General features: G+C 40.4%; 2 protein-coding genes across 2 annotated transcripts; both read left to right on the top strand.

The window, feature by feature from the left end:
• Positions 1-1208: 1208 nt before the first annotated feature.
• On the top strand, positions 1209-7478 carry LOC116329859 (class I histocompatibility antigen, F10 alpha chain-like). The gene is made up of 6 exons (XM_039607601.1): positions 1209-1257; positions 4862-5128; positions 5447-5725; positions 5813-6112; positions 6774-6892; positions 7443-7478. The coding sequence occupies exons 1-6, from the start codon at positions 1209-1211 to the stop codon at positions 7476-7478; spliced, it is 1050 nt and encodes a 349-aa protein (XP_039463535.1).
• A 14028-nt stretch (positions 7479-21506) lies between these two features.
• On the top strand, positions 21507-24027 carry LOC116335984 (major histocompatibility complex class I-related gene protein-like). The gene is made up of 4 exons (XM_039607606.1): positions 21507-21655; positions 21797-22073; positions 22460-22561; positions 22989-24027. Exons 1-4 carry the CDS (start codon positions 21629-21631, stop codon positions 23036-23038), a joined length of 456 nt encoding a protein of 151 aa, XP_039463540.1. The 5' UTR covers positions 21507-21628; the 3' UTR covers positions 23039-24027.
• The last annotated feature ends 36921 nt before the right edge of the window (positions 24028-60948 follow it).

Genomic DNA, 60948 nt, shown 5'->3' with positions numbered 1-60948 from the left:
GAGTTGAGCTTGACGCCATCCTCAACCCGAAAAGGCCCCACAAGCTCATCTTTGATGATACCAGCCCAAACCAGTACTCCACCTCCACCTTGCTGGCGTCTGAGTCGGACTGGAGCTCTCTGCCCTTTACCAATCCAGCCACGGGCCCATCCATCTGGCCCATCAAGACTCACTCTCATTTCATCAGTCCATAAAACCTTAGAAAAATCAGTCTTGAGATATTTCTTGGCCCAGTCTTGACGTTTCAGCTTGTGTGTCTTGTTCAGTGGTGGTCGCTTTCAGCCTTTCTTACCTTGGCCATGTCTCTGAGTATTGCACACCTTGTGCTTTTGGGCACTCCAGTGATGTTGCAGCTCTGAAATATGGCCAAACTAGTGGCAAGTGGCATCTTGGCAGCTGCACGCTTGACTTTTCTCAGTTCATGGGCAGTTATTTTGCGCCTTGGTTTTTCCACACGCTTCTTGCGACCCTGTTGACTATTTTGAATGAACGCTTGATTGTTCGATGATCACGCTTCAGGAGCTTTGCAATTTTAAGACTGCTGCATCCTCTGCAAGATATCTCACTATTTTTGACTTTTCTGAGCCTGTCAAGTCCTTCTTTTGACCCATTTTGCCAAAGGAAAGGAAGTTGCCTAATAATTATGCACACCTGATATAGGGTGTTGATGTCATTAGACCACACCCTTCTCATTACAGAGATGCACATCACCTAATATGGTTAATTGGTAGTAGGCTTTCAAGCCTATACAGCTTGGAGTAAGACAACATGCATGAAGAGGATGATGTGGACAAAATACTCATTTGCCTAATAATTCTGCACTCCCTGTATATCTGCATTATGTTTTAAAACAGGAAATAATAGACCTTTATCAGGTTTAAGAAAGCATTTGTTTTAAATCGGGGTTGTATCTACTGGGGTATTATTATTTTGATAAGTCAAAATCAAGTAAAAAAAAAACTACCTGCAAAGTAATAAAGCTGATGAAAAAAATAGTTTTGATACTTTAACATAAAGCTTTCATTTTAATAGTGTTTTGTAAGCGGAGTTGTGGGCGGCTCTTGACCGCAGTCTCCAGGATAGGATGTGATGTTTCACATGCACTTTGATATCATAAATCAACGCTACCTCTGTCACGTAAATGAAACCCTGAGCTAAATTAGAACAATAGCCCACTGCTTTGGTCCTATAATCCAAATAAAGTTACAATGGGAAGGTTATTATTGTTGCTTTTCTTGTGTCACTTTTCATCATCAGGTAAGATTACGTCCACATTCTTCATATTTTCTTTGGATACTTGCACCAGGTCTGTCTTCAGTAATGAGAGTAGAGAGTGAGACCGTCAACAGTTGTCTGTTTTACATTTGCTTCTATAAATCACAGACCACAAATCAACTTTTGAAAAGAAAAAAAAAAGTAAATAACGATGTCGACGGACCAATGTTGACACTGTTTCAGACGGAATAGAGGTCAGATGAACGATGAGCAATATAGATTAAATTTAAACGGATCCGTCTCTTTCTCTCTCTCTCTCTCTCTCGCTGTAATTTTAATGTTTTATTGCTATATATTGTTAATAATAAAAAGAGCAGCCAGGATTCTTTGATATCTTATGGTTGGGCCACGTGGTGATAGTGTTAGTAGTATTGATTGCTTCCTGTTTGCTTCCCGAGGGATTTTTTCTGAATGAGTGGATGATGGGGGAAGTCGACTTTTACTGACCGCTCAACCCTGGTTATTTCGATTACTGTTGTTTTTGGATGGATTTTAAGGATTTTCATAACAAATAAAGGAGTCTTAACCTCCTAGGACCTGCCGTCCACATATGTGGACATCACATTTTTGGTTATTTTGACCAAAATACTCAATTTTGCTCTACGTGGGCCTGATATCCACTTACGAGGACATTATACTGCTACTGTTCTATCAAAATTTTAAATGAATATCATCATTTGTGGCTCTCATTTTTCTTAAAAACAAAAAAAAGGTAAAAAAAAAAAAAAAAAACAAAACTGGAAATTCTTTGTTTTTACATTCATCGGGCCCCAATATGCCCAAATATCAAAGAGAAATTAAAAATGCATGTCTTGGAAGAGTTCGGGTCTTAGGAGGCTAAATTGAAAGTTTGTCTTACGTTTAGAGAGCGTGCGCATCAACATTAATCCCATATTCAGCTGCTCGGCGACTCAAGGGTTTGACAGTCGCCAATAGTTTTCATTGTAATGCCCGGTTGGTCCTCGGTAGCAACTCTGGCAGTCGCTACACTGGGAACTTTAGTTGCGCAAACATGTTTAACATCACTATTTCACATTCATATGTTGATAAAAAAAATAATGTCATATCCTCTGAATATTATACAAGCCGTTTTCAGCAGCTAACTGGGACCGCCAGTCTTTAAATACATGCTTTATACTTTTTCTTTTGTAAATAATAATAATAATATATCAGTTTTCTTGTCCTCAGAATAGGCTGTAGTTTGTGGATCATTCCTCAACGCCCACTCAAATTGCGCTTGAGTGGGCAGTTTGAGTAGCTAACAGGTGTAATCCGAATCCATGATTACATATTCAGAGGGCGGACCCTCCTTTCTCTGTCATTATTATTTGTGTATATTGTAGCATTCCTCCTACAGAAAACAGAGACAATCGATATTCCTTTTACCGCTGTTTATTAAGAACAGTAACACAGGCTACTTGTGGCCATGGCCAACAAAACAACAGGGAAAACGCTCTCTCCGAATCAAAATAAACCCCACTCTTTCACTTCCACACAGGCTGAAGAACAGAAAGTAGGTTTTCTGTTGTCTTTGTGAGTGGTGAAAATGTGTGTGTGTGTGTGTGTGTGTGTGCGTGTGTGTTTGTTTTAAACATATAAACACAGGAACAGGAGAGTTTGCCGAGTAAGTGAGAGTACTGGGATAGTTAAAGGAACTGAGATAAAATCAAAATGCCTGCAATGATAAAGGTCTATTATTTCCTGTTTTCCCACAGACTGTAAAATAAATGTAAATATTAAAAGTTATTCTGACGCTACTGATGTTGTTGTCCAAGGTTTTCTGAGTTGTATAAGTCAAAATTGGCTGTTTCAATGAAAGTTTTAGCCGACTGGTCTCAGGCCTTGTGATGATTATGAGCAGAAGCAGATGGAGATAACAGCACATAGACATAGGTCACCCAAGGCCAACCAGCCCCTTTCTTTACAGTGAAAAGGCTGTGAAACATAAACCAGTATGCATATTTATCATGATCACACTTTTTAAAAGTAAAAAAAAAAAATAGGTTCACTTATAATAGTTAAAATATATTATGCATTCTGTCAGAGAAAAAATATATTTGCAAAATACAAAACTATCAGAACAATGTAGGCATGCTTCCTGTTAGAAAAACTGAATACACTGAACTGTCAAGTTACATACTTAGAACCTTTTGAAGCTCTCAAGTTTAATACAGTAACTTCAAAACAATAGCTAGTTCATCACAAACCACCAGAAACCTAGAAGAGTCGATTAACACCCAATTTATCTGTTTTCATTAATGTTGGGGCTGGTTGACCTTGGCTGACCTCTAAAAACTTTTATTAATATCTTTAAAACAAAAACAGCACAAAAGAAAACATTTTGCAGCACAAACTTAGCACAAATGTTTGACGTTGTTTGATTTGAAGAAGGTGGGGGCACCTTCACTCATATCATTAACCTACTCCACAAATAGCTAAGTTGTCTAGCTAACCTTACAGAAATTGAATGTTTGGGGCTTTTAAGATAATAAGATAATGTTCCCAAAAGATTCTCTTAAGGTCAAAACGTTCAAGGACCCTTCTAAAAAAAATAGCCAGAATGTACCCTGAAGATTGAAGGATATTGTTTGTGTGGAAATCATGCTAACCTGGTTACTTAATAAACAATCAATTCTTAATGAAATAAGTTAATATGAGGGTAAGTGCAAGCCTTCAGCAGCCAGTTTGAATGGAATGATAAGACACATTTGCTCATTTTGTACTTTATGATGCCACAATGTTACAATATACTGAACATATCATCTATGTGTATATTTCCAAAACTATCTGAAGGTCTTAAACAGCTGACAGGTGGGTAAAATGTTGACTTGTGGTTTGTACAATTCCAGTCAGAGCACTGCTGTTTTCCCATCCATCCATTTTCTTCTCTTTATCCAGTTTAGGGTAGCATTTGAACTGGAGCCTATCCCAGGTGCCCATTTAAACTTTACTAGATATTTGGATGGATGGATAATTTGTACAGCTACACATGTACATTTCCATGAACTGGATATAAATTATTTTAGCAAGGTCTTTGAACTTGTTATGCTGTAAGAAATACTTGTTAGCAGTTTTGGCTTCTTCCTGTGGATGCAACATCTGGACTATAGAGAATGGAAGATGGAAATTGGACATTTGTTTAAAGACTAAACACTAAGCTTTTTACATTTATACATACAAATCCTGTCTTATTGGTTGCATGGTGAACAATTAGAAGAACTGCTTTGTTGCCCTTACTCCCACCATTATAAACCCAGGGAGAGTTACTTTAGGCTCCACCAACAATACAGTAACTGGGTAGTTTGAGATGCTGCTGAGAAAGCAGTTTTTTCTCAGTCTCTCTGTTGAGAATGTTAATTTCTCTTTAGTTCTAAGTGACAAGTGCATTCAGGTTTCATTGAAGATGTACATCAAACAGAATTAGCATACTATCTGTGATATCAGTTAAACTTTTATTTTGGAAAGGATTTTTTTAGAAGTTAATGACAAAATATGTAAATCTTTAAATATAATGCTGAGAGTAGTTAAAGAAATTTGTCTATATAACAGTAAAGCCATCTAATTCAAAGTCTCATCATTGTTACAGTAAAACACTCCTTGCAGTATTTCTTCACTCAAACAACTGGAGTCCAGAGCATCCCTGAGTTTGTGGCTGTTGCCCTTTTTGATGGAGTTCAGGGAGGTTACTATGATAGCAGCACAAGAAGAGCAGAACCCAAAACAGAATGGATTAAAAAGCTCATGAAGGATGATCCTCAGCACCTGCAGTGGTACGCTGATCAATCTTTGCACACCAATGAGGTTTTCAAACATTACATTTGGAGTTTAAGGCAACGTTTCAACCAAACTGGAGGTATGGATTTGTCTGACCTGTTACTGCTGAAAATACTTTTAATTTATCCTGATTTGGTTTAAAATAGAAAACAAAGGTTTTTTTTTTTAAATTAGATTGCAGTGTATGATAATGAGATCTGCTACTTTACTTAGAAAAATGGGAAAATAACAAATAAGAACAGTGAAAGAAGCATAGAAAAAATGTGAACCTTCCACAGTGTCCACAAGTTAATAGACTGCTTTTTGGGCCAGTAACTGTATGTCCCTCTGTTTTTGTGTCTGTAATGGTGACATCTTACTGGTTTCCTGCAGTTATTGTCACTATGTCTTTTTACAGGTGTTCATATTTTGCAGAGTATGAATGGCTGTGAATGGGATGATGAGACTGGAGAGGTTACTGGGTTCATTCAGTACGGTTATGATGGAGAAGATTTTATAGCATTGGACCTGCAGAAACTGACATGGATCACTGCAAAGCCACAGGCTGTCATCACCAAACTCAGATGGGATACTGAAAAAACTCGATTAGAACACAATAAAGAACTTTTCATCCATAAATGTCCTGAGCTTTTAAAGAACTATTTGCAGTATGGGAGGAGCTTTTTGCAGACAGCAGGTAGAATTACAGAATCTGATGTAGAAAAAAATAGAAAATTTATGTTGCAATTTAAAGACAATGTAGCAACTTCCTATCTCTTTTCAGTCCTACCTTCAGTGTCTCTCCTCCAGAAGTCGTCCTCCTTTCCAGTCAGCTGCCACGCTACAGGTTTCTACCCTGACAGAGCCGTGATGTTCTGGAGGAAAGATGGAGAGGAGATCCATGAAGGTGTGCATCACACAGAGAGCCTTCCCAACAATGATGGGACCTTCCAGATGAGTGTTGATTTGAAACTTTCAGTCACACCTGAAGACTGGCAGACGTACGACTGTGTGTTTCAGCTCTCTGGCGTGAACGAGTACATTGTCACCAAACTGGACAAAACAGCGATCAGGACCAACTGGGGTAAGACTGGATCCTGCAGTGGTTATGAATCATTTTTACAGAGTAGTTATTCATTTCAAAAAGGTGACCACTCTGTCACACCAACCCTCTGCATGTACTCTTTTACTACATCCACGAATCCTCTCTGTGGTCTTTCTCTTTTCCTCTTGACTGACTGAACCATCTTTAACAACTTTACAGTTATGTTTTTCACAAATAGAATTACATATACTATCATATGTTATAATGTTTTTATAATGGTATAAAGGTTTTACATTAAATTATTAAGTTCCTTGAGGCGATGTTGGATAAGCTGACCTTTGCCACATTTACATTCACCAATCCAATCAAACAATACTTTTAGCAGCTGATCAAGAACTAATTAATAACAAATCAGTAAGATGCTTCACTGAAAAGGGAACATAAATAGCAGAGAACTGAAGTAAGCAAAACGTAATGAAATACTATATGTAGTGTTTTTTATCTTCAGTTTTCACAAGACGAATGTCTAATGTTGGCGTATTAACTGAGTATTAATTGTTTTGTGTCGCCTCTTGTTTTAATCAGAGATGTCAGCTGCATCAACTATCACGTCCTTATTGAGTCGTTCCTCACTTGTTCTTTAGTAATCTCATTCATTTGTCCTCTGTATGATAAAGTGTCTCCATGTTTTGTTCAACAGAGAAGCCCACTGACATCAGAGCTACAGTGGTTGTTCTAGCAATCATCCTCATTGCAGCTGTTGCAGTTGGGGCAGCTGTGGTGTTTTTCACTTACAAAAGAAAGAAAGGTGAGAGATCTGTTGGAGAAATGTTGATTTTAATTTTTGAATTTGTGTTTTAATCAATACTGACAAATTTCACATTAAACTGAAACACTCAGTCTGAAATAAATCTCAGAGCCAAAGTGAAATTATTATATGACAGCTGACTGATGATGTGAGAAGCATCAGTGTAATAGATAATTACAGAGCAGCTGATCTTCATAGCTGTGCAGAAGACGAACATTTGAACTCTCTACCTGTGAACTACATTTGAGGAAAAGAGTTTGCTCATGTGGAGCAGCGTAGAACATATTACTGCTCGCATTTAGAACGTAAATCACGCTTAAAATCTCATCACTACTCTCTCAAAACATTAAAAATCACAGGAACGCTTGTTTTTATTGTGTTATTGTATTTTATGCTGTTGTATACATGGTTGCTTGATGAATGTGACTTCCCTATTAATATTTCTGCTTGCCTGACTCTTTGTTGCATGTTTATCTAGAGAGTTGGAGCGTGTTTACTAACAGAAATCAACATTCACTGTACATTATAAAAAAATTTACTTTTATCTTTTTGTTCTTACAGCTCCTGACAATGTCTCTGAACAGTCTGAGAGACTAAATCCACAAACGTGACCGACACTCAAGCTGTTCTGTGCTCCACTCTCTGTATGACTTTAGTCTGGCTGTTTAAGTTCTTCCACAGCTTGACGTTTACATGTTATATGCACTGATCATTGAAATTCCCAGCAGGTAACATAATAACATCTTATAGAAGCTTTTTGTTTTTATTTGTTGTTTATTTCAATGCCATACACTGCAAAAAATATGCCTCAAATGAAGCTCAAAGATTGATATAGAATCTCTTCAAAACATAATTTATCTTGGTTCATTTACATTTAGGTTTGTAACCTCTTCTGAAATGTTTATGTATTTCCCCTTTATCAAATCTTTTGCATAATAAGTAATTCACTACACAAATAATCTTTTCATCTAATAAATAAATAATAACACTTAGAAACACTTCCTATTCAGTTTTGATGACATTTTCTTCTTTCTCTATGTCTTTCACACATAAACCAGAAGAACTCTTTGACAGCTGGGCACTATGTGCTGAAACGTGTACTAGAACACCAGATTGCGATGTTATGTGATTACATATGGAATATGTGATACATATGGTATGTCTGTGAAGGTTCTCAGTCATCCAGGTCATTGTAGTCAAAGGGTTTGCAAAGAAAAGTGTCTGGACTTCTTTAAGTTGCTTGAAGACCTTTCACCTCTCATCCGAGAAGCTTCTTCAGTTCTAAGGTCAAATGGCCGATGAATCATATCCGGCCATTTGACCTTAGAACTGAAGAAGCTTCTCGATGAGAGGTGAAACGTCTTCAAGCAACTTAAAGAAGTCCAGACGCTTTTTCTTTGCAAACTCTTTGATACATATGGTATTTTTCAAGAGTGTTACAAATGTGTATGTGTAGTTCCATAATTTTACTTTTTTTTTAACTTTTACCTAAAACAAACAAAGCAGTCAAAAAACAATATTTTCAATATTATTAACAATATAAAAAAATGCTATAATTCCTTTATCATAATAACACAGCTTAACTGCATTTCATTCCTTTAACACTCTGTATTATCTGTTATTTACTCTCCAAAACTATATTTCCTTTTTTGTGCTGTAAAAATGCTTCTATGCTATAAGGCTCTTTTTATTAATAAAGTTGAAGTGAAAAACAAAGTTCACTCTGAGCTGCTCTGTGTGTGTTTCTTTCAAAGAGAGAGAGACTCACAGAGAGGGAAGTAATGACATCGAAGTTGAATTTAACTGAAAGAGTTTTGAAATGATAACTTTTAGTATAACCTTAATATACCTTTTTTAACTATGCCTGTAAAGTTCAGTTCTAGGTTTCAGTTCTAATCATCGAGTCAGAAAAGATCAACTTCAAATCATTTAACGGTCACCAGCTGACCCCACCATTTTCATTTTAACAAGTCTGTTAAAATGAAAATGAAAATAACAGTCACAGTCACAGGGTTATCATTTACACCACAGTTACTGTTGATCTCTACTGCTGAAATCTTACTTTAACTTGTTGAAACTGCCGACATGGATTAACTTGCTGTCCTGCAAAAAGTTTGTATCCAAAGACTCAAAACTGTCATGAAAAGGTGATTACTGTAATTGTGCTTACTGTGTGATTTAAAATTGTTTGACTCTTCACTATAAAAATGATATGATTGTTTTTAGCTCCAGTAACTGTTTTGAGGACTTTGAAAATGTGATTCCTTGTTTTCCTATACTGCATGATGAGAATAGCAACAACAGACAGATTAAATTGGTTTAGATAAGTTGAATCCAGTTCACTCACATCAAATGATTTCAATACTCATCCAGTCAGAGAGGATCTAATTAGAATTACTTGAAGTAAAATTTTCAGACGAATCTTTAAGCATATCCACTTTGACAGTTGATGTCTTCACTCTGACCCCCAGCAGCATGGAATACACACCCATTAAAAACACTGAAACTGACTGGATAAAAAGTGTGAAATCTAAAATGAAACTGAAGAAAACAAAATTATAAGAAATGCTGAAAAGAATGATACCTTCCCTGCCTTGAAATTGGCAAAAGTGTGTACGGTGAAAATCCTGAATACAATCTTGTTAGTTCAAAGTCTTGGGAGCCATTTAAAATTATAATTTTGTCTCTAAATTAAAGTATACTGAAGAAGTTAAGGGGATTTCAGTCTTTAATCGCTTATATTATAAAAGAATAATCATAAGAGCATACTTTTTTTTATAATAGATAATATAATACATACAAAATAATAGATACGAAAAATGAAGGTGAAGGGCCACTTATTCTAAAATATTGTAATACCAAAAGAGTTTCTGTATGTGGAATAAGCAATGTAATTACTAATTGAGCATTCATAGTAGATAGACAAAGATTTGGACAAGAAGACTGTACATGTAACTGCTTAATCAGCAATCACATTGATAAAGATTCAATATTGTGTTTGCTAAATGAGCATCAGTGCTAATTAGCAAAAACACATCCCCCCATGGTTCTGTATCAAGAATAAAAACATAAGACATAAGGCTGTAAATGAGTCTAAGTGTAAGAGATGAACTGTTCGGTGTATAAAATTGTGTGTGATGGCCTGGTGGTGCTGTTTTGGTACCTGCAGCGCTAGTTTAGGGTATTAATGGGTTTTTTTTTCTTTTAGAGGCTGTTTGCTAACCTTGGTAATCTTGTTTCTTACAGGCATCTTCTTACAATATGTTGTGCATTTGTGTACAGTTTACAGTGCAGAGCATTTCTCCACCAATGGTTATCTTTACTCAGGCCACCGTTATTGAATTGTTTGTAACATAAACTAATTGAGCAAGCTAAGCTGTGTCTGTGGAGTCTTTTTTTTTGTTGCCAATGCTGAGCCAAGTTGGTAACATGAGCAAGTCACTGTTTACTGAAAAATATTCTTGTGACATGCTGATAGTAACAGTTTTTTATCACACTGCTAATTTTTTATGCACTTTTATATTTCTAAAAATCTGTTAACACCTGCTGTATTGATTTTATCCTTCTTCCTGGTGGACATACACTGATGCTGTGATTCAAAAGAGAAATTCAAATACAGACACCAGAGAGATGTCAACTAATGCACCATAATCACTGATGGAATCTCAACAAACAAAAATGACACTGAGATACATCCACTGTGGACAATGCACTGTATCATTTAGCAATCCTTCTGTCATGACTTTTTCCACTGGAAAAACTTATTTTAGTTTGTATTATAGTTAGTTTTAAGTAATTTTTATATTTGATTTCCCAGAGGTAATGTTGCTCTTTACATTTCAGTGCACTAAGTGAATATAAGAAACTAATCATGTCTTTCAATTTTACATTTTTTCTTTTCTCGTTTTAACAAACATGCAAGATTTTGACATTTTATCTTGATCAGTCATTCTCAAACTGTAGCGATACATGGGCTCCCTCTAGTGGTGCATGCAGGAAGTCTTCATGATCTTTTAAGATTAAATAACATAACATTTATATACTTTTAATATTAATATATATTATTAAAATATATATAAATTATTATGCAGTGATCTTGTCAGTATTGAATGCATGAAACATTCACATCTCAGACGACATCTTATAACCAAGTACACGATGCTGAAAGACAAACCAAATTTTTTTCTGAGGCAGCTACAGTCAGCGTTTTACTTTTGTGCTGTAGCCAAAGCCAGTCTCCCAAAAGCTGGTAAGTCAAACACAACTGTGTCTACCATTAGTTAAAGAGTTAACATGCAGGGAGGAGGCTGCCAAACATTTGAACTTTGTGCCACTTTCCAACGACACAGTGTCACTGCTAATAGGAGCCATGGCCGATGATGTTAAAAACTGATTGATCACATTAAAAGTAGTTGCTATTTTTTTAATTCAGCTGCGTCATGCTAGCAGCTCAATATCCTTATCACAGAGAATCTCTTTGATATGCAGGTGTACAGAGTTGTATTATCATTCATCAACACAGCCAGACCCGCTTGTCTATTCTTCCCGCTGTCGTTGTTGTGTCAGCCTGAAGTAGATAAAAACTGTCCATGTTTATGTGTTTGTCCAGAGTTACTATGGTAGCCACGTCTCACACAGGATAATAAAGCTGCTCTCTCTACAAGCCCCCTGATGCTGGGTAAGGGACACCAAGTCATCAACTTTTTAGCAAAGGATCTCCTGTTCCCCATGATGGACGGGATGATGGGTCTCTACCTTCTCCCCTGGTTACAGCACCTGATGTTGTTGTGCTTCCCTTATCTGTTTCTCCTCAGCTTGACGGGGAACTGGTGGGAGGCAGCACCACAGAACTCTCCAGCCTTTTTAATTCAAGGTGCTCCAAAGGCTTGAGGAACAGGGATGCCTCCTCGACCTAAGTAGGACGATGGGGGTATGTACTGAGGTGTCTTTTTTGTCTCAGCTGCAGGGGAGAGGTGGAGTAGCTGGTTCAGGGTGTGGTGTCACAGCTGACCTCCATCATCTAATCATTATTTTTTTCTAAAGAAAATCAGAAAGATGTTTGATGAAGACTCCTCTTCTATCAGTCCATCAGCAGGCAAGAGCAGCTGTGTGCTCAGTTCCTCTTTTTGGGTCTGAAGTCTTACAACTGATTCAAGAAACAAAATTGAAAACATCAGTTGTACAATGAGAACATTTAGTTGCTGATTTACTTGCTTCATTGGTCCACCTTCCTGCAGACTATATCAGATATACTTGAGCAGTGTTTCTGGAATTGTTAATCTACTCTAACTTTTATTCTTTGTATTTCATTTGCTTTCTTTTCCCTTTAACTATCGCAAACAGAATATACAACAGTATTCATTCGCACTATTGTTGAAGTAACATTTTCCTTCTTCCTTCTTTTAACATATGTACATATATGTCAAAATTTGTTTGTACATATCATTTTTATTAATATTTTAAAAAGGCACTTTCATTCTTACCTGTGTTTTGTCCATGTTATACCTGCTTCAGTTGTCATGGTTACTAGCCTGCTAATGCTTGGAAGTCTTCTCTTGATACCAGGAAGGGGAGAACTCAGAGGTCAAACTCTTATTCTTGGAAATCAAAAACCAGCTTAACTCTTAAGCAGTCGAAAAATCTTCAATTACATTGTAGAGCCAAATCTGCTGAATTTACCCCAAAATGGTCTCCAGTTATAAACCAGCCAGTGAAATTGCCTTAGTGTCAAAACACAAATATCATGTCCACATGTATATTTAATAAAACTATTTTTGTTATATAATTCACATCTGCTTTTTTTTCAATACTTTACTTATTGTTGCTAATTTGTTACCTCTGACAACAAGGCGATGTATTTGGTAGCGTTCGCATGTCAGTCTGTCACTTATGTAAGCCAAAAACAACAGCAGCTCTTCATCTGATTGTGATGGAACAAATAACTCGACATAACAATTTCTGCACTGCTAAGTCAAAAAAATGAAGTTTTGTAGATTTGCAAAATATACAGAATTAAAAATGTATTTCTACACCTCTGTGGTGGAAGCCACATTATTTATTATACTTCTACATTTGACATTCAGAAGTTACTTAAAATTCTTCATAGGTTTAGACAATCACAACATGTTTTCTCATCGTGATCTGCCAGGTTGTTGAAGAGATATGGAACAGGATACAAACAAAAGAAGCAAAAGAAACAGAAAAATCATAGAGAAGCAGGGGAATAGAAAACATACAATTTAACTAAAACAACTGCAGTTACAATGTAGACACTGAACATTTTGACAAAAGCACCAAATTCCATCGTGTTCCTCTGTGATCCTAATCACTGGAAACATTGTGCTGAATAAATTAAGCACAAAATCAAGTGAGGTAAGTTTTATTTTGCCCAAGGGCACAACGACCAAGACAGACAGAGCTGGGAATCGAACCGGCAACCTTCCTGTTACTAGATGAGCTTTGCAACCCCTGAACCATGGTCGCCCCTCATTGACCCCATGTCTACTGTAACTAAGTAATGAGTAATGAGTTCATTATTAACTAGGTTGTTAATGAATTACTGCAGTCAAATTGAAACAGTATTTGCCACACTTCAGGCTGTGTTCACTGGCAGGATGTCATCATTAACTAGGTCTGCACCAAAAAATTTAATTTACTTGAGAAGATTATTCTCCGTAAACTATGCTAACTTTAAAAAAATCTCACTTGTACTCAGAAATATGACAAGTAGTCAAACAGCTGAATACATTCTGTTTGTATCTCCATGATATCTTATGAGTCTCAGACTTTTCTAGATGATTTGATGAGGGATGTTAAAAATGAATTTGCATGCACAATTAGTCCAAAATTGACATGTCTGAGACAGAGTCCAGCCCCTCTCCAGGAGACTGGTTGTAGAGCCCAAGCCATGCTTAGAGGTGAGCCCGACTATATCTAGCTTGTACCTCTCAACCTCACACACTAACTCAGGCTCCATCCCCACCATGTCCCAATTGCCAGTCTTGGTAGCCAGGGCTCAGTCCGCCAGGGCCTCCAATCCTGGCCGCCGCCCGTCACACAACGCACCCAACCCCTACAATGCCTTCTGCAGATGATTGGCCTGCAGGAGGATTGGCCCATGTCCCCTTTTCGGACTGTGCCCGACCGGGCCTTATGGACCAACCACCAGATGCTCACCCTCGAGCACCCTCCCCAGGCCTGGCTCCAGGGCGCTCTTTGTCTGGTCCCTCACCCAGGACCAATTTGCCATGGGAGACCCTACCAGGGGGCAAACACCCCCAGGCAACATAGCCCCTGGGATCCCTGGGACACACAAAGCCCCTCCACCAAGATAAGGTAGCGATTCACGGAGAGGCGGATAAAAGACTTTTTTGTCAAAATTGACCTCTTTCTTGATTACAATATTATTTTCATGTATTATTTCCATTTCCAACTTCATATCTCACAAACCAGCAAAACTAGTAGTAACAATGTACTCAACGAGCAAAACCCAAATGAGGACCATAGAGAAATTTACCTTTGATTTTTACTTACACAGAGGGTTATATGATGTGAGGAGGAAGCAAAATGGGGCAAGTGGAAACTGTTAGGGCCACAGAGGAGGTGCAGTCCTGGATGATCTTTTGAGGGAATGATGTTGAGAGATTGTCCAGTGTCCAGAGAGTGAGAATTAGCCAGGATGCTTACTTGTAATCAAGGGGCGAAAAAGTCCAAGGGTCTATGAGTCCATGGAGGAAGGAGTAATTGGAACGTAAGCAGGTAGTTGAGTCACTGAGTTGCACATGTCATCTGGGGAATAAGGATTTTTCTTGCCTAGTTGTTGCATGCTTTATTGTGTTTGATGTTGAGAGCATTTTCCCTTTTTTTTTTGCATGTTTTTACTGTATTTATTGGGAATTTTCCAGAGAGACTCACCCCCCCTGCTTTCCCTAACTAATTAGATACACATGGAGGGCACAGAGAACACCAATTAATCAGGCCTCCCTTGTTGGTAGTCAGAGGCCAATAAGAGAGTTTGGCAGGTCAGAAAAAGGAATCGCAGCTGGACGCAGGGAAGGAGGAGAGAGCCACGGAGTAGCGTGGTGGCAGGCGCAGCCACAGCAGTGAGAGCTGTAGAGCAGCAATTACCGGCATGGCACGGCCACAGGAAAAGAGAGAGACGGCTCTCGTTCAGTTGACGGCAGACTTCTTCCACAGTGGTAGCGAGACTCCAGTTAAACACTTAAGACACGGAGCAGCAGCAGGCAGAGTTTGGAGCTCTGCCCTCGCGTGGTAACTCCCAAGTGGTTAAAATTCTTAAAGACGCCTCGGTAAATTAAGAAGGGTGACTGCTGCTGCTCTCCTGTGCTTAGTGGAAGCTGGAGTGGTGTGGCGAGGAGACCACGAAGGACTTTGTTGGCCTGGCTCCCACTGGTGGACTCAGCAGACCCTTAACAACCAAGTGTGGCGGAGCCCGATTGGGACCCTTGGGACTTTAGGTTTTGTTTTTAATCATTCTCTTCCCCGATCAGGGTATTTTTATGCTGTAAATAAAGTGTATTTGGTGAATAGACACACAGCTCAATACATGAGTGGGGCCAAAACAGGAATAACCAGTAACACCAGCGGAGTAGAACACCAGTTCCTGCTAGGTAGAGCAGTCACTCGAGACTGTAGACTAGACTGACCAACCTGTAGACTGCCTAAGCTGACTACAAGAAAGCCTATGACAGTGGCTGTATCCCAATTCAGGGTCTGCAGCCTTAAAGTACGCAGCCTCAACGATCCTCAAGGGCCGTGTACTCAAAGACCGCTAAGGCTGGAAGTGCGAGGCTTGTGAAATGGGACGGTCTAGCCTCCATCGCGCTGCCCAGGTTGCCTAGCAACCATAACACCAATCGCTGGAAACGTTTCATACAGCTTTGTTTGACAGAAATGAAGGAGAACATATTTTGTTCATGTGTTTGTTTCTACACGAGCTTTGTGTGATTTAATAAGTATCTGAGGCTGAGACCACAGGACTGTAAAACACGATTGTTGGCCTTCATATCTGTACTGAACAGTCATTTAAGATTAGCTAGTAAATAACAATTAGCTAATGTTGTTCATGAGACTAAAGTCAGTCTAAATATGACATGGCCAATATTATAGTTATTATATTATATTAATCATCATTACAGCAGTGAGTTTGAACTCTCAAATCAAATCACTTCTATTGTCACATCACACGTGCAGGTACACTGGTACAGCACATGTGAGTGAAATTCATGTGAGTGAACTCTGTGTCTAACACTGAGCTTCAGTAAAGATTCAAGTTGCAGTTATTTATATGTCCTATAACCTTAAATCTTCACTCAAAGACAAGTATCTTTGACAGTGTATATGTAGATGTATCATATATAAGAGACAAATATTGTCCGTTTAATATGTTGGCATTACTAAATTTCACTCAATGCTTACATATATGTGTAAAAAGAAAATGTACGAGCTGTGATAACTGTGTCTGATAGAATGAAGAGTAGACTGATATATTAAATATTCCTTTATTGGGTGAGAAAATCAGACCATGTCATAACTGCTTTAAGTCATACAGAATAGATATCAGAGCCTTAAACAGGCTGACTTCTGCTAAATGGGTCAAACTGGGCAGAAAGTATACAAACACATAACATCCTTATAGAATATGATGTAACACTAAAGATCAACTTACCTCAGAATATATAAAGCATATAAACAATTACAGCAATATGATGCAACAAACACAGCAGGACTACTAATCCAAAATACTCAAAGCTTCATAGAACTGAAACAAACATTTATTCTTAGCTCCATTCTGCTGCTGATACATACTTTAGGTTTCTGAATATTAAACTTGTTGCTGCCTTTCATAGTGTGTAACTTGAAGGCCCTGAGTACTTTCTCCCACACTGAAAACACTGGGATGATAAAATTATTTGAACATTACCTAATAAGACTGATTCAGGACAGACAATTAGTTATGTTAAACTTTCCTAGCAGTCCTTCACAAACAGGGAACAGTCTGTCTATTCTCTCCATCTGTCAGCTGCTGCTGGCTCTTCCTCCTCCTCTTCCTCACACACTGCTGAGTTTGTCCTGGTGGATCATCAGGGTGCAAAGCCTCACAGATGATGTGCAGCAGTGGGTCCCTCAGTCTGTCCTCACTCTGGACACTTGCAGTTGTCACACATGGAAATCAAATGTGTGACAAGCTGCAGGATTCAAACACAAGTGTAACTTATAAACACATGTTCATACTTTTATTCCACAATCAGAGAGAAAGAAACAGAGAGAGAGTGCAGGACAGACAGACAGGTGACAGTCTCAGGTGTATACACTGCTACAAAACAGCACAGGAGAAGGAGGATTTAGTGTTTGTGTTATTACGAGTGCTAAACAAGAAGAGTTCGCAGATGGTACAGTGGACACATGTGTGACTCCTGTGATTAAAGCATCTTTCTTTCAGCTTAACGAGTGAACCGTCAGCTCGTTCAAACACACGTTAAAGTCCGTTTGGCTCGACACCACCGAACAGAGGCAGCAATATAACACAGCTAACATTAAGAGTGCAGTAAATCCTGCTTGTGCCGTCATATTCAGGACTGCAAACCGAGCAGCATCACTGACTTTCAGCTTGTTGTGTTTGTGGATATATGACTGACTTTAATTATCCATAAAATTATCACATTCTCTGTAAGATTAAGGTCAGCTATTGTATTATTATATTTTAAAGGCTTTAAAACAAAGTAAACGCTGAAAGTACAAACATCGCTAATGTCACATAACTTTGCCGACATGTGACCAACAGTAATGTTTTAATGTTCTTCATTATTAAACATTTGCACATAAATAAGTGACATAATATTCAGTACTTACTTTTAACAGTTTACTCTTCGGCCGCTCCGCTTCTGCGGCAAAATTATCCACAGTGACTGCCGCGCTATGAATTGTGGGATATGTTGGGCCACGAAGTCTACATCACCACAGCCTTAAAATTCAGGGAAATGAAGGCCGCATTTCGAGCAGCCTTTGAATTGGGACAGCCTTCGGCGCGCCGCTGTGACCTAATCGGCCTTAAAATGCGGCCTTTAAGGCTGCAGACCCTGAATTGGGATACAGCCAGTGGCTCACACATTGATCCTGGAATGCTTGGAACTGTACAAGATCATCAGAACCCTAAGAGCCTTCAATAGCACCTTAGTGGAGCTGATGTGGCATTGGTACTGTTGAGTGAAGAGCATAGTGCATATGAATAGTGTATATGAATGTTGCATAAAAAGAAATCGAACGTGTGAAGGGGTGAATGAAGCATGTTGTATAAAACGCTTTGACTGCTCAGGTAGAGTAAAATACAATCAGTTCATTTAGGGAAGAATCATAATTTAGGTAAAACTACACCATTTGTGACAATCATAATATCAATCTGACTTTGAATTACACATTTAATGACACAAAAAATTTTATGCATGCAGTTTGCATCCTTTAAATTCACATTGGCATTAAAAGATATTGGACTTGTGTAACCTGCCTGCCTTCATTTTAGACTAATAGCAACCACTTGCACAAAAATCCCCCAAAACGCAAATGTGTGTCCTCATAATTCTATCATTAAGTTGTTCATCTAAAGTAGCGCCATTTAAACAGTCTAATTTCAGTGCAGGTTTCGAGTTTGATGCTATAATTATAAGAAATAAAACATATTAAATTATTTATTTGCATAAGTACTTGTAACTCAGTTGCCTGAAACCTGCAGTAGATAGGGGATGTAGTTTTACTAAATAATAATGTTTTATATTTTTGCAGTTTTATTTCTTTTTCTTATTAACCAAGCTGACTTTTGCAACTCAATTGAAGCAGCAGAAGTAGTATTTATAAAAAAAAAATAAATCTCTCTAAAGTATCTGAAACCAGAGTTTGTGTCCTGTCTTGTTTGTTATGCTTTCAGGTGGAATCCAGTGTGCATGCCATGGTAAAAACAGAGAGACTGTTGGAGGCACACAGTCGGTTTAATGTTTAATTTCTTCTGACTCAGACAACTTCGCCCCAGCCTAACAGAAAACAGAACTTGAACAAGTCACGCAACCACTTGCAGTTGTTTTTTGTCTGTTGTTTTTCTTGTTTTAATGAATGTGAAAATGGGAAAAAAAAGATGAAGTGTGTGCTCATATTACTCCTCTGTTCTCATGCTGCATCTCCAGGTAAGATATTTTATTTAAAGTGTATTTAAGTTTTTATTCAAAAATATTTCTCTTGACTTACAGCAAATTGCATTGTAAGAGACTTGGTCTTTTAGTTTTGCTATGAGCTGTCACCATTTTACGCCTGACATGGACTACTAACAACATCTAACTTGTCAAAAAGACACAGGGAGATATTTAAGCATATAGAAGAGAAATTTTAGATCAGCAGCTGTGGCTATGCTTTTACGGTTCGGTTTTGTTCAAAGTATCCTGTCTTGTGACATCCTTGTTTTTCACAAACTGGACTGTAGCTGAAAGGAAAGCACTGCAGAGTGTTATTAAATCAGTACAGAACATTATACACACAGTTAGCTTATTTACAATAAAAATAGTTAACTTATTCTAAAAGCAGGTTACTTGATCTTTTATTTTCTATTTTATCCTTTTAACTTACACAATGTGATGAAAATGTTTCTTCTCTTTTATGTGTTCATTACATGTTTTAGCAATATCACTTTTGGGTCATTTAAAAGGTGCACATATGAAAGAGCATTCAGCTTTAACTTTATTGCACACACACAGTTACAACTCTGAGAAAGTTGGTGACACCCAGTCGGGGCAAATTCAAGAGGTGTGAAGTCTTTTGTTCTGTGTCCTTGAGGATGGGTGGAAGAGACAAGGGGCAATCACTGTAATAGCAGATACGGTTACAACATCTCTCATTTTCTGGAGAAGGTCAAGGGTACATCTGGTTACATCTGCTTTACTGTATTTAAAATTGACTGTGCTGTTCATCTTCAGACACTACTATCAGTGCCCTGTTGAATGGCCATTCTCTCTCTCAAGATTGAGATTTAAAGGTGTTAATTTAATTAATTAAAATGATGAATCTGAACCAAGTTTTAGTTTTTATTTAACCTTCTTAAATGGTACAGAAAGTATATAATACAAATGTCATCTGATTTTGTCCTGCCAATTTTACAGTAAAACACTCCCTGAAGTTTTTCTCCACTGAAACCTCTGGAGTCCAGACAGTGGCGGTCCTAGCCTGTTTGGCGCCCTGGGCGAACACTCCCTCTGGCTTCTTCTATTTGTTCTAAACTGAGCACCTGATGGCTTTGAACTTTTCTTGTCCCTCCTCCATTGGTTTTAATGTTGCACTCTAGTATGAACACAAATCCCCCAACCCGAGGATCACCACAACATAACCTAATGGACCTACAACTTAGTTCACAGATTCACTTTGTCTAGCGTTTATTTCTGAGATTTCACACAACCCAGTATTCAAATCATGAATACATAATGGGCTTGGATTTACAACATTATGAAGGAAATGTGCTCTATTTGGAAGCAGCAGCCCCCCCCCCCCTCTCCCCTTTCGACGGGTTGTGTGTGAGACTTTAAATCATCAAAGTGTAAATTTAAAATTGTTATTGATCCCTTTACCCCGAGTCTTAAAGTGTATATTTATTTTCTTACTCTTCTTACATATATTGTTTGTTTACTTGCACTGCTGTAACTGGAGCCTCGTCTCTCTATATACCGGACTGTATGTAGCGGAGATGACAATAAAGTTTACTTTGACTTCAGCAGTGAGCAGGCACACCGAGGGCTCTCGCGCTCACTTTTCGCGTATAGAATTTTCGTGTTGTTGTTTTGTCTTTATTTTGTTTTATTTTGCGAGTTGGTTATTAGATGCTGTTCCAGCCAGACAGTGAATCCCCGCCACCCCGCCCTCTCCTCCCCCTGTGCACAGAGCAGCAGGCGCACCTCGCAAACGGAGGGCGCCCTTACTCCCAGCAAATGGGTGATAGAAAACCGATCGGTGTCTGTGCCATTCCCAATATGCACTGGCTGACGTTGGGGCAGCATGAGTACGAGCATTTTTTTTTTTTTGCCGATGCCCGTGATGCCGCCCCCCGCCACGATGCCGCCCCAGGCAACCGCCCGTGTCGCCCGTATCTAAAACCGCTACTGAGTCCAGAGTATCCCAGAATTTGTGGCTGGTGCATTTGTTGATGAAGTTAAGATAGGTGACTTCAACAGTGAAAGAGGAGCAGAGCTAAAGAAAGACTGGATTAAATTCTTTGAGGATCATCCTTGGCACCTGGAGTGGTATAGTTTGCAATCTCTGGACAGTCATGACTTCTTCAAGACTACCATTGAGACTTTGAGGCAACGTTTCAACCAAACTGAAGGTACTGATTTGTTTCACTTGTTACTTTTGTAATGTTGACTTGTCCCAAAGGTGCAGTTTCACTATGCTGTGCTGACATCTTACTGCTTTACCACAGTTACTGTTACTTTCTCTCTTTTCAGGTGTTCATATCATGCAGAGGATGAATGGCTGTGAGTGGAATGATGAGACTGGTGAGATTAATGGGTTCAATCTGTACAGTTATGATGGAGAAGATTTTCTAACACTAGACCTGCAGACACTGACATGGATCACTCCAAAACCACAGGCTGTCCTCACCAAACTGAGATGGGATGCTCAAAAAGATCGATTAAAATTAAACAAAAACTTTTTAGGTCATCGGTGCCCTGAGTTTTTAAAGGAGTATTTGCAGTATGGCAGGAGTTTTCTGCAGGCAGCAGGTAGGATTACAGAATCTGATGAAACATAATAGAATAGAAAATTAATATGGATTTCTTGCTTTAAAAGTTAAATAAAATTCAAAAAAGAATGTGACAACTGCCAGTCTCTCTCCAGTTCTTCCTTCTGTGTCTCTCCTCCAGAAGACTCCCTCCTCTGCAGTCAGCTGCCACGCTACAGGTTTCTATCCTGACAGAGGTATGATGTTCTGGAGGAAAGATGGAGAGAAGATCCATGAAGGTGTGGATCCGGGAGAGATCCTCCCCAACAATGATGGGACCTTCCAGTTGAGTGTTGATTTGAAACTTTCATCAGTCACACCTGAAGACTGGCAGAGGTACGACTGTGTGTTTCAGTTCTCTAGTGTGAACGAGGACATCATCACCAAACTGGACAAAACAGCGATCAGGACCAACTGGGGTAAGACTGGATCCTGCAGGGTTTGAAAACTGCAGTTTGATATTATGAAGTTGTTAACTAAACAGTTTAGTTGTCAAATTTAATTCCTAAATGCCATTCATGTTGATCAATAAAGACAATTCTTTACAAGTATAGCATAAGTCAAATTGGGATCTCATACTGGGTTAAAGTAATGAAGTACCATTTGCATTATAGTGTATCATTACTTTAGAGTGCACAAGACGCGTAACTAATGCTTAAGTAATGATGTTTTGATGGCTTTGTGTGACATTCAGAGATGTCAGACTCATCAACTATCAGGTCCTTGATTTTCTCTCCACTTATTCTTTAGTAACTGCACACATTTTTGTTCAGTATTATAAGTTTTGTCATATTTTGTTCAACAGAAAAGCCCACTGACATGGGAACCTTCATCGGTGCTGCAGTGATTGTTCTAGCTTTCACCATCGTCACAGCTGTGACATTCTTGACCTACATAAATAAAAAATGTGAGAAATCTAAAGTTTAGTTCAAATTCATGTCAAGTAAAATGATTATAGGGCAGTAGAATGATGAGGTGAGAAGAAAATAATCAAATTAAAAAGGAAATTGACACAAAATATTTGCATAATCAAGAAACAACGAATTAAAAACAAATTACAACAGATATGGTTTATTTTAGTTTGTTTCAGCCAAATGTTCTGCATCCTGTAAGTAATGTAGAACATTTATTAGAGATATAATATGCATTATTTAATTGAAAACAAAGTACAGACTTGTTCTTTTTTGTTGCACATGATCTGATCACTTGAACAGCACTGATCTCCCTCTCACTTTCATAGCTGGGAAGCAAGGGCCATGTATTCAATAATCACTACAAATTACACCCTTGAAAAGGCTAAATTATGTGTAAACTGTATGCTTTTGATCTTCCAGCTCCTGACGATGGCTCTGAGCAGTCTGAGAGACTAAATCCACAAAGCTGACTGTCCTAAGAAGTTCTTCACTCCGCTCTCTGTATGACTTTCCTCCAGTTGCTGCTGTCACCTCAGTGTTTCAAATACATATGTTAAAAACACCAGTGAATCAATTAGGCACAGTTAATGATCACATTCTGCTGCACTTGTTGTAAATTAGTGCATGGTCAGACATCTGTATGCAGCTCCTGTGTGTACATTTCATGCATTTGTGATTTTATTTTGCTTCAGTATGTAGTCATGGTATCGATGCAGCGGTATCACAAGTCTTCTACAAAGCAAAACTAACTTTATTGATGGATATGTATGTGATGATGACCGTTTGTTAGAACTGAAGTGTGTAGTTTTATTGAGAAATTGGAAATGTACAAAGCATGTGGTATTTTCCAAATGATACCAACATATCTGAAGGATGAAAGCAACAGACTCTCATTTGGAAATAAAATTTTGTCATTTTATTATTTCATTATATAGTTCTATGAAAATGACTTGCCCTTATTTTGCTGGATTTGATTTGTGAGGTCACATGATCTTGATCTTGACCACCCCTGGGCTATGTCCTAAGATCAAAAACATACAGTTACAACGGAAATAGGAAAAAACAAAACAGAAATAGGAAAAAACAGATTTCCAAAAGCACAAGGGAAGTGTTTCTGGGGAGATAATAACCCGATGGACCAGTTGCAGGAACCAAAATAGACAGAAGACACTTCAAAGAAGTGGTGGATCTATCGGTTTTGTGAGGAAAGAAAAGATGAGAGGTAAGTGTGTTAGCCTAACGATTAGCCAGAAAAACCATCATCAGTATTATATGAATCATGATAAAACACACCTACCATGTTTTGAAATAAGACACAATCAGCTGCAGAGTAACATTTCAGTGAGATAAAGGAACTTGTCTTTAGACAGTGCATCTTGGATCTGGAGAATTTTCACTTGCTCAATTGGCAAATTCTCCAGATTGAAGATGCACTGAATCACATGACCCCCTATGAACAAGGACTTGGCAACAATTGGTTGAAACATTACAATTAGATTTTGTTCCTATTAATTTTATATATTTATTTGTGTTTTTTTCATTTTAATTCTATATTTTATTTTAATTAAAATAGTTTGGACTTCTTTAAGTTGCTTTTAGACATTTAAAACGTTTAAAAGCAGTACTCATAAATGTGTGCTCCAGTCCACATGCATAGGAACACATAAAATGATTTATAAATGTGTATCTGCATAAGTGGCTTTTATCTGTATTCTTATGTTTGTTTGTTTTTTCAAATAAAGCAAACAGCTGATTCTGTTCATCTGGACATAACATTCTCAGTTGGAGAAACGTTTCATCACTCGTCCAAGTGACTTCTTCAGTCTCAGCTGACTGCAGATTTCCCCAAACTTATAAATAGTAAAGTTTAATAACAACCGAAACTTGCATAATTGCCTAACAATAAGCCACAATTATTTTTTTCAAACTGTCATAATCACAGATAAATGATTGCAGCCATTCCCAAACTCTGTGAATGGTAAAATGCCAGGATCAAAGGTTGTTATGCTGCTTTAAAGGTTGGGGAAACCTGCAGTCAAGTGAAGAAGTCACTTGGATGAGTGATGAAATGTTTCTCCCTGAGAACGCTACGTCCAGATGAACAGAATCAACTCCCTGGGATTTTCTGACCTGGATTTTTTAAGCATGCATCAAGACAAATGGAATGAATGTTTCATTTTCTAAATAAATACAATAAGTCGTCACCCCTTCAACTTGAGCAGGTACGTTTACCAATTAGATACACTACACAGTAGTATATGGAAGTTAATATATGTTTAAAAAAGCTGCTGTTACAGGGTGGACATTCTTGTGCTGGTAAACCAGTCAGTGTTTAGATGAGAGAACAGACATCACTGTCGCTCATCCTCTGAAGTATCTGGCACATTAATGTTCATGTCACCATTCTCCTATGAGAGCAGACTAACGACCTGCTATGATCCCCTTTATCAAATATTAAATTTAAAAGCTTAATGTGATCTAGTTGAGAAGTGATGAGCTCTAAGTGTCATGGCCCTGTGCCTCCCCGGCTAGCCCGGTCTGGCTACAAGTGTTTTTGTCTCTTTTGTCCCTTCTCTCTTCCCTCTCCACACCACCGGGGCGGAGTTCTCTGTGAGCTCCCGCCCCTGGCTCTCGCACCTGCAAACAATCTCCACTCTGGCTCGGGACTTAAGGAGGTGGCTGGAGGCGCCTCGTCGCTGGATTATTGTGTAACACTTGTTAGTGTCATTACTAATCAAGCTTTCTCTGAGTTTCACTCGTGCCGCTGCTTACCTATTCTCCTTTCCTGTGTCAGACTTCTCGCCAGCCTGAGGATCGCCATTTGGTGAGCTTTAGCCGGAGTACGAGCTAGCCTGAGCGTCCGGGAGAGATTGTACATAGCCCGTGTGTTCCTTCCCTGTGCCTGTGTCCCTGGAGACCCACCTTCCCGTGACCTCCCCCCCCACTTGTATATATTCGCACCCGGTGTCAATTGTTAATAAATTGTGAACCTTTTGAGACGGTCTGCCTTTGAGTCTCTCCTGAGCCTGACACTAAGGGCAATTGTTTTACAAAAAAAACCCCAAAACACACAGGTATTCAGGGGAAATCCAATATCCATTAGCACTTCAATGCAGCTTATATTTGTCGTCCCTTCCAAGCTCAAATGAATCAGGTGATATAATCAGGTGATCTGTGCACTGGCATGGTCTGTAAGTTAGCGAAAACTATGCCATGAATATTCATAGACATTTTTATGCACAGGGTTTTTTTTTAAGTGTCAGGGATGAGATTTGTCAAGCTAAACTTATGTGTGTGTTAATTATCATTATTTGTTCAGGTTTGGGTACACACATTTGTAAGTATTCAAAAGTACACATATCATTGTACATGCTTCATATTTGATCATACACACCTGCTGTAGAGTCTTATGTCACTTTTACTAGAACCTTAATAATCATATTTGAACTGAATCGAACAGAATTTTGGATAATATCACTTTCCTAAGAACAACTAAATTATAAAACAGTGTTGTTTTAGCCCAGCTACTGCCATGTTTTCTGATCTCAGATGCCATGTTATATATACTGCTCAAAAATATAAAAGGAACACTTGGAGTTACATTGAGTTATTGAAGTTTAAGTTTAGTTTTTTGAGCAGTATATTTAGTGGCTCTCTGCAATGTGACAAGATATCATACCTTCAGTCACACACAGAAACAGTGAAGAGCACAAAGTCTGATCATCTTAAATAAGTGAAACAACAAAATAACCGAAAAAGAGGCCACCTCTCACCATGGCCGTTTTGATTATAGCTCCACTTGAAGCCTCCTTTCTTGTTCATGTGCATTTTAGGAACTGAGACATACACCACATTGTTAAGTTTGTGTTTTGGAGTTTTGTCTTTCGGGTGAACCAGTTTCTGTCTGAGTGTGTTGCTGGGTCTGAAGTGCACCGGGATGTCGTGCTTGGAGAAAACTCTCCTGAGTTTCTCTGATACACCGGCTGACAATGTTGTTGCGTCTTATCCTCCCTCACTGGTGTCTGATCTTCTTTTCTGTGCCTCTTTGCTGACTTTATAAACACCCAATTAAGATAATCGCATGTTTTGAGTGCTTCCTTGACATGTGTGTGTTCCTTCGTTTTTCCCTTCAGGCTTTAAGGGAATATGTTCTGCCCGGTGGTGTAGGGTCCTGATTACTCCAAGTTTGTGCATAGCCTTAGACTATGATGACCTGGATGACTGAGAACCTTCACAGACAGGCTAAAGAATAGTTAAAGTATTTTTTTTTTGTTTGAGTGTGTCTCTTTGTGAGTGGTTGGAATGTTTGTGTACATGCATCTTGGTCTGACAGCACAGACATCTACCTATTTTATTTTTTTTCAGAGTCAAAATAGAGCAGGTGCAGATAAAAGCATATGGGCATGGCACTGATTCTTCTAATGTAATGACAGTAATGACAGGGCTGCAACATTATGAATACATAAACTTGTCAGACCACCAGGGTCATTCTTGCAACAATGGTACATATTCTTTAATCCACCTGTAGCAGAAGTCTGGGTTGTGTCCATTTGTTACATGAGAGAAGATGCTCAACTTTCACACCACGAGATGTCACATCAGCAGGGTTCTGCTTTGTATCAATGAAGAAGCTTTAAAGGAGCAACTCATGACTTCCCTAAAACAAAAGATAGATGGATCTTTTCCTTATCATTTTGTAGTCTCGGGTATGAAACTGTGCCATAACCATCTTCACAAGCATCAGAAAAATCATGTAACTGGAACTTATGAGATGTTTTAGATTTAAAACATCTTGCCACTCTAAATGTGCTGGGTTTTTCTAGGTCTTGTAACCACCTAGTCCACTGCATCTGGTAGACTTGTTGAATTTCATCATCCCAACTATAATTCAGTATACACAAGCTTTGCAGCATCAACCTAGCTGTTAAAACGAAGGGCACCAAGAATCCAAAAGCATCACATACAGAGCTTGTGACTGTCAATATACCCCATCTGTGAATGGCCTCTCCTGGACTGCCATCTTAAACCTGAAACTGTCTCTTTCTTGACACCACTGCAGTCCCAAGGTTCTCTCAACAGGAAGACTTCCTCTATCAAGATCCAGCTCTTTTACCTCTTTGGCTTTTTATCCACATCAGTGGATTCCAGCACTTACCTGCTGTTGCTAATCTATTTCTCTAATTGAAACCCTGGCATACAGCTATCAGGTCTTTCACTAAGGCAATGACCCCTGCCTCTGATGGCAGAGACTTTAAGCAGTCATCCACAAAAAAAAAAAAAAAAAAAAAAAAAAAATGTGCGTGATGGTATCTATCACTTCTGCTGAAAACACAGCTATGTGATGATATTGTACCAAACAAATGGACAACCATTCTGTATTAAAAAAGCTATTGTGTCAGGTCACCATTTTTCCACCACAGGAAAAGAAGTTGTATATAGATTGTTATTTCAGTTATATTTGCATGTTTGAAATATGTTTGAAATCTATCTATCTATCTATCTATCTATCTATCTATCTATCTATCTATCTCTCTCTCTCTCTCTCTCTCTCTCTCTCTCTCTCTCTCTCTCTCTCACTCTCTGAGCCATCACTGCTATAGGTGTAAGGCTTATAATGTTTCCAAACGAGGAATTCATCAAATCTGATCCCCGGAGCAGCTCACCCTTGAATGAAACCCCTTTCAAACTTGCACCACAATCAAATACCACAAATACTATCAAAGTTTGCTTTTTGGGATTGTACATACCATTGTGTGGGATGTAGCACACTTTTCTCCTTTCTCCTTTCAGTTGGTGCTCCGGCACTCTCTCTGCATAACCTTTATTTATCACATCACTGAAAAAACTGGCATAATCAATGTAACATTTATACATTCAAAGGATATATATGTTTGTTTTGTTAAAAGCTAAAGCTTTTCTCTATGTGGTTTTCCTTTAATTTTAGAAAAATCTATTTATGAGCCTCTTCACACTGTAAACAATATACCGTACTTAGCTTCTGAGGTTGATTATTTTTATTTGAGTTGAAGAACCAGAATTAACAATAGCCACAGAAGTAGCAAAGCTGCTTTCCTTTCCCTTAATACAAATTTGGCAAGCTTTATTTCGACTTGATCTTGATCGTATAATAAATACATAGTGGACTCATGCTACAAAACGTTGACTGAAATCCTCTGTACATCAGATCCTTTGGACTTAGACACAGTAGCTCATGCAGTTTGGGCAGCAATTTGACTTTGCAATTGGAGCAATTACTTCTTTCGTCTTATTTGCTCATCCTCGATCTCCTCCTCGTGCGGTTATTCTGTTTCCATACTCAGCTTTAAAAACCTCAGACACATTTTGGCTTAAAAGCATAAATGGTTCAGTTTTCTTTGTTATTTGATTCCTTATCTTTAAATTACAGGTTTCTACCCTGACAGAGATTTGATGTTCTGGAGGAAAGATGGAGAAGAGCTCCATGAAGGTGTGGATCCTGGAGAGATCCTCCCCAACAATGATGGGACCTTCCAGCTGAATATTGATCTGAAACTTTCATCAGTCACACCTGAAGACTGGCAGAGGTACGACTGTGTGTTTCAGCTCTTTGGTGCGAACAGGTACATCACCACCAAACTGGACAAAACACTGATCAGGACCAACTGGGCTAAGACTAGGGATGGGTACCGGTGTCCGTTTCCATGATGGCACCGGTTCTGACATAAACGGTATTATTTCGGTGCTTTTTTTTTTTCCTGAGCCAATTCTAGCCAATCATTTTACGTTTCCGAGGATAGTAGGCGGGCCCAGGTACGTACGTTCTTTTAGAGCAGAGCTACAGATTAAAAAGGCGAAGCGGTCAAAAGTCTGGCTGTACTTCGCAGCAAAAGATGCAAACTCAGCAGCCTGCAACAAGTGCTTTAAGCTGATACTGTGATACTGTCAAAGGAGGTAACACCTCGAATCCGATGAAACACCTGGCGACGCATAGCGTTTTTAAAAGCCGAGAAATGCGCCGTGTTTGATAGCTTGCTGCGAGACCTCACCGAGCACATCTACTGCGGGTGTGGTGCCTGTTATCGAACCGGAGTTAGCAACATCCCCAAAAACCCGAAGAGTAGAGTCCTGGCCCCTAGCCCTGCCAGTGTAGCAGAAATGATGAGGATGATGATGGCAGCAGCAGCTGTTCTTCTCTGCGTGAGTAGCTTAATGTTGTTTGTGTGTAATTTACGTTGAGTAGGCTAACCACGTTATTACATTAATGCATGTAAGATGAACTAGCAAACACCGTCGTAGTTACATGCGGCTGTCTTCTTGTTTGACGGCAGGTACTCCCTTCACCCTGGCCAAAAAGGCTAAAATGACCAAAGAAAAAGTGGAAAACAGCTAAACATGAGAGGTTTTTGGACCAATTTTGTGTTTTTTCCATTGTTTAACCACTGCTTCCAGCCAAGAGTGATACCATATATGCCCTACAGCTGCAGAAAAGGCTGACATTGTTATCTTTTTACAAAAAAACAGCTAAACATGAGAGGTTTTTGGACCAATTTTTGTGTTCTCCATTCTTTAAGGACCGGTTTGAGCACCGTTTAAGCACCGTCACCGTTTCAAAAGTACCGGTTTGGCACCGGTATCGGATAAAACCTAAACGATACCCATCCCTAGCTAAGACTGGATCCTGCAATGGTTATGAATCATTTTTACAGAGAAGTTATTTATTTTAATATCAACCCTTTGCATGTCCTCTTTCACTACATCAATTTTCATTTTCCTTCTGGTGGCAGCTCCATCTTCAACATCTGTTGTCTAATGTTCTCTGCTGGAGGTTTCTTCCTGTTAAAAGCTGTTTTTAACATATACGATCAATTGAGTGTTTTCAAGTCTTGATAATGATGTAAGGGTTTTACATTAAATTTTTAAGTTCCTTGAGATGATCCTGGATAAGCTTACCTTTGTCACACTGGCATTCACGAATCCAATGAAACAATTCTATTATCAATTCATAAAGAATAATGACTAACAAATCAGTAACATGACTTAAAATGGAACACAAATGGTAGATAACTGAAGCAAGCCAAAAGTAATGAAATACTATATGCAGTATGGTTTATCTTCAGCGTGCACAAGAAGATTAACCTTCCTCTTGTGTTAGCTTTTTGTTATCATCTCTTATGTTAACGGGTCGGTTTTGACCCGTGAATTAAATCAGCTATAAAATACACTAAAAACAATAAGTTGTCATCCAATTTGTTTCTCCTCTCTTTGTTACCTTGTTAGGCTTCCTTATCCATGAAAATGTTGGTTTTAATACCTTTGGTGTGGGCCTCTGGGTCTTTTTTTTGTCACAATACCCCTCGATTTCAATTACAAAAAAATTGTAAAATTAACCTCAAGTGAATCATATTACAGTTTTTCTCAGTCGCTTTGGTGCGTTTCTCAGATCAGAATTGAAATTCTCATAACTATTAGTTCAACCTCCACAACACTCAGTCATTTGTGCACATCATAGTAGCAATTTCTCCCCTCTCTGAACAAACTGCAAATGATCTTGGACATGAATCAGTTGCTTCCATACATTTCCCTGCTGCTTCCTGACATTCCCATTTGCTTATGTCATGTCAGTCAAAGTAATCATACCTATGGATGCTGAATAGTCGTTCCCAATAAAACTAATAGTCATACATCCATTGCTTGAGTCATCACACACAAAATTGTTGAACTAGTTATCACATGCCAAATATTGGCCATCTGTCAAACAAATCCTATACCTTTCTGTATCATTTTTCCTGGAAATGGGTCCGAAATTGAACAATTGATCTCAGGTGAATTACAGCTGTCACTCATGAGGAGGCGTGTGAAAGTTCAGTTGTTACAATGACAAACAACTTGTCCACTGTCAATTATGGATGAATCCTGTGAATCCCCAATTGGCAAGCATATATAAACTGCGCAGGAGCTAGTGTGTACCATTTCTACACTTCTGTGACACAAAATGGAAGGTCAGCACCGTGGAAGAGGGGTGAGGATGCGGGGAGGAAGGGAAGGGAAGAGGGAGAAGAGGCAGATATAGGCGGATTCCTAATGAAATAAGGGCTACAATTGTGGACCATGTTGTCAATCACGGCCTCACCATGGAGGAGGCTGGTCAAGGTGCAACCCAATATTGGAAGAACTACTGTCAGTTCAATCATTCAAACATTCCGTAGGAAAACAGGTATGCAAACAGTAATTCACTGTACTGTACTGTGCCATCTCAGACACATCACATGTCATTGTACTGTATTTGCTAATTCACGAAAAGTCCACTCTGCACCACATAGGATTGTCAGACAACCTCGCGGAGGCGGAAGAGGGCCCCTTTTTACCCCACAGCAAGAAGAAGCCATTTGTGCAATGGTCATTGCAAACTGTCAGTGGTAAGACATTATAAAACACATTGAAGGAATACAAAACAGTCAGTTTGTTCAGAGAACTACGTGCGCACGGGTGAGTGATCGGGTGATACTCACCCCGAGGCTTTGCAGTCAGCTTTATTTATACTCAAGCATGTTTGCGTCACAGACACATGTAGGAAGAGATAACATACCACTCCTTACAAAGCATAAAACATATACGTTCAACTGTCAGTAAGGAACTGGTCAAGCCTATCTTAAGGGAAACAGAAGCCAGTTGGTTCCTGTTCCCAACGGCAGACTCAGCAAACTCAGCAAAGGTGAGGTTTCCTGTGGCAACCTCCTTATGCCAGTCATTTTCTTAGAAGTCAGCAAGGCTCACGTGCATGTGTAGTGACAAGATACATGTAGTATAAAATATATGAACATCATTGTACATTCGCAAACCTATTTAGGAAAGCATGTTATTTAATAAAACATTAAACAAAATCTCTTAACATTCCCTGCTGTTGTTCAAATATTTTTACATATTTCAACTTCTAGTCACTTGTGTATACATTTTCAACCAGAGTATCATTTAGTAAAATTGATATGATCAACATTTAGGTTTGTTTCCACTTTGTTGACAATAATTAAAATTGTCTTCTTCTTCAAAGTCTGTGTCTCGGTCCTGATGTGTAAGCAACATCATCGTCTCTTGGTGAAACGTAACATGTGGTGTGATGGCAGTTGCTATGAGTCTGTTGATTAATGCTCTAATGCAGGGAATACAACAACATCCACATAGAGTGAGTATTGCTGCAAATACAGCCATGGACACTAGAATTGATGACACCAGAGTACGGTACTTCCCGAACATATCCATCCAGCTGTCCCACATCGAAGTGTCGACTCCCGAATGTTCTTTCATTTTTTCATTTAGGGTCTTTAAACCCTCCAGGGCTCTGGTGAGGCTTCCATCCGCCGCTGTATTGTTGGGTATGAATGTGCAGCATTGTTCTCCAAACATTGAACATACCCCATTCTTTTCACTCAGGAGCATGTCCAGTGCGACCCTATTCTGGAACGACATTAGGGATGTGGCTCTCAGTTGCTCAGCTACTGCGTGAGTCCGGACATGGTCAGATTGCCTAATCGCTGCACGTTATAGTGAACATAGTTTATTCTGTCCACGTTTTTGTTGATAGTGCACCACCAGCATACTGATGACTCGAAACCAGCAGCCACCTGGTCCACTAGTTTGTATTCATCTGGTACTCCTCTGGGGACTCCTATGGCGTCTATGTACGTTGGGTCGGGCTCAGGCTGCGCTGGGGCTGGAGCCGATCTTTTCTTCCGGCTTGCAAACCATTGTCGTTCAGCATTCATGGTGATGTCAATCACTGAAAGTTTTATAACCTGAACTGGTAGTAGGAGAGATATCAGGCCACACATTCCGGTCTTATTCCTGGGCAGTCGATCGTAGATTTGTGGATCTCCACACCACCACCAGATGTCAGCTCTGCTCACTGGGTTGAATAGGGGGTCCACGTCTGTGAGAGTCAGGCAGCTTGAGTCGTGCAGCGTGCCTATCGCTCACCTGGTCGGTCATGTTGATACAGGTGTGATTGGTCGCTGTAACGTCTCGTGCAAATATAGGTTTTCTCTTCTCCGGTCCTGTTAAAGGAAAGATCTTATCCCACTTCGTGCAGTTGATGTCTTCTATGTTAGTGGAGTTCATGACCTCTACCAGGCATTGTTCTTCAATCGGCGCAGGCACTACTCTTAGTGTTGGTCGTGGCCCTAGGCAGACCATACAGTCATCGTTGGCATCTCGAGCTGCCTGTTCTGCCAGCAATAGCCAGTTATTGGAATGTCCTGAAATGCCTGTGGTAATTTTAAACCAGTCGTCGGCTTCCAGTTCTGGTCCAGCTATGACTACTGCGGTCATAGATGTTGAGAGTGGCCCTTTGGTCAAGGCGGGGCCGCTGCTTGTGACGGTGGTCGTATTGGCGTTGCTTTCTTCATTCCTGGTGAGGTTGTTACATATAGATAAGAAATGGTGGGGGTCTTTTCCACTCTTATGAACAAGGTTAGGTGGTAGCAGTTAGAGCTGCCCGCCAATGTTCCAGTGTGTGATGATGACGTCTGTGGAACCACATAGGTCCTCTTCTGTGATTTAGGTGGGTTTTCCAGTAGTGGGTGGCTTGTTGTGTGGAAGTTGACCACCAGATGTGTGTTTGTCTTAGTCAGATTCAGCTGTTTAGACAAATTTCTAGCAGATCCTTGTGTTGGCGTTGGTGTCCAGTCGTTTCCAGTATAGGTGAAGACTGTGTCCCAGCCTGGGTTGGTGGCATCTGAGCTTGACAGGTACCAGTCATATCCAGGCCACTGGCTCCCTAAGTATCCTCCGATATGGAATGAGTTCAGGGAATCCATACTGTTGACGAGAAGCTCGTTTGGTTGTAACACAGGTACAGGTCTGCTGTGGTTTTGACCTGTGTTGCGGCCGTTTCGTTACAGGGGTTGAATCCATTCACCTGGCTCTTGATGGCCACCAACCACAAGAGTGTACATAGTACTGTGATGACAAGTGTCATTGCAGCACTTTTGGTGTCTTTAGATCTTCTTTGTTTTGTGAGTGAGTTTCTTCTCGACCCTTGTCACTCCCAGGGCCCCTGGTGAGTAGACCTCAGCCAGAGGAGTGGGATCCCAAGTGTTGCCACTGATCACCCTACTCCCCACCGAGCTTAACACCGGAGGTTAGGGAGGACTGGAATCTAGGCTGTTGCTCACTTTAGGCTGACGTCGATGAATCCTGGAGTAGTTCGACCTTCTTCGTGTGGCTTTGGTGGATCCAGGAGGGGCGTTCAGCAATTTTGCAGGCTGTTGGTGTGGCCAGGAGGACTTGGTAGGGTCCTTCCCACCTCGGGAGGACCAGTTTTTCCTCTGGAGCACTTTTATCAGGATCCAATCCCTGGTTTCAACCTGGAAGAGACTGAAAAAGAATCACTCGGCAGTTGATTGTTCAAAACTATTTCCTTGTTTTCCAACAGTTTTGTCATCCATTCTGCCAGCGTTGTTTCTCTTATGGATTTATCTATCGGTTCACTTGTAATGGGTAGAGGAAAGGGTCGCCCATGTACTATTTCTCAGGGTGTCAGTTTCTGTGAGCCTTGTGTTAGTCTCATCCACATTTTGACCAGACCTACACATTCAGGCCAGGGTCGACCAGTTTCCTCCATGCATTTCCTTAACCTTTGTTTTATAGTGCCATTGGTTCTTTCTACCAGCCCTGCACTCTGTGGGTGGTATGAGCAGTGATGTTTTATGCTGAAACCTAGCGCTTGGAGACTTTTGATATTACTTCATTTACAAAGTGTGTGCCATTGTCAGATCTTATTAGATTTGGTATTCCATATGTTGGGATAAAATGATTACACAAACATTTTGCCACCGAGATTGCATCATTTTTCTTCACTGGGTAGATTTCTGGCCACTTTGAGAATACGTCTATGATTACTAGTGCATATTCTACTTGTTGGTGTTTATGTAATTGGATAAAATCCATGTGTATCGTATGAAAAGGATGTGGCGGTGTTGGGAAATGGCCTCTCTTTGGCCTTAAATTTCCCTGTGCATTATGTTTTTGGCATATCATGCATGTTCTTATATATGCTTTAGCTGAGTTTTCAAAATTTTTGAGTAGAATTGTTTAGAAAGAATATCTACCATCCCTGCTGTTGACAAATGGCAATGTCCATGTGTCACTAATGCTGCTGTTTTATGTAGGGATTTAGGTAGAATAGGTTTCCCATTACACGTCATAATATCATCTTTCAGAATTGCGCCATCTTTTAACCACGAGGATTTTTCATTTTGTGGTGCCGCTTTTTGTTCGCTTTTAAGGACTTCTATTGGTATCAGGGAGCACGAGGTTAATGTAAGAACATTTGTTTTTGCTGTGCAGCTTCTTTTGCTGCTTTATCTGCAAAGTTATTTCCTTTAGTGATGTAAGAGTCATCTTTTGATGTGCAGCACATTTGCACAGTGCTAATTTTCTGGGTAATGTGATTACTTCTAGTAATTTTTTCAGATGACTGCCATGTTGTATTGGTGCCCCTGTGGAGGTGATCATGCCCCTATTTTGCCATATTTTTATGAAATGGTGTACTGCAGCAAAGACATACTGACTGTCTGTGTGAATGTTGATATCTTTATCTTTATGTAGTTCGCAGGCACGGATAACTGCTATTAGTTCCGCACTTTGTGCTGAATGTGTGGAAGGTAGAGGTCGTGCCTCGATGACAGTGTCAATCGTGGTTACTGCGTAACCCACACAGTTTCCTCTAGTTTTATCTTTGCTAGCAGAGCCATCTACAAAGATATCTCGCGAAGGTTGTTTGCGGCAAGCTGTATATATCTGCTCTTGGTTTCGCTTTCTCATCAAGTTTATGTAGGCAGCTATGCGTGTCACCATCCGCTTCCGCAGGAAGTAGGGTGCTTGGGTTCAACTGACCACATTTCTCTATATTTATGTGTGACTGTGACAATAATATTCCTACATATGACAGCTGTCTGGCATGTGTCAAATATGATAGGTTTGCTTGTAATAGAATTGAGGTCACTGCGTGTGGGACCTTGACTATTAACGGGTGGCCGAGTATGATGTCTGCTGACTTTTTACTGCTTCTGCTGCTGCTGCACAGGCTTGTACACAGGTTGGTAGGCCTGAGGCCACTGAGTCTAATTTTCAAGAATAAAATGCAAGTGGACGTTGTTTATCCCCAAATGCTTGGGTTAGCACAGCTTTCATATATCCAGAATTTCCGTCCACGTGTAAATAGAAAGGTTTATCATAGTCTGGTAATGCTAGAACCGTGCTCGTTTGTAAAGCCAGTTTTAGATTGGTGAAGGCAGCTTCTGCTTCAGCAGTCCAGGTCAGTTTATCCTTCAGGGCCATATTTTTCCCATAGATAAGGTCTTGCAGGGTTGGACCCTGAGAGCGTATTCTGAATCCAACTTCTGCAAAATTGCAGAGGCCGAGGAAACTCATCATTTGTTGTTTTGTTAGTGGTTTTGGGGCAGTCTGCACCGCCGTTTCCTGCTGTCTAATAACCTTCGACCCTGTCCTGTTAGTTCATGACCCAGGTATGTGACCTTAGGTTGCCATAGTTGCAATTTATGTTGTGAGACTTTGTGTCCCTGTTCTGCGAGGTGTCTCAGCACCACTAGAGTGTTCGTCCTGCAATCTTCCTGCGTGTTTCCGGTTACCAGGATGTCGCTCTCGTAAAGTAGGAACTGTCCTGGAGCAGGCAGAGTGCAGGAGGACATTGACTGTTTCAGGGCCTCAGCGTATAGAGTGGGGCTGTTTTGGAAACCCTGTGGCAGCCGTGTATAAGTGTATCTTTGGCCATCAAATGTGAAGCCAAACAGCCCACGTGACTCGGGGTGTAATGGTACTGAGAAGAAGGCGTTTGACAGGTCAATTACTGAGAACCATTGTTCCCGTGGTGACACTTGGTTCAAAATTGTGTGTGGGATTTGCCACTATTGGTGGTATTTGTTCAGTGATGTCGTTTATTGCTCTTAAATCATGTACTAGCCTATATTTTCCTGTATTTGCTTTTTTTTACTGGAAATATTGGCGTGTTACATGTTGTTTTTGTTGTTTTGATCAGAATTCCTGCTTTCTCCATGTCTGCTATTACTGGGCGTATGCCGTCTCTAGCTTCTGCAGAGAGTGGGTATTGTGGTTTCATCGGTCTGTGTTTTGAGATGATTTTTACTTTTACTGGGTCAGCATTTTTTATTAAGCCTACGTCTGTGGGTCCTTTTGACCACAATGATGATGGAAGCATTTTTATTTCCGCGTTCTCGACGGGTGTTAGGATAAATCATTCTGCCTCCTCGATCACATAGCATGTGGCCGGGGAGGTATCCAGGTGGGTACTGGGCTGTGTGTTTAGCACCCATCCTAGAGTATATCTCATACAACCAGTTCTGCGGCCCTGAGCCAGCCTCCGTGTGTTTCTTCAGTTTTCTCGTAATGATCGTTTTGTACTCGTTTAAGGATGGTGGCCAGGTCTTTCCATTGAGTTTCTGGGCTTTTTGCTACAGAAACATGTGGAATAAGCATTCGATTTAACTCTCTGACCTTAGGGGGCTGTATCACTGAACACACTGCGTTTCCACTTTTTGTGACGTAGAGATGTTGCAGTGTTAGCTTTTGAGGTCCTAAACGATGGACCTGTGTGTCATACTCCGAATCGGGGCCTGGTGTTTGTTTAAAACGTATGGTATTGTGCAGTTCATTAAATGACATGGTAGATGATGAGCTGGGCAGATAGCGCTCAGCTGTAGCAACCAACTGGGGTAATGGTGGCAGGTCCAATGTCCAGTAATAATGTGGCTCGCCGTCTGAGTGACATGTTAGTTCATGGATTTCAGAGAGCATGAGTTCTGCTCTCATGCCATTGCTCTCAGGCACCACACCTATTCTCAGCTTCATTAAACCATCTCGCCCCAGTAAGTTTACAGGACAGCTGGAATCGATAATGCATTGTAATTTACAGCATCTACTACTATCTGAGTGTAGAAAATCTAGTTTTTAAGCGTCAGCAGCTGTGTTGTGGTGTGCCCTAAAGCGGAGGTCACAACGCTGAAGCGTCTTTTTGAAAAAATATGTTCGCGGTGGCTCCTCCTCAGCACGGTCATGCAGGCTCCTGTGTCGCACAACATGAGGTACGGTTTTCCATTTATGTGGATTGTCACTTGGTTTGTGTTCAGAGCCCAACAGCAGTTGATGTATGTTGAAAGTTTCTGTACTATCCCTGCTGTTGTTGCTCTGAACTTTGGGGCAGGAGTCTAGTCATATTTCTCCACTGTCTTCCTCCTCTTCGCTGTCCTGCCTATCTCGCCTATCTGAGCGGTCATATCTATCTCTGTCTCTGCCTTCTCTGCGGTCGCGTCTATCTCTTCGGTCTCTAGGCTTGTTCCTACAATCTCTAGCAAAATGACCTTCTTTGTCGCAGTTATAGCACCTTTGTGCCTTTCTTTATCGCCTGTGTTTTGTTTCCTACCTTTTCCTCTTTGTTGTGGATTTTTTCCCGCATAAGCGACGATGCCTCCCTCTGTTGTTACTACAAAAACTCCGGTTTGTGCTGCTTTGTTTTTCTGCACTTTTACTGCGTGCTCTGCATGCTGTAGGGCATCAGCTAAGCTTCCAGTATTTTGAGTGACCCAGTGTTTATCTACGTGGCGGACTTTTGGGAGGAGGCCTTTTAGAAACGCGTTTTTTAACTGTTGTTCGAAAGGGGTGTTTACGCCTCATCATATTCTAGACCTGAGTTTTGTCTGAAAACTGGCGTAGTCTGTCCAGGAAGTCAGAGGCAGACTCGTTTTCATTTTGCTTTGTTTCTCCTATTTTTCCATAATCTGGCCTAGGTGCCAGAATGGTTCTTATCCTCTCATAAACTGGGTTTAATGCCTGAATTAAATCATCGCCTCTTAAAGCCTCCCGTCCGCCCGTTACCTGTGTACTCTCCTCGGACCCGGGCCAGCTTCAGGCCCAATAAGTCCTGGAGCACCTGTAGCATTTCTCTGCCGTTTAACAGCCAATTGGGCGTATTATATCTACTGCGTCCCTCCACTGTTGGTGTCCCTCGTTTAAAGGGGGAACATCCTTTAACACATTTTTCCGATCCTCAGCTGTCCACGGTTGATATGTGTATGTGAACGCGTTCGGATCCCTGGGGATCACCCGTCGACCGCAGGACCAGTTACTCGGCCAAAATTGGGATTTGGTACCTGGATTAACGGAAATTGACCCAGTGTGGGTGGGAACAGCGGTGGTGGAAACCCTAGAGTGGATGGGTTTTCATGTGCGGTTGAATTAAGCTGTTGCCTAGCTGCAGCATAGGGGTCTTGTGGTTTCACAAAGGGATTCTTTGAGACTGGGGATAAGGTTTTGGTGGTTGCACACTATCTGGGGGCTGAGGCAGGGGAGGTGGCTGATAAGGAGGGGGTTTACTGTCTCAGTAGTTGGTTTTTTGCTCTGTTTGTTCTGCTTCTCTTTCTCTTTATCCTCACGCCTTTTACTTTCCTCCTGCCATGGTACAAAAAGCTCACATATTCAAACATTCGCAAATCCTTTTCTTTCCGCTAGTTTTTCTATTTCTTGCTGCAAGCACTTGTGCAGCCGTTGTATTGGGGCGGGTTTGGCATTCCGTCCCAGGCAGTGCAATTAGTTTTGTTTTTGGGGTTTCTCCATCTATCTGCACTTATTTGACCTGCACCTGGGTGTTTTTTTCTCCATCCACTGTTCGTCGGGTGTTAATTCGGGTTTTGTGGATTTATTTCCCATTTCTAATTTTATTTAGTCGATGCAATATTTATATTTTTTATTTATTTATTAATACTATTTTATTGATTTATTAATACTGCCAGCACACACTGTGAGACATTCTGGTACTAGAGTCAGAGGAGGTTATTAAGTCAGCCTTCTACCCTGAACTAAATTCAGGGCGGACTTAATTTTATGCGTTGGAGCGCAACCTTTTCTCTTCCTCACCATTCAGTACTCACAGGAAAACAATAGGAGTAGTGCAGAAGCCTAGAGTTCCTATTCAATGAAGCACTTACTCCTCAACAAACATTCAGCGCGCTTAGAAAAAATCCTATTTTTATTTGACACTCTCATTACCTTTCACTCCCGGAGTGAAATGAAACCACGAGCTACCAACCTCTACTTTTGTTGCGGAATGGGCCCACACAGGGCGAATTATCCCGTCTTACACAGGCGAGCGTTTACGTGCGGGTCCACACAGGGCCCGGTCCACACAGGACGTTTTACAATAGGACACGTCTGTCCTTTTGGTCCACACAGGACCCTTCTACTTTGAGCAGTGTCAGGCTAAAAATCGATTATTCAACGCAAAGTGTTTCTGGCTGCTTTATATTCACCTTCAATGTTGCGCTGTGTTCTTTTTTCCGGCGTCACCGGGTCCTGTCGTCGTGGACCTGTATAAGACACTGGCCAATAGGCGAATTTACGACTCTGGGCTTTTCCTTGCTTCGCTAGAAGCGGTGGTTGCAGTGCAGGTAGTCACGACGTCAGGATCCGGTGGCTCCGTCTGTGAATAGTTAGATGATATAATAATATCAATCAACAATCCGGCTTGAAGGACCAATTAAATGTCAGTGGTAAGACATTATAAAACACATTGAAGGAATACAAAACAGTCAGAGTTTGTTCAGAGAACTACGTGCGCACGGGTGAGTGATCGGGTGATACTCACCCCGAGGCTTTGCAGTCAGCTTTATTTATACTCAAGCATGTTTGCATCACAGACACATGTAGGAAGAGATAACATACCACTCCTTACAAAGCATAAAACATATCGTTCAACTGTCAGTAAGGAACTGGTCAAGCCTATCTTAAGGAAACAGAAGCCAGTTGGTTCCTGTTCCCAACGGCAGACTCAGCAAACTCAGCAAAGGTGAGGTTTCCTGTGGCAACCTCCTTATGCCAGTCATTTTCTTAGAAGTCAGCAAGGCTCACGTGCATGTGTAGTGACAAGATACATGTAGTATAAAATATATGAACATCATTGTACATTCGCAAACCTATTTAGGGAAAGCATGTTATTTAATAAAACATTAAACAAAATCTCTTAACACAAACAATGCAATAAAGCTGAGAGAAATACAAAGCGCTGTCATAGAGAACTACACGGTATTTGGCAATATTGAATCTGTTTCAATTTCAACAATTGACAGAGTACTCAAGAAGAATGAAATCCACATGAAGCAATTGTATAAAGTGCCATTTGAACGAAACAGTGACAGGGTGAAGGAGATCCGTCACCAGTATGTGCAGGTAAAGCTGGTCTTCTATGTTCTGCACTGCAAACTGTTTTACAGTACTTAGTAGTTTCATGCAGTACACTTGCAATTCCACAGCACATACTCTACAATGTGTTTTACCAAATGCATGCATTACTGTTTGTTACTGTACACAGGCATATTGTGACATTGCATTTCTGTCTCTCTCTGAAGCGTGTACTGGAGCTGGAAGCCAGGGAAACACTGCACACATTCATATATGTTGATGAGGCAGGTTTCAATCTGGCCAAAGGCAGAAGGCGTGGAAGAAATCGCATTGGACAGAGGGCAACCACTGAAGTCCCTGGTCAGCGGAGGGAATATTACCATGTGTGCAGCCATCTCAGACAACGCGTCCTCACCCATATCCCCTTCTTGGTCCATACAATACCCAACATCTCCTGACATTTTAGACACTCTTTACAGGGACCTAGTCCCTGAGAATGAGAGAGGTGGAGGCCAACTCAGCAAGTATGTTGTTGTCTGGGATAATGTCCGTTTTCACCACTCCCATCAGGTCAGAGAGTGGTTTGCAGCACATGACAGAATTCTGGTTGAATATCTCCTCCATATTCCCATTCCTTAATCCAATAGAGGAGTTTTCTCTGCCTGGAGGTGGAAAGTTTATGACCGGCATCCACATGAGCAAATGGCCCTGCTAGCAGCCATGGATGCAGCATGTGACGACATCACAGCAGGGTCCTGCAGAGGATGGATTTGCCACTCCAGGAGATACTTTCCTCGCTGCATTGCGAGGATAACATCTGTTGTGATGTAGATGAAAATATGTGGCCAGACAGACAGGAACGTCTGGATGTGCGGAATGATTTACTGTACTGTTACATGTGCTGTTTATTGTTCACATTAGTGCACAGCTCTACCAAATGGGTGATTTTATGTTTACATGTATTCTACAGTGAACAAGTGACTGTAGCATATTTTTCTTTTGCACAATTCTGTAGGATTACAAACACTTCTACACAATGGAAATGTGAAACGTCGTATTCAGTGTCTCAGTTACTCCCAAGACTCCCATAACATCTACAGTGACTTCACTGCACATTTCAGGTGGCTGTACAGGTAGGCCATAGTGCTGTCGTCAGCATTTTCAGGTGTCACCAATTGTTTTTGCAATGGGAAACACTGAAATTATAAACTGTCATAGTGGAAACATGACAATGCCATTTGACTATCTTGTTCATACAGATGGTGTCAAGACTTTTCATTTTGATGGCACTGGCAGTTTCATTGACATGGATACTTGCTTTTGCGGTATGGATAATCAATTCTGTGCATGTGACGTGCTTTTGCAGGCTATCCACTAGGTTTTGCAGTTTGCACTAATTGTTTTGGGAAATGCACTAACTGCTGTGCAAATGTTGATGGTGTTCTGAGAAACGCACCAAAGCAACTGTGAAAAACTGTAATATAAACTGAAAAAAAGAAAAAGTCCACTCCTCCTTTGTTTTGGTTATAGTCGTGGGTAATTGTGGGCTTTTTATCTCTTCCTAATGATACAGCTGTGTCTTTGTGAAGTTTCCTTTGTGAAGTTCCTGTCCGAGGTCATATCTGGTAATAAATAAATAAATAAATAAAATAAAATATCACAACTGATATTGTGATCCTGCAGTCCAGTGCTCATATTGAGGACCACACATTTTCACTGGTTCTTCTCAGGGGTGCCACTCACAGCTTTGACTGTGAAAATCTGTACATTCCAGGCATAGTTGGTTTTTGCATCACAGGCTGCCCAGATTTTTCTGCCGTATTTCCCTGGCTTACTGGGTCTGTATTGCCGGAAGGGGCATTTTCCTCGAAAAGTGGACAAGGCGTTCATCCACTGTGACCTCTGGTCCTGGGATGAACATCAGCAGAAGAAGCTGCACCCATCTCTCCCAGACATCCCTGATTGGAGCAAGCTTGTCAGACCTCGGTCTGGTCTCTCTGTTGTCAAACCTGAGGTCTCTTGAATCAAAATGATATCAAATGTGTGAAGTGACATCATTGCCCAGAAAATATTTCTGCCTGTCGATGCGTCCCATAGACTATCAGTGGCCTCATTGCAGCATCTGTACACTCCAGCAAGAAGAAGAACACATCCAGGTATTCCTCATCAATATCTTTCCACATGTCGCCATGGACTTTTTTTCCTTCAAAGGTTTATCATAGTAATGATGATTCCTTTTAGTGGCAATGGCAGAAATTGCTCAAAACATCTCTTGATGTCACTGACTTTGGTCAGAGCAAAGCTTGTGATTCCAGGGGTCATTTTTTTTTTTTTTTTTTTTTTTTTTTAACCTGTCCCGTTTGGTTCTTTTGCCATCAGAATTATTGTCTAAAAGCGAAGAAAGATGCCCAACGGATTTACTTTTTATTAAATTGACCATCCCAGCCTTGCCGTGATGGTCCATTTGATTCACCTTTATTGTTTATTTTATTTTCACTTGCTGAATACGGGACAGACTTAACTGGGGAAAGAAAGGGAGAAAGAAAGAGGAAAAGAAAAACAGCGGGGAAGAGGGACGGGGAAAAGGGCAAAAACCAAAACCAACAGAATAAGCAGACAAAAAATACATATATCGATCATCTGGATCACCTGTTGAGAAAGAAAGAGAAAGCAAGCAGAAGAAAACGAGAGTAATAAACAACATCACAATGATCTATGGAATATGACAGTAAATACTAAATGTTAGACATTATTGTGCAGCATGTAAGATCGACAGCGCACAGTGTGCTTTGAGGTAAGAGCCAAAAAGGGTGTAGTTTGTGTGTGTGATCACCCGTGTGTACACCTGTGAGCATGAACGCTTGTTTTTAAAAGGTTCCTTCATGTAATGATCTGCTAGAGGGTGTGGGGGCCACTGCCCCGTCCTCCAGGGCATGAAGCAGGTATGGAGGAGATCAAGACTCCAGACATCCAGAGGCCCCCAGAACACAAGAGACCAAGGAAGACCAACAGAGGGGCAGCAGCACCACTATCCCAGAAAGAGCTGAGGAGAGTCCCAGATGAGGGGTCACTCAGCAGCCGCGGAGCAGAAGCCAGGGGTTGCAGTGACGTGCCCGTGAGCTCCGCCGGCAGCCAGCTGTGCCTGAGTGACCGAGCCCCGGGCCGAGGCCGAGGGCACCCGCCTCCGGTGGCCCGAGCGAGCCCCAGGCTCCAGGCCCCGATAAGTAGCCGCCAAGGAGTGAGCGGTGTGTACCTGGGCGCCCACCCCGGACACAGAGAACCACCAACGCACCGATGTCTGAGGGCGTCCACCACCGGCAGGGGAAGTGGTGGGGGAGATAGGCCTCAAACCTTGGAGGGCCTGAGATGTCCCCAGAGGTGGCGTCTGATACCCAACCTGACATATAGACACAGACATACAGGCACACACAGATACAAACATCCATTCCCACCCTCATGCTCTCATAGGCAATTATTCCACACTCAACCAACGCGGAGACAGACATAAAGAGACGCTGTACACACAATCACTCTCCCCAAGCGTGCTCTAAGAACCGGGTCCGGGTACCCTTGCCCTGGAGGGGAAACTGCACCCAGACCCAGGTGGTGTTACCCTTTTCCCTGCGGTGGGGAGAAGCAGACCGCCCCGACTCCGCAGCAGCAGGGAGGCCCCACATTCCAGACCCCAGTCGGACGGCCAACTCCTCCTCCTAGCCCCCCTGCCCAGCAGGCCGCAGAGAGACGGGGTGTGTGAAGACTCCAAACCTCCTCCACCCGCTCATATGTAGTGTTGATGTATGTGTGTTCTAAGGTGCATTTAAAAGGGGTCATTTTGATGACATTTGCAGCAGCTGCCCTGCTCATGAGGTACTGAGCTCCAAAAGATCTTACCATTTTTGGACTTGAATCTTTCAGCAGGAGTAGCTTCAGCACCAGCGACCTCCACCTCTGATCAGATGTGTCTGTGTCTTCTGGATGATAGTCCACATTGTCTTCCTCCTTAGAAACCTGCCCATCTGAATCGCTGTGCTGCTCTGTCCTCTCCTTCATTTTCATCAACAATATGATCCAGAACTTGGCTCACTGTAAATCTTCTTCTCATTTTTGTATGCTGTAAATTGTAAATGTGCACTCTGGAAGTCAAATGGGCACTCAAATGAGTGAATTCACCTCACATGTCTTGACATGCCGTCTTTATTTTGTTTTGTTTTTGTGCAGGTATACTGGGAAAAACACGCAAAATAAGAATCCCCTAAAGCTCATATGATTAGGAGAGGAGCTTGGTGTCAGTGTTTTAGCTGATAGTTCACTTATGATTTCAGTTTTGGCTTTAATTATTGCTTTATACTCATAATATTATACCTGGGTCGAAACTGACCCTAACAACACAAAGGTCATAATTTCAACTAGGGCATTTTATAATTTAGTGAAAAGATTTTTTTTTGTTTTATTTTGTAGAAATAGAGGTTCCTGACAAAGTCAAAAAGCCTTGATACAATAAACAAATGTATGTGTTTTTCTTATGCATTTGAAATTTAAAATGGGTCGGTGCCGACCCTAACACAAGAGGAGGGTTAAGTACATTGGAGTATAAACTGAGTTTTAATGGTTTTCTGTTATCTCTAGTTTTGTCAGATGCATCAACTATATATGGGGCGTATGTGGCTCAGGGGGTTGGGAAGGGCACCTGTAACTGGAAGGTCGCCGGTTCGATTCCCGGCCTCTCTGCCCTGGTCGTTGTGTCCTTGGGCAAGACACTTTACCCTACCGCCTACTGGTGTTGGCGGTAGGGTAAAGAGGGGCCGATGGTGTGATATGGCAGCCTCGCTTCTGTCAGTCTGCCCCAGGGCAGCTGTAGCTACAACCGTAGCTTGCCTCCACCAGTGTGTGAATGTGAGCGTGAATGAATAATGTCATTGTAAAGCGCTTTGGGTGCCTTGAAAAGCGCTATATAAATCCAATGCATTATTATTATAACTATGAGGTCCTTACTGATTCATTCCTCACTTGTTCTTTATAACACAGAGCAAAAATGTGTGGGATTACTAAAGTGTTTCCACATTTTGTTCAACAGGGAAGCCCGCTCACATTATAGCTACAGCGGTTGTGCTAGCTATTGTCCTCATTGCAGCTATTGCAGCTGTGGCGGTTGTCGCTTACAAAAGAAAGAAAAGTGAGTGACCTCAGTTGGAGAAACATTATATTTAGTTTTTGAATTTGTGTTTTAGTCCATACTGACACATTTAACATTAGTTTCAAACACCTACAGCCTGAAAGAATAGCATATACGTGTATACGCTACCAGGGTGGCTGTGGCTACAACGTAGCTCGCCATCACCAGTGTGTGAATCTGTGTGTGAATGGGTGAATGACTGGATATGTAAAGCGCTTTGGGGTCCTTAGAGACTAGTAAAGCGCTATATAAATACAGGCCATTTACCATTTATATATAAGAGTTTACGTCTCAGAGCCACAGAGAGATTAATATATGACAGCTGACTGATGATGTGAGAAGCATCAGTGTAACAGATAAGTACAGAGCTGCTGATCTTCATAGCTGTTCAGAACACAAATTATTGAAATCTCTGTGAACTACTGTGAACTGTGAACTACATTCAAGGAAAAGAGTTTGCTCATGTGGAAGAGCGTAGAACATATTAATGCTGGCATTTAGAATGAAAAGCACACTTCAAAAAAACAAGCTTCGTGTTCCTGTGATGCTTAATGTTTTTAAGGAGTAGTGATGAGATTTTGTGTCATGTGACCTTTAGTCACGTGTCTGCCAATCATTTCTCGGTTAAAAACAAAAACTCGTGATTGTTGCGGTTAAATTTATTTTCTTGGTACTTTCCCTCATGTTCCACCAAAATCTGCACAGCATGTGATATTTATGCTTCTTGATAATGTAACTTCCCTATTCATATTCCTGCTTGCCTGAGTCTGTATTGCATGTTTAGCTAGAAAACTAGTGTGTTTACTAACAGAAATCATCAATCACTGTACATTATAGAAAATATCAGCTTTATCTTTGTGTTCTTACAGCTCCTGCCAACGCCTCTGAACAGTCTGAGACACTAAATCCACAAACATGACCGTCGTTCAAGCTGTTCTGCGCTCTGCATGACTTTACTCTGGCTGTTTCACTTCCCCAGTTTAAAGTTTTACATTTTATAAACCGTAGTTATTAAAATACCCAACAGGTAACGTGATACATCTTAAAAAGTTGTTTGTTGTTTATTTTAAAGGCATACACTGTGATAAATTCATGTGCCTCAAATGAAGCTCAAATATTGATATAGAATCATTTCAAAAATATAATTTATCTTGGTTCATTTAAAGTTAGGGGTGTGACCTCTTCTGGATGTTTATATGTTTACTTTTTGTGTAGTTAACAGTCAAATATTTGTCACCATTTATTAAATCTAATGTGTAATAATTAATGCATTTCATAAATAATCTTTTCATGTAATGAATTTGACATTTACATTCAGTTAGAGAATTTCTATGTTATGTCTGATCATTGGTCATATCACCTGCATGGGACAGCTGGCTTATAAATCACTCTGGCTCTGCTTCGGCATAAAGCCCAGTTCACCCTTAACTTTTTAGAATTATTTGAACATTTAATTTCTTCTAAACAAGGAGACATTTTCTCCTTTAATTTTTCAAATGTATCTATTCAAAATATTCTGTGTTTATGTGCAAAACCTCTTATCTATAAAACATTCATTTGTTCGAGCTACATGTTAGTGTCATGGTCCTGAGTCTGTGACTCTGTGGTTTTGGTTATTATCTTGTGCTTAAGGTTAATTCTTGTTTTTTTTCATGTTCTTTGGGGTTGTGTTCTGGTTATATTTTGAGCTCCTTCTGTTCTGTGTTTCTGCCTGCCCTGCTCCCATGTCTCTGTGTTTCCCCTGAGTCTGTGTCTGTGTTCAGTCTGTGCGCTTACTGTTTAACTTTGAAGGTCAGTGTCTCAAATTAATGTATTCTGTTTTGCTTCCCTCAGTCTTGTCAGGTTTGATTGCTCCCAGCCGTGCTTCCTTGTGTGTCTCATTTCCTTGTTACTGCCTTTGAATTTAAGCCTCGTGTTCTCCGTGCTTAGTCGTCAATGTCTCATCCCTGGAGCTGTGTGTGTGTTTCCCTGTGTTTCCTTGTGTCTCAGTTTATCATTCCCAGTGTAGTGTTGTATTCTGTATCATCGTTAAGCCTGCAATAAAGCAGTGATCTTTGAGTTTTACGTTTGCACACAGCCTGTTCATGACAGTTAGAGGTATTTAATGTATTTTATGAATAATTCAGTGGACAAACATATTTGCTTTTTAACCCAGTTTTTCCTTTTTTGGGGGGTAAATTTCATATACATAAAATATATGAAACAATCCAAAAACAACATTTTCGATATTTCTAATATTAACTATTGCTACACATAAATTATGTGTTTATGTGTACTGTACATTTTTTCAACCCATTTTAATGAATGTTTAGTATTTAAAATTTTGCAGAATTACAAGCTTCACCTCCTGCTAAAAGTTCTACACCAGCAGCTGGACCATCCTCTGCTGACAGTGTCGATGCTGGACCAGTCCCAGACCCAGAGGCTCTAAACGAGGAATTTATTCTTCATTTAGAGCCTGTACCAACATCTTCCCTCTGTCAGCCTCCTGCATCCTCCTCTTCATCTCTGCTTCCTCCTGCATCCTCCTCTCCATCTCTGCTTCCTCCTGCATCCTCCTCTCCATCTCTGCTTCCTCCTGCATCCTCCTCTTCGTCTGTGCTTCCTCCTGCATCCTCCTCTCCATCTCCGCTTCCTCCTGCATCCTCTCCATCTCCGCTTCCTACATCTCCCTCAATTTCTACGGCATACACCTCGGATGTCCCAAACAAAAAAAGGACAAGGAAAGGTTAGACGTTATGGTATTGTAAATGTACGAAACACATGACAGGTTCGTTAAGTTTGTTAAGATGTCTTTTTCTTAATTTTTGCATTATCTCCAGTTTTACAGACCTCATGTAAATATTTCATTTGTTATTTTTCAGAATGCCGAAAACAACGTACACAGAAGATTTTCAAATATGAAGAGATAGTAGACAGGAGAGTTGTAAATGTAAGTAATTTAGCCTGCTGTGTGCAGATTTGTTTGCGTCTTTGGACTTCCCGGATTTGAACTGTGCCTGACTGACTATCCATAAGCTTTTGTATTTGATGAATCTACGCTAATTCAGCCATTGAGTCTGGATTTCGCTCCAAGTAGGACATTAAATAAGAACATACCACCTGATACGACCTGGTTGTGCTGCCTTCCTGATGTTTACGTTCTTTAAAGTCCTCCTGACATCATGCTCAGAAGGAGTGATTGATGTGGAGGTGCTCCTTCCCATTCAGTAACATCTGCTTCAGTTAGTTTTGCATGTGAGCCACAATGTAAGCAGTGTTGCTTTGCTGACATGCACTCGATGCTGGCAGTACAAGCATTGTAGTGGTTCTTATGTTTTTGTAAACTAATTGTATAATATATTGAGCCATTCAATAGTACATAAATGTTTATAAGCTCCTTTTTGAATGCAACTTGCATGTCTTTCTTAATTAACTTTTTGTTTATATCGTGTTTTTCAGGAAAAAGAAGAAGTTAAAGTCAAGTGAAAGCCCTGCTCGATATGGTATGTAGTAACAACTTTGTTGGACGGGAACAGACATTCATATTGTTGATAAATAGTTATCACCTCAGTTTGAATTCATGTATTTGGACTAAAGTAAATTGGGAGCTTTTAGCTGCCAAGCTGCTCTTCTGTGAGGAGCTTGATAGCAGTCCACCTCCAAAGTCCATTATGAGTTTTGGAGGTGGACATGGTCAACACTTTTAAGAGTAGGCATAAGACTTTACTTCTTTTTAGAGCTTATAGTTAGGGCTGCTTCAGGTCAGCCCTTAGTTATGCTGTCATAGGACCAGACTGCTGGGGGTTAGTGCCCCCCCCCCTCTCTGTCTGTCTCTTTCAGGGTTATGCAGGCTCAGTATTGGTTGAAGATGCAGTCACGTCTCCTTTTACTAAAAACTCTCCCCCTCTCCCTCACCATCTGTAAGCATACATGTCTTAGTAATGCAGTTCATGCGTGTTACTAACTAAACTTCTTCCCTGGAGTTTCTGTGCTCTCTCATCCAGCAGGTTCCGATGGCTCGTGGCTGCTGCTGTGGTCCTGCTTGACATCTACTACATATATTATTACTCTCTGACTTAATTTGATTAATTTATATTACAACGAAGGTGTATAAAGCATGACATGAATATAGAAGATATTTCATCCTAAAAAATTGTGTATGTCAAAACCTAAATTATCCTATTTTGTGTGTGTTTGTGTGTGGTTGTCGTTGTTGTTTGTTATGTTTTTCTCCTGACAGTGGCAAAGTGTGGGATGACACATGAGAATCTGCGCAGTTTTACACACAGTAAACCAGATCCCTGTGTGCGATCGCACAGTTCAGTTTGTAGTTCAGCATAAAAGTTCAAAATAAAATATTTACTATACATTTCAGCCAGTGTCAGTCTCTGTTTCACTCTCTAATTTGTTTAAAGTAAAGTAAGTAACATCTTGTATGAGGTGATTAGGGTAAGCAGTACTGTGTATGGGAGCCTAAAGCAAAGTTAACTGCACCAGTAGCAGCTTCAGAACATATTGTATATTATATGTTTCTACCTTTTGTAATGTTTCATGTTTAGATGCAGTGACAATTGCACATTTGGAGTTGTGGTCATATGTGGTTTTTATATACAGGGTATTAGAAAAAAATTGACATTTTTTGCTATTTTTCTTGTTTGTTTGCACATTATTATTGTGTACATATTGCATATGTAAAATTATTATTATTGTTAATATTATTATTAGATACCAAAGACACAATTTGATTAAGGGTTTTCCTGTCATAATTTCAATAAAAATGCAATTACACGCATAAACAATAGGATCAAAATAAACTTTTGACAAGTCTATTGATCAAATGCTGATTTTCAAAAAATTCTAGAGGAAAATAAGATAAAATAATCTGAATAATAACAGTGATCCTGGATGATGATGGAGGCTTGAATGGATTATTCTGTTTCAATCAATATTTTCATATCTATGACAATAATTTGATAAGTTTAAGAGGTTGGTTTAGGCCTGGCAATACAGCAAATATTCACAAACAAAACAAGAATGTTTATCTTTTTGGGGATGAAGCTATCTGGCAAAATGATACAACCCTTTTAACCTCATCTTTATGTTTATCATGTGGCTATGATACTGGATTTTGGTTTGATGCATATGTAGGTTACAGCTGGGGAATGGCAGTATGTTGTGGATTGATTTGGCATGTTCACCCACTGTTACACCAAACTCTCTCACTTATAACTTGATAAAGGCCTCTTACTCAATGTCATGGATTTTCTATACTTTTGGCAATAAGTCAGATCAAGGAAGGCAATGATTCTAAAATGGGAGTTTACTCATGTCATTGTATATATCCAGGAATATTTGCCTGAGGATAGTTGTCATGAAATCAATATTAAATCAAAGTATTCCTTAATTACCACAGCTGACACGAGTTCTCCATAGCTGCCTGCTGTCTCAGGAACTGTCTCCAAAAAAGGACCAGGGAGCGCTAACATGTTATGTTCTAAACTGATGAAGAAAATGCACATTAAACATAATATAAACTTACTGAGTGAAGTAATGTCAAGAGGATGCCTTTAGCTCCTATTGGGTTGGTTCCTTGATCAATGCAATACAGAATCATTAATCTGGTTTTAGGTAATGTCCTTAAAACACGTCAAAATGAGGCTCACTAGTCTGTGTGGCCTCCACATGCCTGTATGACCTCCCTACAACACCTGGGCATGCTCCTGATGAAGTGGCAGATGCTCTCCTGAGGGATCTCCTCCCAGACTCCAGGACTAAAGCATCTGCCCACTCCTGGACATTTTGTGCTGCAGTTGGTGGATGGAGCAAGAAATGATGTCCCAGATGTCCTCAATTGGATTCAGGTCTGGGGAACGGGTGGGCCAGTCCACAGCATCAATGCCTTCGTCTTGCAGGAACTGCTGACACACTCCAGCCACATGAGGTCTAGCATTGTCTTGCATTAGGAGGAACCCGGGGCCAACTGCACCAGCATATGGTCTCATAAGGGGCCTGAGGATCTCATCTCAGTACCTAATGGCAGTCAGGCTACCTCTGCCGAACACATGGAGGGCTGTGCGGTCCCCAAAGAAATGCCACCCCACACCAAAACTGACCGACTGCCAAACCGGCATGCTGGAGGATGTTGCAGGCAGCAGAAGGTTCTCCATGGCGTCTCCAGACTCTGTCACAAGTGCTCAGTGTGAACCTGCTTTCATCTGTGAGGAGCACAGGGCGCCAGTGGCAAAGTTGCCAATCTTTGTGTTCTCTGGCAAATGCCAAACATCCTGCACGGTGTTGGGCTGTAAGCTCAACCCTCACCTGTGGACGTCAGGCCCTCATACCACCCTCATGGAGTCCGTTTCTGACCGTTTGAGCAGACGTGCACATTTGTGGCCTGCTGGAGGTCATTTTGCACAGCTGTGGCCTTTCTTTCGTATCGCACAGTACCTTACCCTACCGTTTGTTTCCTACTCTTTTACTTATTCTTTGATGACGGTTGTCTTTCTAGATAAGCAATTTCATTTGCTCTGGGGCGAGTCACTGGCTCGGGTGCATTCTGGGACTGTCAGTTCACCAGTGTGCTGGCATGCTTCTTAACAAACACACCACTACAGCAAACATCTCAATTGTACTTGTTGATTCCTTCAACAAAACACTGAACAAAATTTTCCTTGTGAGTGTGCTGCCTCGTGCTTTTAAATTCAAATTCAAATTCAAATTTTATTTGTCACATACACAGTCATACACAGTACGATATGCAGTGAAATGCCTTATACAACTGCTCGTGACCTAAAGAAAAGAAAGAAAAGGCTATGAATAAAATAGGAAATAAATATGAAAATTAAAAGGGGTGAATTTAACTAGGAAGGAATAAAATAGAATATATATGAATTAGAGTTGAAAATAAAATAACTGTACACCACAAATTAGAATGAAGGGTAAAATTAACTGGGAAAGAGTAAGATAACATATATCTGAATTTAAGTTGAAAATAGAATATCTGTACAACAAAATACACAATACAATACAAATTAGAATGAAGGGTAAATTTAACTGGGATAGAATAAGATAAAATATATATGAATTAAAGTTGAAAATAAAGTAACTGTACAACAAAATGAACAGTATGGAAATAATAAGAATGTATGAGGAAATATAATATAAATATATATACAATAGCAGCAGCTGTACAAATATTAAATGGAAATGAAGAAATATAAGAAATATAATGTCCAGTGTTGTGCAAACCACATTGTGAGTGTCTTGTGCAGTGCAAATATGCTTAAAGTGATTGAGTGTAAGCAAAGTCCAGACTGTCCAGTGTGTGTGTAGGAATCATATGTGTGGGTCCGTTTCTATGTGGTGTAGTGGTTGAGAGACCGTATCGCCTGCGGGAAGAAGCTCCTCCTCAGTCTCTCTGTGTTGGTCTTCAGGGAGCGGAATCGCTTCCCTGACCTCAACAGAGAGAACAGTCCGTTGTTGGGATGGCTGAGGTCCTTCACGATCTTCCTGGCCTTGGTCCAGCACCGCCTGCTGTAGATTGAGTGCAGGTCAGGGAGCTCGGAGCGGATGGTGCGCTCAGCTGATTGCACAACCCTCTGTAGAGCTCGTCTGTCCTGCATGGTGCTGTTCCCGAACCAGGTTAAGATGTTTCCCGTCAGGATGCTTTCTATGGTGCATGAATAAAAGTTCCTGAGCACCTTGGAGGGCAGTCGGAAGTCTCTCAAGCGTCTGAGGTGGTAGAGACGCTGTCGGGCCTTTTTCACCACGGTGCTGATGTGACAGGACCATGACAGGTCCTGCGTGATGTGAACTCCGAGGTATTTGAAGCTGTCCACTCTCTCCACTGGGCACTCGTTGATGACAGGGGTCTGGTAGTTCCTCTCCTGCTTGGTACTGAAGTCCACTATCAACTCCTTTGTTTTGCTGACGTTTAGAAGGAGGTTGTTTCGGTCTGCATGAGGGCATCACTGGATACGATTTGCTTTGTTGGTTCAGCAAGCTTGTTGTAGTTGTCAACAGCAGTCGCCAAGCGTTTCTTCTCATCTAAGATGACCTTGCGAATTCTGTGTCGCCTGTTGTCGCATGTGTAAATAATCATAAAAAATTCACACCTTCACATAATGTATATATTTACATTTTAATCTACACCAGCGGTCCCCAACCTTTTTTGCGCCACGGACCGGTTTATGCCTGACAATATTTTCACGGACCGGCCTTTAAGTTGTCGCGGATAAATACAACAAAATAAAACTAGTACCGGTACCGGAAAAAGAAGATTTATTCATAACACACCTGAAAAGACCCAGGAAAACTGAGTTAACGATAAAAATGATGACAAAATAACGCTGAAAACCGATAAAAACCCTGAAAACCATACATTTCACGCCTGAGCTTCAACTCTCGCGGACCGGTACCAAACGACTCACGGACCGGTCCGAGGCCCGGGGATTGGGGACTGCTGATCTACACTCATCAATTTGTTTGCTAGAACACGCATCACATCCAGCTTAAACAAACCTGGATCTGATTTTATTCTGTTAACAAAGTAGCTGTACAAACTGAATATCGAACGGTCCATTTCAAAGAAACTGGGACACCATTTTGTCTGTAAAGACTTTGTGTTCGCACTCTGATGATGACGACAAGCTCCTCTATTCATGCCTGCAACGCTCCAAGGCTGCCATCAGTTTGATCAGTTTCTAAGTGAGAGGAATATTAATCAGAATACAGGATGAGTAACAGTCACCAAACTACAGTGGACTCTGTAATCACTGACTTGATGATATTCATTATAAGACATCTGTAGCCTTCATGTGCTGCATTATCATTAGATAACAAGTGTGTTGGTGTTCAGGTTTATAAAACCAACTAGTACAACATCATTTCAACCTAGGCCCAATCCAATTTGATCAAACGCAACAACTCTGCCATAAATTCTGCTTTTACAAGGCTTATTTTTCATTGTTTGTTGACACTGTCAGATAGATATTAATTCTACCTTAAGTTCTTTAATGAGGCCATGGTGGGTCCTATTGTTGTACATGAGTGCGTTATATTGAGACTCACCTTCAGCCCATTTCTGCACATCGGCCACCCATTGCTGCAGTGTGTCGTCATCCACACCCAGCTCATTTTTGGTCGCATTCAGGCTCTCCACTTGTTCTCTAAGGATCCTTATGCTCTAAGAATACATTAATATACACTCAAAGATTTTAACACAAAAGACATGACATGATTAAGCCCTATCAGGGACAAACGTTTTAAAACAAATGCATAACAATTAGCTGAATTAGCCTTAAGTCACGTTCACACAAGACCTCATATCTCCCCAGGACAGCACTGATAACACAAAATAAAAATCATGGTTTTTGTTGTTGTTGTTTTTTTTAAATACACACGGTGACAAAATTAAGTATACATTAAGAAAAAGTAAATAGTATTATAACAACACCAAGAGAAAAATAAAATAAATATCCACCCATCCATATATGTATTTATACACACACACACACACACACACACACACACACACACGTATGTGTATATGGTTATGGCGTTAACGTCATTTTAACAAGATTACCGCTGACAGCACTAATATATATGTGTCTCTTACATGATTTGTGTGTCTCTGGATGTATTTCACAAACTCAGCAACTTCCTCATCTTTTTCAATGAAAACACCTTCAAAGTTCGCCTGCTCTGAAGTGCTGAATGGACACAACGACAATTGTTTGAAAAGAAACATTAAAATACTTTTTTCTACAAAGCCATATTTGATTTATGTACACAATGCATAACATACCTTGTATTTGATTGAAAGCGATAAAGCTTACAGTTTCCATCAACTGAGACGGCAAGCATGTCTGGAGTGCAGGCAGGGCAGCTAATGCATGGCTCCTTGCACATCCTGTCCACCTCAAACTTTACAGCACTCCACTCCACGAAGCTTTTACTGAAGACATCAGCTGATATTCAGCCAGTCTTTTACGTAGAGGACAAACAACAGAATATTCAAGGACAGTCATCATAAACATTAATTTGCTTAATTTTTTTTGCTCAATTTCCTTAAACTTGACAAATTTAGAAACTCACCCTACCAAAATGGGCTGTTCTTTCATCCAGCATTTTCACAAATGTCTTAAGTGACATCCCTGGTGCAGCCTTCTTAATGTCATAGAAAGACTGAAAGACATCCATTGAAAACAAGGTGCAGAAATTTAAGGTGCCAGGCCAATATCCACTACCCAGGATGTCCTTAACTGAGGGGCACCACATTAGGTCACAGCTGGTGCAGCTCACCACTGGCAGTGCAAGGTTATAACAGCCTTTAGGAAGGATAAGGATAAATTCAGTCATGGCTCAAAGCATTCATTTTTTTCATGTTGTGAAGATTTCATGTTGTTTTCAAAGCGGTCTGGTAAATCCAAATGACTTTTGACAGGTGCCCACATATACTGCGGGCCGAGGGTAATTCAAAACAAGATAGCAATTCTTATATATGTATCTATTATGTTTCTATTGTTCAGCACTTTGGTCAGCCTTGTGTGTTTTTAAAGTGCTATATAAATAAACGATGATGATGATGATAGCAATGTACAATTTGCACTAAAACCTGCAAACACATCTATTGTGTATGTACTGTGTGACAAAAGGGCAACTTACCATTTATGGTTACAAGAGCCACAATTGCGCCGGGTGAAACCTCAACGTTACCTGCTGGGCAGTCACACACATGATCTGGCCATTGCACAGGCAACAGCCGAACTAACATTAAAAACACACAATACATATAAAAAGAATTGGAAATTAAATGATACACAATAAAAATACAATAACAGCACCCACTCATAGTACATAGCAAGAAATGCATAAGACTTAAAAACCCTACCTATTGGCTTGTGAAACTCTGATGAAGGCTGCAAAAACCCTCCTGTTACTGCCTCTCTGTTGTGCAGGACAAAGCGTGTGTTAACTGCAATATCACAGTCAGCACAAAGGAATGGAAGAGGCAGGCAGTCCAGACACCTCACAACTACTTGCTGACACACACTGTGTGACTGTGGATCCAGAGTAGCTAACATACTGTCTATAAGACAAGGCCTGGCCTCTTTCCACTTTTGCAAGGACAACATGTTTCTGATCTCCTAGTGAGTAGTAGCTGACTCAGACGCCATCTCAAAAGTCATGGCTGCGTCCTCTTCTCCATCCTCCAACAACTGAAGCAGCTCCTGACGAAGCACCTCAGTTCCATACACTAACAGAAAAAAAAAATAAAGAAACTCTTCCACAAAGTGAAAAACACTCTAGGCAGTATGTTTCTTAGGACTGCACAAAAGCCCTGCCTAACTCAACTATAACAACAAATATAAAAGTAAACTTAAAAAAAGGAATACCTTCTTTTATATATTGTGAAAGTACCTTTTGTTGGGTTGACACTGGCAACATAACTAGGTTCTTCACGTGGACATTGATGCTGATCTGCGGAAAATGGGGGAAAAAAGAGATTAAAGAATATTTACTTACTGAAACATATATACACATATATAAAATTTTGTTAAAAATATATCAAATAATATTACGTTTACTACGTACAATAAATTAGACAAGTGTGTTCCCTCTTTAACAATTGTTAAAGTGTCTTGAGGGAGTTCGTCAGCAGCTTGAAGCTTGGCGCTCTGGTTAACGTTAGCAATTGCTTTACACACCATGTGAGGCTATTTTGCAACACACAAGTCCTTAAATGTTTATAATAGATTTAATGATCATCGTTGGATTAAATGGCTAATGCTGCACTAGCCACTGTAGTCGTTACCGTACTGTACCTAGCAAGCATGCTGACGGTAGCTGTAGCCATTTCTAAATGCATTAAATCGTTTCCGACATCAGTCACCTCTGTTTGTTTAAAGCTTTTATGAAAAAAAAAAAAACCTTTGAAACACACATCAAGCTATTACTCTAAATTTTTTACATACCTGCGTGTAAAATAAAAATAATAAACCCAACCAAGGATTATGTACATTAAATCTGCGCACTTTCAGATCGTGAATCACTTTTGAAAATGAAGCGATTTTATTGTTGAATTATCAGTGTTACTTTCATGTGTTTTTGTTGAGAAATGTTAACGATGTCATTAAAAGAAAGCATTAAATTAGGGAGAAAACCCCGAAGAGGGTCCCCGGTTGTCCAGTTAGATTGTACTTCAAGGCATCACGTTTCGCCGTGACGGGGTTATTATTGGAGTAAATGGGTGGCTGAAACCTCTGCGTCTCTTATCACCGCGAGCGGGTTCATATAGGAATGAATTGACAACCCACAGCCTCGCATAAAAACATCCATGCATCCATATTCTGTTGTTCATGACTGGGTATTTACAAAATGTTTTCTCTGGGGTTGCGCACCCAGAAAGAATTGTTAAATTGGTACCACTCTATACAATAAAATCCATAACATAACCCTCAGATACCAAGTTTAAATAAAAGGCACAACCATTACTTTCATGTTACTGCTTCACAAACCATAAAAACAACACTTATAGGCACACAGATATAAAGTATAATTGGATAGAAAGAAATAAAAAAAAAAACCCTGCAAAGTCAAAATGAAACTGAAAGACAAAACTGCAAGGTCCCTCTGCAAAATACCGGGGTGGGGGGCTGTTGGTGTCCGTGTTTCTCCTAAATCTGCGATTTCTTATAAATCACATGGTCTTGCGGCCCCTCCTTCACTGGGGAATATATAAAACTGCTGAATCCTCTTTGCGCATTCTGCCTTCATCACAGAGCTTCCTGATGCTAGCAACACAGGTAAGATGATTTCAGATGTTGAGCTCAGGAAATTAAAAAGGAAAAAAATTCCCATTGAAATTGAAGAAACTGATAATATTTATTCTTGTAATCATTTAGTAACCCTTCAAACCTAACCTGTCGCTAGCGTTTTTAATCCAGAGAACAGACTGCACTGACATCTCATACCTGGATCTCAACAGTCACCATGGAAACGTAAGTACAAGTGCAGCTGAGATTTAAAAAGAAATGAATGAAACTCCATCTTTTAATGTACAATATGAGCTCATATACACATAATTTGTAAAGAAACACACAGTATGTGATTATTGATTGAAAGATTTTTTTATTATTATTATTTCATTATAATCTGAAAAAAGAGATGAAACAAAAACATTATCCAGAACCAACTGTTTCTCTGTTACCAGTAGCGGTTTTTGATACGGGCGACACGGGCGGTTGCCCGGGGAGGTAACGTGGTGGGGGGCGGCATCACGGGCATCGGCAAAAGAAAAAAAAAGCTCGTACTCATGCTGCCCCAACGTCATGCCATCGCATACTGGGAATGGCATAGGCACCGATCGGTTTTCTATCGCCCATTTGCTGGGAGTAAGGGCGCCCTCCGTTTGCGAGGTGCGACTGCTGCTTGCGGCACAGGGAGGAGAGGGCGGGGTGGCGGGGGATTCACTGTCTGGCTGGAACAGCATCTAATAACCAACTCGCAAAATAAAACAAAATAAAGACAAAACAACAACACGAAAAGTGAGCGCGAGAGCCCTCGGTGTGCCTGCTCACTGCTGAAGTCAAAGTAAACTTTATTGTCATCTCCGCTACATACAGTCCGGTATATAGAGAGACCAGTCGACGGGGCTCCAGGTACAGCAATGCAAGTAAACAAACAATAAATATTTAAGAGTAAAAAAAATAAATATAAAGGGATCAACAACAATTTAAAATGTATATTTTATATTTTGTTGATTTAAAGTCTCACACACAACCCGTTTTTGAAGTTTAAAAAAAAAAAGAGAAAAGAAGAGGAGGAGTGTAGCGACTTCCACAGTGGCTAGAGGCCGGGGATTGAGCCTGCCCATTTGCCTGACGCGCTGTCAACTTTATGCAATAATGCGAGCGGTGGAATTGCTTGCTTGTTTATTAAAGTGCTTGAAAAGTTTACAGAGCAATGTGATCGGCTCGCGATTCAAACTCTTAAAACTTCACAGGCTCTAATGCAACAAGGGGAAACTCGTTGGCTGCGGTC

This window comes from Oreochromis aureus, unplaced genomic scaffold (assembly GCF_013358895.1).
Source record: "Oreochromis aureus strain Israel breed Guangdong unplaced genomic scaffold, ZZ_aureus HiC_scaffold_102, whole genome shotgun sequence".
NCBI classification, from domain to species: Eukaryota; Metazoa; Chordata; class Actinopteri; order Cichliformes; family Cichlidae; genus Oreochromis; species Oreochromis aureus.
The sequence above is the reverse complement of the archived record's forward strand: the minus strand, read 5'-3'. Positions and strand labels throughout refer to the sequence as shown.

Coding starts and splice junctions, on each gene's coding strand:
- LOC116335984 (XM_039607606.1), top strand. CDS start 21,629: ATGGCAGGAGTTTTCTGCAGGCAGCAG. Junction 21,656..21,796: donor GAGTTTTCTGCAGGCAGCAG/GTAGGATTACAG, acceptor TCTCTCCTCCAG/AAGACTCCCTCCTCTGCAGT. Junction 22,562..22,988: donor GACCTACATAAATAAAAAAT/GTGAGAAATCTA, acceptor TTGATCTTCCAG/CTCCTGACGATGGCTCTGAG.
- LOC116329859 (XM_039607601.1), top strand. CDS start 1,209: ATGGGAAGGTTATTATTGTTGCTTTTCTTGTGTCACTTTTCATCATCA. Junction 5,129..5,446: donor ACGTTTCAACCAAACTGGAG/GTATGGATTTGT, acceptor GTCTTTTTACAG/GTGTTCATATTTTGCAGAGT. Junction 6,893..7,442: donor GAAAGAAAGGTGAGAGATCT/GTTGGAGAAATG, acceptor TTGTTCTTACAG/CTCCTGACAATGTCTCTGAA.